Consider the following 72,089-nt stretch of genomic DNA (forward strand, 5'->3'; position numbering starts at 1 on the left):
TTTGTGTATGATTTGAGTTTCTATCCCTGCCCCACTATCTATTCATTCCTGTATCTAGCACTACTTCTTTGACATTCTCTTAAAATAATAATAGTATATCACATTTGCTCCCAATTAAGTTCTTCTCTAGGGACTCAATTTCATAGAACTAACCTTGCCTACAGTGTGTAAGTGCCTAGAGTGTGATTTGATATCAAGCACTCCCACCAGAAAATGTCTTCCCCACCAAACTACTATGGCTCCCAAAAGACCTCCCTTTAGGTTATACCAAAGTTGCCAAACAGGTTGCACATTCAAATTACTTTTTTTTTTTTTTTAATACAGATACTTTGACTCCACCCCAGACCTACTGAATCAGACTTGCTCTGGTACCAGTGATTTGGAACTTGGAAGGTCATTGGTTTCAAGAACAAAAGGCAGCAAGTATCTCAAGCATGCAAGAGTTAAAACCCATATGTATTACCTGGAGTCTCCTCCAATCTTCTCTCCTAAACTGGAAATTGGTTTATCCAATCTGTGCTAATGAACACTTTCGACTAGGCCACTAAGGAGGCTTAAACCCTAAGAGGAAAAACTGTAGAACTAGCTTACTTTGGAAGGGAAGGAAGAAGCATAATGTAGTAACTTCTGGACAGGAATGGAAAGTCCAAAAGGGTTTCAAAAGTCCAAAAGTCCAAATTGACTTTCCAGGCCAGGAAAGTCAATCCAAAAGGGTTTTTCTTGCTTATGTTATTCAGCACGTCTTAGGTAATATTCACATGAACATTCTGTAATTTTTTTTTTTTTTTTTTTTTTTTTTTGTGACGGAGTCTCACTGTGCTGCCCAGGCTGGAGTGCAGTGGTGTGATATCGGCTCTCTGCAAGTTCCACCTCCCGGGTTCACACCATTCTCCTGTCTCAGCCTCCCAAGTAGCTGGGACTACAGGCACCCGCCACCACGACCGGCTAATTTTTTGTATTTTTAGTAGAGACGAGATTTCACCGTGTTAGCTGGGATGGTCACGATCTCCTGACCTCATGATCCACCCACCTTGGCCTCCCAAAGTGCTGGGATTACAGGCAAGAGCCACCGTGCTGCCCGGCCCAAACATTCAGTATTTTAATAATTATGTGTTGATTTTTTTTGACTATCATCCATTTATGGCAAGTGATACTGGTTTTCCATTTGTAATAGTGATATAAAATATCGCTTTAATTATTATATTTACATTTTAATAGGTAAGTCCTTTTCTAAAAATCAAGAACAGGATATAACAAAAGTTTTAAACGTAGCTAAGAGTAATTAAAGTCGGGTAAGCACTGACAATGAGATTCCTGGGATAGATGCTTGAAAGTTTAGTTGGGGGAGGGATGCTGAAAAGACAACCAAAATAGGTTTTGTCTATCTGACAAATTTGTTTAGGGTCAGAGCTAATATTAACTCTTAGGTCCCCCACCTCATTTTGTATTGGCTTATAATGCATTTGTTCAGTGGGCGGCATGTCAAGCAGTACAATTTCAATTCCACATGAATGGAAAATGACCAATCTATCTATGCTGCTGCCTAAGTCTGATGTTCTATTTATGACTCTAGGCTTCTTGCTGAATCAAGTTCTGGACCAAAGAAAAGAGTAGGAGATTTAGTTATGTGCCTTACTATGATGATATTTTTATTACTGTGTATCTTTTTGTAGAAGATTTTGTTAAAAAAAATTGAACAGTAATCCAGGACTGTGGCATTCTGAGTCAGAGAAACTCCTCACTCTTTGCTCTTTGAAAAATAGACTTAATTCTATCTAAAAAGAAGACTTTTTAGGTGTTCAAAATCAGGCAGCTTCAAGCAATAATCCTTCCTTCAAAAGTGCAAGTGTGCCTTCCAGTATGGGAGTAACTGAGAGACCATGATGGAGAAGATAGTGCATTGAGTTAAAAGGAACATGAAGTATTTCTTTTTCTCTGTTCAGTGCTCAGACCACCGCAGGTCAGCCACTATTCAATATGAAAGGGCTATAAGGGAGGTAGGCACTTAACATTTGAGAAACAAATGCATCTGTTGGCCCAGTGCTCTGTGGGGAATACAAAAGCATCTAAAATAAAAATACGCGATTCCACTGCCTATTCTGTGTCATGTGGGTGTGTCTCTTTAATAAGCCACTTGCAGTTCTTTTTCTGTCTAAGGTGTGCTATTTTCCTGAGAGGTTAGTTTGTGGAAGTAGATAAAGTACTTAAACACATGGTCTGAACTCTAAAGTCAGACAGACTCAGTTTGAATTCCTGGGTCTTCCACTTACTAGCTGTATTACATTGCTAGTTACTTTAAACTTTAATTTTCCCAGCTGTAATATGGGTATAATAATACTTATGCCACAGGTTTATCATGAGCCTTAAGATACTTAGTACAGAGCCTGACACATTTTAAATGTACAATAAATACTATTTTTATTAACTACTTATTACCATTTATGTAGGTAGTAAGGTGTATTTTTAAATAGCATATTTTATCCTTGAACTAAGAGTTATAGAAGATTGATAGCCATTTTCTCACAGCTGGATTATCTAGAGTGCTTGAAAATATGTAGTGCAGCACTGCCAGTGCTTTCCTGAAGTCAAACACTGCATCCTTTTTCTAAATATTTCCAAGTGCTCTTGTTCTGCCAAAAAGAAAAAAGTAATGAAACTGGTCAAATAAATAGGTGACTTTGGCTGATTTCTGCCATAAGGAGAGAAAGAGGAAGAGGGGCAAGAAGTGAAAGGGAGAAAGGAAGGAGAGAGAACTTATATTTGAAAAGACCATGCCAGCCGGGAGTGGTGGCTCATGCCTGTAATCTCAGCACTTTGGGAGGCCAAGGCGGGAGGATTGCCTGAGGTCAGGAGTTAGAGACCAGACTGGCCAACATAGTGAAACCCCATCTCTACTAAAGATAGAAAAATTAACAGGGCCTGGTGGTGGGTGCCTGTAATCCTAGCTACTGGGGAGGCTGAGGCAGGAGAATCGCTTGAACCTGGGAGGTGAAGTTTGCAGTGAGCTGAGATCGCACCTCTGCACTCTAGCCTGGGTGACAGAGTAAGACTCTGTCTCAAAAACAAAAAAACAAAAAAACAAAACAATCAAACAAAAAACCATGCCCATTCAAGATCGTTAGTAGTATAAGGTATACAGATAGAACTTCTGAGGAAAGAAATTGCCAGCAGAGCCAAGTTTTCCATCTATTAAGTAATCTTTAAGAAAACAGTTTTTAGATTTATGATTCACTTGAGACCTGGTTTAGGAGCTAGGAGACCTGCCTGGGTTGTTAGATGCAGCATGCACTTAGAGTCCAAACCTGTCTCCTTTATTTACTACTGGTGTGATTGCAGATAAATTTTGTTTTTCCTGTTGTTTCTCACTGCTCTGGGCTTCATTTTCCTCACCTATAAAATGTTCATAACATCTTACAAGGTTTTTTTCGTGAGAAGTAAATGAGATAGTGTGCCTATTTCTGGCACATAGTAGGTACACAATAAATGGTAGCTATTATTGATTTAAGTATACCCATCTTCCAAACACTTCTCTGCAGATAGCCTGCATCTGAATTTTCTGGGGAGTTTATTCAAAATGAAGATGCCTGAATTCCACCCGAAAATGTCTAAATCGGAATCCTAGAATGGGGCCTGGAATCTATATTTTAATTAAGCACCAGATGAGTTCTTGGGGGAGAGGAGGTTTTTGGGAAGCTGGCACTTTTCGGTCAAAGTACTGAGAAGGAGAAACTCTCTACTAAGGGACTAAGAAAGCTGGAGAATGTATTAGTATTGAATGCACTGTTTCAGAGGGCTTGGTGGAAATTGTTGAGAGCACAAAGAACAGTGTAAGTGGAGATGAAAGTGGAAGCTGACCTCTATGAAAATGGAAGTTTAGGTGGATGTGGGACCAGATGGACTTGAGGTTTTTATGGTGACTGAGGAGAATCAAGATAAGAAGCAGGGATGGAGTCATTTTGTCTTTGCAAAGAGAAACTTGGTATGCAGTTGTTTGGTGTCAGAGGCAGTGCATAATCAACCTAGTCTACTGTAAACCTTTTATTCTTCACAATTTAAATAATTAAATGGAGGGGAACCTATTTATTAAAATGGATTACAAATTGGAGCTAAAGTGAGTATATATTATCTAAATCCAAGCCTTTTGTCTTCTCCCTATTATACTGCTCTTAATTTGTTCTAGAAAGTTTACTTTCTAGTTGCTTTGGCATGAGTTGGAAAACTACCCTGTGCTTTCTAAACCAGCGCATCTGAAACATTTATGTTTGGATGTGTAAGGCACTTGATATTGCTTCACTGGGCAGGTTACTTTTATATTCCCAGAAAGCGTAGAATGTGAAGAGAAACCTTTCGCTGCTGCTTTAATAGCTGGAGGAAAAAAATACATGACAGTAAATCTGCTTCGAGTTCCCCTGATACTAACATAATTAACCAAGCATGGGTACATATTTTATTTCTACTATATTTGAATATTTGCAATAACATTTCCTATTTCTAGAATATACTTTAATGGGGGATAACCACCCCAGTTAATTAAGTTCCAGGGCATTTGTGGGAGGAATAATATGCATCATAATACACCTTTTCAAAGAGATACATTGACTTCTAGAGAAACTAGGTTTTCAATAACAATGCCAATATAAACAAGACATTGTGCTGCTAGAAACAAAGGCAATTGTAATCTTTTCTACTACCATAAAATGAATATATACGATGCTGTTTTAAGGCTTTTCGGTTAAAAATACCTTCTACAGATGTTAAGGAATAAAACGGCTTTACTCTTAAGATTTGCGTGCTATACTCTTTAAACTTTGATTTATTTTTAAGATCTCTGACATTCAACAGGTACAAACCTCCTAAAGGGACTTCCTAAAGAGTGATACCTGGGCCCCTGCAATGAAAGCAACACATCAACTTTAGCTTTCACATATGTTTACAAATGACTAGATGAAATTACATCCTACTAGGATGCCACTCTTCTCCTGGTTTGTGAGCATGTTCAGGGCAGAGATTACAGCTCCAGAGCCTAGCACAGAGTATTGGGACAAAATAAGTATCTGTTGAGTGAGTGACTTAACTGAATGAATAAATTAATAGATCACTGATTATCTTTCACTTGTCTTTCCATCTTGCTATTCCCCTCCTCAGGGCAAACTGAAGCAAACGCTTAGAATTCATCCATATCTTGAATTTTATTGTGAACTCCTAAAGGTGCAAACTTTGGCAAAATGGAAGCACTAAGAGACAGACATTGGTTTTCTTGTCAAGTTGATTTTGCCCAGTGATTCTTATTCAAAAGATTTTAAAACCTCCCTAGCCGTTAGAGGCAATACTTAAACTAAATAAATATTTTGTGGGTGTCTCTTAAAAAGTCCAGTTGGCTGGGCGCGGTGGCTCATGCTTGTAATCCCAGAACCTTGGGAGGCCGAGGCAGGTGGATCACGAGGTCAGGAGTTTAAGACTAGCCTGGCCAACATGGCAAAATCCCGTCTCTACTCAAAATACAAAAATTAGCCGGGCATGGTGGCATGTACCTGTAATCCCAGCTACTCGGGAGGCTAAGGCAGGAGAATGGCTTGAACCCGGGAGGCGGAGGTTGTGGTGAACTGAGATCGTGCCAATGCACTCCAGCCTGGATGATAGAGCAAAACTCCCTCAAAAAAAAAAAAAAAACACAAAAACACAAAAAAACTAGACAAAACAACAACAAAAAAAAACCCTCGAGTTTCTTAAAGAAGTATTGTAATCTTAAAACAGTGACCGTATCCACTATAAAGAAAAAGAAAAACACTGCTTCAAACACATAGCAGCCAAGAAGATCTTTTTTATTTTGAAAAACAATTGAATCAGATCATATGGGGTTCCTTTTAAAAAACTCTTCAACAACTTCTCATTGCTCTTAGGATAAGATCCAAAATGTCTAATATGAACTACAAGCTAATTTGTTGATTCATTGAAGAAATATTGATTGAGTGCCTTTTAGGTATTTTAGGCTGGGAATATACCGCTGAGGGAGGGTGGGGCAAAGTCTCAGTTCTCACGGAGCTTACACTGGCCAGAAGTGGGGGCGGGCCAGCGGAAACACTGACAGACTATAAACATATAAATAAAATCAACAAACAAAATCAACAAATAACAAGACAAATTCCTTTCTGATGACTACTATAGAGAAAATAAAACAGAGTATTTGCTAGAGAAAACAAGCTATTCTTTCAGTTCCCCAGGTTCCTTTCTCTCATCCCATGGAATTTGTACGAGTTATTCCCTCTCCCAGGGTTCCTCTCTCATCTTCCTCTCATCCGGAACCATCATTCCGTCTTCAGGTCTCAGCTAAAAATGACAGTTTCTTTTGTTTAAATGTTCCTTTCATATACTTGCCATTGTCCCCTTATGTCTCCTTTGTAATGTTCATTACATTTAAAAGTATCTCTTCAATGTCTTTCTTGCCATAGGGAAGGGTCTTCTAGTGTATGTTCTACTGATGGTGGTATGTCCCCAGCGAACAGAAGGTAGCAGATTATCAATACATTTTGTTAAAATGAACAGAAGGAAGATTGGGAAGATCTTTTCTTTTTTTCCTGTTAAGGGCCACTTGACCAAGAACGGGTAAAAATCATTTGAAGGTCACACATACATAAAAAGAGCATGGGGCTGGGTGCTGTGGCTCAGGCCTGTAATCCCAACACTTTGGGAGGCCAAAGTGGGCGGATCACCTGAGGTCAGGAGTTTGAAACCAGCCTGGCCAACATGGCGAAACTCCGTGTCTACTAAAAACGCGAAAATTATCCAGGAGTGGTGGGTGCCTATAATCCCAGCTACTCAGGAGGCTGAGGCAGGAGAATCTCTTGAACCTGGGAAGCAGAATTGCAGTTAGCTTAGATCGCACCATTGCACCTCAGCCTGGGCGACAGAGCGAGACTCCGAGACTCCGTCTCAAAACAAACAAACAAAACAACATGGGAGGGAAATGCAATTAGGCTAAAAAGAAACCAAATAAGTATTTAGGAGTCGCTTTGGTAGGTTCTAGAGTGGCACTGAATGCCACCACGGGATAAATTGTTTTCAGAAGTACTTTCCTTGATATCGTAAGTAAAGTAGCTCCACATTTATAAAAGAGCACGAATGAATATGTGGAAAAGGAAAAGAAAGAAAGTACATTTGAAGCATGGAAAGAATAAGTGGTAAGGGAGATATGTATTTTTCAAATCCAGGCAGATTTTTCTTTCAAAATAAAAATGGCTCTACCGCTTTCCAATACCAAGTAATAATGCACATTGTAAAATGTTGAAGACAATACTGAAAGAGGTAGAGAACATAAAAATGGGCCCTGAGCAGTGGCTCATGCCTGGAATTCCTGCACTTTGGAAGGCAGAGGCGGGTGGATCACTTGAGGTCAAAAGCTGGAGACCAGCCAGGCCAACATAGTGAAACCTCGTCTCTACTCAAAATACAAAAATTAGCTGGGCATGGTGGCACGAGCCTGTAGTCCCAGCTACTCAGGAGACTGAGGCAGGAGAATCGCTTGAAACCAGGAGGTGGAGGTTGCACTTAGCTGAGATTGCGCCACTGCACTCCAGCCTGGCTGACAGAGTGAGACTCCATCTCACACACACACAAAAAAAGTAACCTGAACCTATTTACAGCTCAGGTACTCATTTTTAATGCCTACATAGTAGTCTATTATGTGGTTATACTGTAACTAATTATTGTTGAATTGTTATTTTTTCTGATTTGTCAATATTTCGATGTTATAAACCACACTGTAATTAGCATCTTTGCACATTCATTACATACATATTTGCAAATTTGTCCACTTCTTTCCTTAAAATAAATTTCTGTACCTGGACGTGTTGCTCAAATACTATGAATATGAGTCATTTGAAACACATTACCAAATTGCCTTAAGAAAACTGATACTGGTTGGAAGCGGTGGCTTATGCCTATAATCCCAGCACTTTGGGAGGCTGAGGCGGACAGATCACAGTATCAAGAGATCAAGACTATCCTATCCAACACGGTGAAACCCCGTCTCTACTAAAAATACAAAAATTAGCTGGGTGTGGTGGCGCACACCTGTAATCCCAGCTACTCGGGGGGCTGAGGCCAGAGAATCGCTTGCACCTAGGAGCGGAGGTTGCAGTGAGCCAACATTGCACCACTGCATTCCAGCCTGGCAACAGAGACAGAGTGAGACTCTGTCAAAAAAAAAAAAGACAACTGATATCAATTTGTCCCACTGGCGATACAAATGCGCCCATTTCATAGGATCTTCATCAACAATTAATATTATCAATTTTTTTATCCTTGACATTCTGATAGGCAAAAAAAAGGAATTTTAAAAAAATTTTTTAGTTCATTAAATTTTTTTGTTTTGTTTTGGTTTTTCTGAGTCAGATTTTCACTCTTGTTGCCCAGGCTGGAGTGCAATGGCGCAATCTTGGCTCACTGCAACCTCCCCCTCCCGGGTTCAAGGGATTTTCCTGCCTCAGCCTCCCAAGTAGCTGGGATTATAGGTGCCTGCCACCATGCCCAGCTAATTTTTTTTCTGAAGTTTTAGTAGAGACGGGGTTTCACCATGTTGGCCAGGCTGGTCTCAAACTCCTGACCTCAGGCAATCCACCCACCTCAGCCTCCCAAAGTGCTGGGATTTCGGGCATGAGCCACCGAGTCCAGCAGTTGTTTTTTAATTATTGTGGATACATAACAGTTGTACTTAATTGTTTTTATTTTTATTTTTGATTAATTACTAGTAAGGCTGAATATATTTTCATCAAGTATAAAGTTATTTGCTAACAAGAAAAAAAGAATATATTGTCATATGCTTATCAGTCACATGTTTTATCCTTTTATGAATTACCCATTCATGTTCTTTGCACATTTTGAAATGGAAGTAGATATCTTTTTGTTCTTTTTTTTTTTTTTTTGAGATGCAGTCTTGCTGTTGCCCAGGCTGGAGTGCACTGGCACAACCTTGGCTCACGCCAACCTCCGCCTCCCGGGTTCAATCAATTCTTCTGCCTCAGCCTCTCAAGTAGCTGGGACTTCATGCGTGCACCACCATATCCAGCTAATTTTTGTACTTTTTAAAGTAGAGACGGGGTTTCACCATATTGGCCAGGCTGGTCTTGATCTCCTGACCTTGTGATCCGCCCGCCTCGGCCTCCCAAAGTGCTGGGATTACAGGCGTTAGCCACCGCACCCGGCCGGTATTTACCTTTTTAAAAATCAATGTTTAACAACTCTTTATAGGCTAATATTAGCCATATGTGTTTATTTCATATGTAACATTTTTGCTAGTGTTTCATTTATCTTTTATTAAGTAAAGATATTACCCCCTGGCTGTAATATGTCATTTTGAAATGATTTTTTTCAGTTTATCATTTGTCTTTTAACTTTACTAACCTTGTATTTTGACATTTAGAAGGTTTACTTTTATTTATGAAGTTGTACTTATTAGTCTTTCCCATTATGGATTTTGTGTTGTATTTCGAAAGTGCTTCTGCATCCCCAAGGCTATAGAAATATGAACCTAGGCCGGAGTAGTGTCTCACGCCTGTAATCCCAGCACTTTGGGAGGCCCAGGCAGGCGGATCATGAAGTCAGGAGTTTGAGACCAGGCTGGCCAACATGGTGAAACTCCGTCTCTACTAAAAATACAAAAGTTAGCTGGCCATGGTGGCGTGCACCTGTAATCCCAGTTACTGGGGAGGCTGAGGCAGGAGAATTGCTTGAACCCAGGAGAGGGAGGTTGCAGTGAGCTAAAATCATGCCACTGCACTCCAGCCTGGGCAACAAAGCAAGACTCCAAAAAAAAAAAAAAAAAGAAAGAAAGAAAGAAAAGAAAAGAAAGGAAGGAAGGAGGGAAGGGAGGGAGGGAGGGAGGGAGGAAGGAAACATAAATAGTAACCTATATTTTATTCCACTTCTTTTGTGATGTTATATTTTACATTAAGCCACATAAGCCTCAAGAATACGTTAAGGAGTGGCTAATGTTATTGCCATAATCAGAATATCAGGCTTAATGGCAATTGCAGGCTACTGAAGAATTCATTTTACACGTTCTAGGTAAACGTTCTAGTACATGATTATGTAAAATAAGACAATAATCTGAGTAGATACACAGCACCTAAATCATGTATCCCTCTGCCAAAAATGACAATATCAATGAGTCTTCTAGGGAGTTGGGCAGGTAAGTATGAGGGATATTCTTTTAACTGCTTGGAGTGAAATACTTATATTCCAGGCTGATATAACATCCATCAGGCTGAGGGGGTAATTCTCCCAAAGTATTTTGAGGGCTTACTATGTGGTCGCTGGGGACACAACAGTGAACAAAACAGAGAGGTTTACTTCTCAGAAAGGGTGAAGTAAACAAATAAATAACATACTTTCAGATTAAGTGTTTTACAAGAAAAGTAAGCAGGTAAGGAGATGGGACAAATCGTTATTCCTTTTTTCTTTTTTTTTCCTCAGACCCTTTTCCGCCTTCAGGAAGAAGTTATTTTATGTAGGGTGGTCAGGGAAGGCTTCTCTAGGAAGGTAATAATTGTGAGGCTTGGATGATGAAAGCAAAGATATGAAAATAAAATATTCCAGCAAAGGTAAAGTAGTTGAGGTAGGAAGAAGTTAGCTTTGCTGGAAAAACAGTAAGAAAGCCAGCATAGCTGGCATGCTATTGGAAAACAGAAAAATTGGGAAAAGGAAAAGAACCTAAAAACTTGGGTAAGGTTTTCCTTTAACTGTGACAATGGGAGTGGCATGCTGTGTGGCGCGTTCCCTCAATTCTTTCAGGCATTGCTACCGAAGAAAGGCCTTCTTTAACTGTCCTTTTACAAATTCCAACGTTATCAGATTTTCCCACCCTTTTACAATCACTGCCCTTTTTCGAATACTTTAGAGTTATCGCCTCAAAGTTATCAGTCTTTTAAACATCTCGAATCCGTTTGCCCCTTGAAGGAACTCTTCCGTCCCCCTTCTCCTTGATTTTTCTCCTTGGTATTTACCACTAACATTATATATATATATACACACACACACATATATATACACACACACACACACACACACACACATATATATTTATTTGTGTGTGTGTATATATATGTATATATATTTGTTTGTTTCTAAATTATTGTCCCCGGCCCTCAGTAAATTATAAAGACTCAAGAACTGGGATTTTGATATTTCCTTTTTTTTTTTTTTTGAGACAGAGCCTTGCTCTGTCACCCAGACTGGAGTGCAGTGGTGTGATCTTGGCTCACTGCAACCTCCGCCTCCTGGGGTCAGCTATTCTCCTGCCTCAGCCTCCCGAGTAGCAGGGATTACAGGCGCCCGCCACCACGGCTACTTTCGGTATTTTCAGTAGAGAGTGGGTTTCGCCATGTTGGCCAGGCTGGCCTCGCACTCCTGACCTCAGGTGATCCGCCCCCTTCAGCCTCCCAAAGTGCTAGGATTACAGGCGTGAGCCACCGCGCCCGGCCTGTTTTCTTTCTAAATTTTGGTCTATTTTAATTTCCTAAGCAGCTACAATGGCGTTTGACATACAGTTGGCATTCAGTAAATACATGCTGAATAAAACGTAGGCTACTGTATGAACTGGTCTGGACGGATTGTGTGAACTGATGTGATGTCAGGTTAGACTAATATCACATTTCTCACTCTCTGAAAATGTCTTCAAGCAGTCAGACAGTGACGTCCTTCAGTTTTCAAAATGGGAAAGCGAAGGTTCCCACAATTCTCACAACGCAAATTTCTCGCCACAATTCAAAATGGCGGAGGAGGGTGGGGCCTGTCACATGGTGGGCGTCATAACAGCTTTCCTTTTCCAAACCGCCGCGTCGTCTGCCGTCCCCCTCCTCCGCCCCGCGGAGCCTTTTCGAGGAATCGACTGGGATTGGCTAATAGGCTGGGAGTGGGGCTGCGATGCCGGGACGCGGCATCATCACTTCCTGTTGTGGGCAGTCGTTTCCTGTCGCTGCTTGGTAACAATGGGGAAGATAATGGCTGCCTGAGCAACGTCTCCGAGCAGGCGCTGGACTAGAGGCGGGTCTCAACCAGCTACTCATTGGAGCGGGCTTGAGAGCGGCGGCCAGGGAGGTGCGGAGCAGCCTCGGCGGCGGCGGCCGAACCAACCGAGTCGGATCCTGACCCTAAAACCTAGTAAGTGAAGACTTGGGAATCCTGTGAGAAATGGATGTAGAGCGAGAGGAAGACAGCGGAGCCGCGGCTGCCGCGTTCTCTCAAAATGGCCCGAGTGACGCGTCGTGGCAGAGGCTCAGCGCCGCCTCCGGACCCCAGGCCCGTTGCTGCGGGGGGCTCCGTGGCGTAGTCGCCGCTGCCATTTTAGTTGAGTGGTATAGTCGACAGGCTCTTTGAAGGGGAAGAAGGTGGGTAGTACTTCCTCTCCGTGGCCGCGCGAGCTGCAGCCCAGGCCCTCCCGAGCCTTAGGAAATCAGGGGAGGCGGTTTTCGAGTTTTGGCCTCAGGCATCAGAATCTTAGAGCGTCTCAGGCTTTTTCTTCTCTGTTCTCTGGAGGCTTCCCTGAGCTCCCCGCGTTTTTCATGGCGGGCTTGGGTTTGGGAAAAGGGAAGTAAAAAATCAGGCTGCCCCAAGTGAGATGCTGGGAACTCCTGGGCCTTTAGATTTCCCCAGATTTGCAAAACCTCGTTTTGTGCCCTTCTGCAGGGTATTACCAATTAGGCGCCCCCTGGGGCCGCGATGACATCTTCCCTGAGGATCTGAGGCAAATGTGGTCTTGCTCGAATAACCCTGGCATATCCTTTGCCAGGTATCACTGGAAGGATCCCCTGCAAAAGAGAGGGAAAAGCCGTTAGGTGTTTGTTGTTTTCTCCTGGGTAAGGGATGGAATTAGGCCAAATTATTTCCAAGTTAATTTCTGTTTAATCCACCAACAACCCAATCCCTCCCCTGTTTAAAAAAAAAAAAAAGTCTAAGGGGTCTCTGCTTCTGCAGGCGGTACCTGCCACGCACGCCATAGCTTAGTAACTAGTATTAACCGGTTGGGCTTCTGCTTCCTGAATACTCGGTCCCTTTTTCCCTTATGCTGATTAATTTCAAGATGGAGGAGACAGCCACGTTCCTTCCCTAGACAGTTTCACCATACTTATTCCACAGGTTAGTCTGGGAATGTGAGGCCTAGCAGTCCTGTTATTGAGGTCATTTTTTTTTCATTTTGGGGCAAGAGGAAGCAGTTATATCAGATTGTCATCTACCATTTGCAAGACCCCACAATGATTTTTTTGCCAGAAATAAGGAACCCGCATTTCCTGAATCAGAATTAACCGCAGTGCTTTGGACTGATTGAAAGGGGGAAGAAATAATAAACCTACTGCTACTAATCATTTCTTTCACTCTTCGTGATTATAGACAAAGTAACTACTTACCACCCCATTAGGTACATTGTGTCTTCCCTGGAAGACTGGCACAATTATAGCCCCTCCCCCTCCCCGTGACTTTTCTAAACTGTAAAAATATAGCTTAGGTAGGTAGAAAGACCAATCCACTTTTTAAAACTTGATTTTAGGACACTCTCCACTTACTGAAAAATGTTACAAAGATTTTTTAGCCCATGATGTTCTGATGAATTTTAATACTTTAGTCCCTACCTTAGGCTAGTGTAATGTGCCCGATAAGTTCTTGAAAGTGACTATCAGAATCTGAAAATAATTACTGATATGATAAGAAAGGCCTATTTTAAGCTTATAATGAAACGTAAATTGTCTCTCAGTCTTAAAAGACATGTTTTATCTAACTCCTGGTCCCCTCTGACCTTCTTGCTCTCACCAAATGCCCTAATACTAGCATTGAGTGAGGTTGGGTTGTGGTGTGTCTGTATTGTTTTTTGTTTTTTGTTTTTTTTAGGTTGTGTCTGATTCAAAGAAAATGTGTATCTTTTAAAAGAGGAAGAATAATGGATTCTTTTTTTTTCTAGAGCAGAGTGTGAAGAAAACTAAAATCCAGTTTATTGTATTTCAATACTATGTCATAACAGTCAGGTAATTTATTTTTTGTTGCGTCTCCTGATGATTTATGTGTAGAATGCATGTTTACAAATATTTATTGTTCTATTTTGCAGGCCCTGTAATTCGATGGGCTCATTGATAGATGTTAGATGGTGTTGGGTATTCTTCATGATAAGAATGGGTACTTTTCACTGGGAATTAAAAGGGTAATATTTCTGGATACCTGGAACTCACCAGTGCTTTATCTGTGCATTTGACTCTTTAATGTCTGAGGTTTACCAATACCTGTATAGAACAAAAAAAAAATTTGTTGTCTTATATCATTGTTGGAATGGCATGAGTATAAGTAAAATAACATTTAAATGTTCATTGGATAACTAAATGAAATATCAGTAGAATAGCTTACAAGAGTATGATCTTACATTACTTTGGTGGTTGATTTTTTTCCTTTAAGATTCAAAAATTCATAATTGATACATGATACTCTTAATTGGTATTAACTCCTTTCATTATTATTATCATTGTCATTAGGGTAACCACATAATTTATTGCCCTAACCAAGACACTTTTAAGAACAAAAGGAACATTAATAATTCCTGGACAACAGGTGCAAACCTTGATTGTCCCAGACAAACTGGGATGGATACTTAGCCTAAATTCATAACCAACTTCTGCTGAAGGCCTGTGATGCTAGGCTATGTGCTTTACATGCATTATTTTATAATCCTCACAACAAAGCCTTATGAGAATGTTAACTGTTTTATAGAGGAAACCAAACACCCAAAGAGGTTAAGTATAATTTGTCCTCAGTTAAATAGCTTTAAGTGGTAGAGCCCTCATTTTATCCCAGGCCTGTGTGACATTATGCTTCTAGGTTTGATTGCTGTCTAATTAGATAGGAAATTCAATGAAAATGAAAGGTTGTAGTAAAAAAGTCTGTAGGTTATGTTGCATCAGAAACCTTTATTAACACTTAAAGATTATCCAGCAATCCCCCCTTTTTGTCTGTTACATTCCTGTTTCAGCTATTATGCATGTTTACAAATATTTATTGTTCTATTTTGCAGGCCTTGTAATTGGATGGGCTCGTTGATAGATGTTAAATAGATAGCTCTTTGTATATAATTTGATAAACTTAATTTAAAATCAGAAATTATTTTAAGAAATAGCTTAATAATGAAATGATCCGGAAATATTAGGCTGGTTGGATATCTTTGAGGTTAGTGAACATGTAGTGAACCTTAAATAATATAGTAGGTCAAATGAGGCATCTGCCTTTATGGAATTACATTATGTGTACATTAATTTTTCCATGGCCATGGTGGATCAGAAATAGAGCAAATCACCAACCAGCCTCCTCCTGTTCTCTTCATTTACAATAGAGTGGATGACCAATCAGAGAATAAAAAGTCTTCTGTCAAACCCAAACCAATGAGGTCCTAGAATTTTGTGCCACTGCATAGAACTGGACAAGTTTTTCTTTAACACAGAGATTTCCAAAACCTATGGCCCATTGATTTCAGAAAGTATCTAGTTTACATAATAAATTGAAATTCTGATGTCCAATATAAGAAAGCAACAACACTTCTGTGTCTATTTTTCTTTCATTTTTTTTTCTCAACCTCAAGCATGAAAGTTTCCCAGATAATCCAGCAATTCATTTCTCTTTTTATCAATTGAGGTATTTTTAAAATACACCTCACTTGGGGGAATATATTTATGAACTTGTGGTTTTTCTCCTGAAATATATAGTTGGTATTTTTGCTCTAGATTTTCTTATATTTTAATGCTCCAACCCAAGGTGGGTTTTTTTGTTTTTTGTTTTTTTTGGTTTGGGGGAAGGGCAGGACAAGTTTTGCTCTGTCGCCCAGGCTGGAGTGCAGTCGCGTGATCTTGGCTCTCTGCAACCTCCGCCTCCCGGGTTCAAGTGATTCTCCTGCCTCAGCCTCCCAAGTAGCTGGGATTACAGGCATGTGCCACCACGCCTGGCTAACTTTTGTATTTTTGCTGGAGAAGGAGTTTCACTATGTTGGCCAAGCTGGTCTTGAACTCCTGACCTCAGGTGATCCACCTGCCTCAGCCTCCCCAAGTGCAGGGATTACAGGTGTGAGCCACTGCGCCCAGCCCCCAATCCAAGAGTTTAATCTCATTAGTCATAATAGCACCTACATATTTGTGAGACAAATAATCTGTAGGCGGAGAGCACTTGGTGCATTATATAGATTCGTGAATTTCTTGCAGTAATTTTGCAACTACAGGTTGGGTTGCTATTAAAACATTTGACAGGCTAATGGTGTTTCCATGATGGTGAACATGTTACTTCCTGGGAGAAAGGAGGTATTTGTGTTTGATGTTTTAAATTTTTTTCTGGAATGACAAAAGGTCCCTTCTGATATCCCTTGACTGTAGGAAGAAAGGTGTTAACTACAATTTTCATGTTTTATTGACGAATAAAAGTTCCCTTTAGTGCTGATTATAACTAAGACCATATGAATTATCTAAACTGGGACACTTTTGAGAGTGAAAGGGAGAGCCATATTACTAATTGCTTCAGTACAAGTGTAAACCATTACTCTTCTGGACATAGGTATACTAGTTCAGGAAGGACAATTGTCATCATGGTTGGTCTTAAATACAAAATTATTTCCTCAAATAATATAACTGATTGGTATAGATAGTATTTTTAGTTAAGTGATTTTAATTTTAAAAATTGGCTTCACTCTTTAAAAACCTGATTTTTGATGGAAAAATCTTAGGTCCTTAAAATAGTGCCTTAGTTACTGATGAACACCAGCATTGTCAGTTATCAGTGATTTTTACATTAATAACTTAAACACATGCACTCTGGGTTTTTGAGTCATTTTCTTTTTGACTTCTTAGGAATAATGAGAGAAGCAAGTCAAAATGAGTTTATGGATAAGACCAAATTTTAATTTAGTGGCATAGCTCGATAATAAAAGAACATAAAATGGGTAATTGAAGATTAAATTCACTGTCTAGATTAAAGTATTTGACTGAGATGCAATGTCATAATGGTTTCCTTTTTTAACTAACTTGATCCTGTAGATCGACAGAATTTGGCATGGTCTTCAGTCTTTTGATTTACTGAAGTTCTTAACACTCTTTCAGTTTAACTGTTTTAGAGGGTTTTAGTAAAAGTTGTTTGAGCTGCAAGTCGGTAGGTACATGAGGAACATTCCTGAGTCCTTTTAGTTTTTCTCTGTCCTTTTCAAGTGGTAAAGATAGAAGAATGTAAATGGAGGCTAAGCTAACTGCCATTCAGAATCTCTTATTGCTATAGTAGCATGAGCAGTGGTGGATGCCTTGGTAGCATTTTCTGATAGACCACTCTTGGAAATTATCAACAAATTGTTTAGTTGGTGAGAGGTATCATGCAATAAGGAAAGTCAGTGAGACATTAGCCCTTCCTGTTCTTTTTTTTTTTAAGAATGCTTTATATTTCTTTTCAACAAGTTAAGATAACCACATAAGTGGCGGTAGAAGTACATTGAGTGAAATGGTAGTGAGAAAAGCAGAGCTTATAAGCTTATGCCCTAGTTATTTGTGCTGTTTTCTAAACCTAATTTTTCTTAATATCGAAATGTGGCCTAGGTTATGTCTTATTTACAGTCACAGATACATAGAACTGGAAAGTACCTTGCAGATGGTTTAATCCAATACTCTAATATTGGTGGAGATTCTGTGGCACAAGAGGTTAAATGAATTGGCCAAATCCACATAACCAAGTTATAGCCAAGACTAGATTTCAGTGTGTCTTTTTTCCTTTCACAGAGCTGAATTTCACCCTGCTACCCATGTGTAGAATAAAAAAAGATACCTGGTTGTTATCAAATATTTGTCTGTTACAAATACCGTAGCATTTGAATTAAACATTCTATATATGAAGAATCCCCAACGCTTTTGGTGCCTACATACATGATGGTACTTTTGGTTTCTGGCCTGAAATTCAGCAGTTCTTTGTGATTTAACTTTTTAAAAACTGAATAAAGTATTTTTCATTTTGGTGATGGTATTTAACATTTTCTTCATTGACACAGATCACATGTTATTAGTTCTTATCTCCTTTATGAGGTTCTTTTTTGGGTTTTGTGTGTGTGTGTGTGTGTTTGTGGTGCGTGGTTTTTTTGTTGTTGTTGTTGTTTGTTTTTGAGACGGAGTCTTGCTCTGTCACCCAGGCTGGAGTGCAATGGCACGATCTCTGCTCACTGCAACCTTCATCTCCCAGGTTCAAGCGATTCTCCCGCCTCAGCCTCCCGAGTAGCTGGGATTACAGGCAGCCACCATCATGCCTGGCAAATTTTTGTATTTTTGTAGAGACAGGGTTTCACCATGTTGGTCAGGCTGGTCTTGAACTCCTGACCTCAGGTGATCCGCCTGCCTCAGCCTCCCAAATTGCTGGGATTACAGGCATGAGCCTCTGTGCTTGGCCTCCTTTATGAGGTTCTTAATGAAGCTCTTTTGCAAACAAAATGGATTGCCCTTCTCTTGTCAGTGTGACACATTTTTGTGTTCATACCTGTAATTTTTAAAACATTGGCATGTCCTGCTTTAGAACTTTATTATAGAATTTGGAGCTTGAATGAACACATGCACAAGGTGAACATATTCAACACGATTTAGTAGTTACTTGATGTTAGGTTACCTTAATTCCTCCCTCCCCCCCACCCCTTTTTTTTAAAAAAAAAAAAAAAAAAAGAGGTAATTTCTTCCAGGTGACTTTTTAAATTTTGATATGGAGTCTCACTCTGTCACCCAGACTGGAGTGCTGTGGCGTAATCTGAGCTCACTGCAACCTCTGCCCCCAAGCTCAAGCAATCCTCCCACCTCAGCCACATCAGGTCCCAAGTAGCTGGGACCACAGATTGGCGTTACCCTGCCTAACTAAGTTTTTGTATCTTTGGTAGAGACAGGGTTTCACCATGTTGCCCAGGCTGGTCTTGAACTCCTGGGCTCAAGCGATCCGCCAACCTCGACCTCCCAAAGTGCTGGGATTACAGGTGTGGGCCACCACACTCGGCCGGCACCATGCCCAGCCAAGATGACTTACTTTTTAAAATTGGTTTTTACACAAGCATTTCACTTGGTGTTTCAGAATTTAGTTTTGTAAGGTCTGTTTTATTAATGGTATTTTTGGATGCCTTAAGTCTCCTTAATTGGGTACTATAATGTAGTGTGTCCATCAAATATAACATGCCTGTGTTTATGCTTAGCACCAGGTCTCCTGACCTGTTAGTACTGAACAATATGTTTTAAATGACTTTTTGCCTTAACATTATAACAATTAAATTTTTAAAAGTTTGGTGTGCATGGATTAGAAGAATTAAATGAGATATTACATTTAGCAGTAATCAGAAAGTCATTTGCATAATTTATATTAATATATAATAATGACTAGAAGAAGTTGGGATTATTAACAATACTTTAAAATTCTCAAGGTGAATAAAATCTGTTTTAAATAAATCTCAGGCTTGGTGTTCTTGCTGGCCTTTCCTCTCCAGAATTAAATTTACCTGATACAATCCCATTCATTGACCAGATGAGTAGCTCTTTGAAACGATTGGGCAGAATTTCTAATTTGGTTTCTTGTTTCCAGGAATGGATTTGGATATATTGGCACACAGTACTGTAAAAGAAATAAGCTTAATAAAATATGCTGTTTATCTAAGGAGCAACTGTATTTTTAAAAATTACTAAAAGTTGACTTATTTAAAAATAAGTCCATCTAGGTTTGTGCTGCTTATAAAAGGTGTTTTGTCATTTTGGAATTTTTCATACAGGGAGTGAACATGCTATAAAAAGCTCATAGAATAGTTTAGTCATCCCTATTGGGATTGAAGGAAGGAATGTGTTTTAAAGTATAGAGTCTTGGGTTATGTTGGAGGGCGGTTATCTTAGTGAAAAGTTGACTGGATTTGGAATGCAGAGACCTGGATTTAATTACTGGCCCTTTCCATTTACTAGCCACATGGTTTTTGGTAAATCACTTTCTTTCTCTGTGCTACTGTTTCTCACCTGTAGAGGTGGTGATTCCTACTTCATGGGATTATTGTGAAGATTAAATGAAATACAGGTGTATGGGCTGTGTAAATACAGGGTGATGAGTATTGCTTATAGCCAGAGAGAGACCTAAGTGACTTCAAAACAATTATATTTCATTGTCTAAATTACTGTATGTTTCACTGGTAATCTTTGTAGAAAAACAGCTGATGCTAATCATATGCTGAAGTCAAAATTTCTGACTTATGTGAGATAAGAAATAGATTTATGTCCTTCTCTTTTACAGTGATGTTGAAAGATCCCAGGGATGTATAAGGATTCTTTTTTTCCTCTTACTACTTAAACTAGAAATGTACCACAGTGTTACTTACTGTAAACTAGAATCTGGAGACCTGTTTTGTTAATATGTTATTCTTCACTAATATTTTCACACCCAAAATGGAGATAGAGCTGTATTTGATCATTTGGACTATGGTTTCCTGATATTTTTGGCATGCCTAAACTTTAAAATGTTTGTTTGCACTTAGTAAACAATAGTGGCAGATTACATCTACCTGGGGCAGAATTTGTGGTTTTTAGATTTATTCCATTTCTTTTTTTTATGCCACTTAGTGAAGGACTGCTTAAAATAAGACCGGGCTCATTGGGTGTGTGAGAGTAAAATTATTTTACAAGGCATTTGAGAGCATTGCCTGAATTCTTGATTTCCATTTTCTTTGCAAATGTAATTACCTCTAGTCCAGGGGACCTCTGCAGGTATTGTAGCCATAGCTTACTCTTTAAATTCCCTTTTAAGGGAAGGAGTGCCTTGCCAGTGCTGAAATGTCTTGACCCCCGATTCCGGTCCATGGGAAATGCTAAGTTAATGCAGAAAGGATGGAGTCTTTGAAATAAGTGTGTTGCAGGAATATCACGGGGAAAATATTTTCCTTGATTGTCTCTGGCATGTATATGGAAGGGTAGGGGGAAAGGAGACAGCAGCATATTATTATTATTGAAGAGGTAGTGATTTGGATTTGTTCACATGTTGCTTTATGAGTGTGTCTCATTTAAATTTTGAATTAAATAAAATTTAGAAATCCCTCTTTCATGGAATGAAATCCAAGCTCATCAAGCAGGAGCTGTTTAGGATTCAGAAATCTCTGAAATCACAGTGTCAGGAAAATTTTGAATGGAGGTGTTTTGTCTCTAGTTTCCATGTAGGAAATAGTAGAAATTCTAAAAGGTCAAGAATGAATCTTGAAGATTCATGAGCATAGGAAAGACTTACCTATCCCATGAGTATTGAACATTGTAAGGTATTGAACTTTATTGTTTTATTTTTGGAAAACATAAAGGGGATGCAAATAGTGGGTTTGTAGAGCATGAACAATATATTGGTCACATTTAAAACTCTCCCTATTTGGGATTTCTCTGTCTTACAAAGAAATACTTTAAAGTTATGCTGCCCAATATGGTAGCCACTAACCACTGTGTGACTGTTAGACACTTGAAATAAGACTAGTGAAACTGAAATTTTAAGGTTTTTTTAATTTTAAGTTTAAAAAACTGAAGAAGTGTAAAATGTTTTTCCACGAAACACAACTTTAGAACTACATTCCATTTTATCCGTTGAAAATTTAGCATCCAACTTGTGAAAGGCTTTAAGTGTAAAACACACACCAGGTTTCAAAGACAGTATTTTTTAATGTAAAACATCTAAACGATTTTTTTTATGTTGATATGTTGAAATGATTTTTTTTCTTTCTTTCTTTCTTTTTTTTTTTTTTTTTTTTTGAGACAGAGTCTTACTCTGTCGCCCAGGCTGGAGTGCAGTGGCTTGATCTCGGCTTACTGCAACCTCCACCTCTTGGGTTCAAGCAATTCTCCTGCCTTAGCCTCCAGAGTAGGAGTAGCTGGGACTATAGGCGCCTGCTACCAGGTCCGGCTAATTTTTGTATTTTTAGTAGAGATGGGGTTTCGCTATATTGGCCAGGCTGGTCTCAGAACTCCTGACCTTGTGATCAGCCTGCCTCGGCCTCCCAAAGTGGTGGGATTACAGGCATGAGCCACCACAGTCAGCTGAAATGATTTTTTTTGGTTATGTTGAGTCAAGAAGATACCTTACTAAGATTAATTTCACATGTTTTTACTCTTAAAGCAGCTGCTTGACATTTTAAAAAATTACCTATATGGTTCAAATTGTATCTCTTTTGGACCGTGCTGTTTCAGACAGATTACTAAGGGAAATGAACTCAGTGTTCACATTGGATTACTTTCAGTCATTTAAATATCCACAATATGCAAGGCACTGTGCTAGTGGCATTTGGCAGTTTTTAAGGGACTGTAATTCTGGTTCATTCCCTAAAAGAAATTACTTGGGAAGAGAAGACACATACACTTCAAAAATATAAAACATTATGGAAGGCAGGAAGTGCCACTCTAGTAGCATAGACAAGTGCTATATGCAGAGATGGATGGAAAAATTGCTAGCTGAGATAGTAATAGCTCCTTAGGAGGGAATATCTCATTGGATCTTGAAGGGTAGGTGAAATAGGGAGAGGCTAAGAGGGGGCTGAGGGGAATAGCAGTACATTGTGACAGTAGTAAAGCACAAGGTATGTCGGGGAAGGGGAGTAAGGGGGAGAGGCAACCTAAGCGGATTGGTGTTGCTAAGAAAATGTTGTAATTTTGTGTCACTGGAGTATGTAGCTTACTATGACCCTAAGCCCAGAATAGAAGACCAAGAGACTTCACTACCCTGAATAGCATTTTAGTCCAAATGGTCTTTCGGAATCAGTCTCTTCTGGCTCTCACCTAATAACGAATCGTTTTTTTAATATCCAGCTTCTGCTTGATTATCTCTGGAGACAGATAGTTTGCTTGCTTCAAGAGACTGGTAGCATCTCTCTTTTTTTGGCAATTTTGTTAGATTGTTTTACTGAAAGGAAGAATTATTTGCTTCCACATGTCTTTAACTATTGACTCTAATTTAACCCTGTGGTTGCGCTCTCTTTCATGTTATTCCTCTCTAAATATTTGAAGATGGTAATTGTGTCCATTTTTAGTCTTTCTGCAGGCTAAGTACCTCCAGGTAATTCATCCATTTCTTTTGTGATGCTCCCAGGCTTCTCACTAGTGTTTCACTTACTCTACATGTAGTCTGCTTTTGTTTTTGAGACGGGATCTCGCTCTGTTGCCCATGCTGGAGTGCAGTGATGCAATCTTGACCCACAGCAACCTCTGCCTCCCAGGTTCAAGCGATTCTCCTGCCTCAGCCTCCCGAGTAGCTGGGACTACAGGCATGCATCACCATGCCCAGCTAATTTTTTTGGTATTTTTTTTTAGTAGAGACTGGGTTTTGCCATGTTGGTCAGGCTAGTCTCAAACTCCTGACCTCAAATGATCCGCCCAACTCTGCCTCCCAAAGTGCTAGGATTACAGGTGTGAGCCACCATGTCCGGCCTTCTACATGTACTCTGAACAGCAAGTTTCAGTGGGGCTGTTACCTGCTTTTATTTGAACACCATTCTATGAAAGCAACTTGTGATTCTCATAGGTTTTGTAGCCAGGTCAGACAGGCTTTTTATTGAGCTTGTGTTAACCAAAAACTTGAGGTATCTTTCATGTGAACTACCAAGACAGGTTCTTCCCCGACTGTATACTTTTACTATGGGCCCTTCATTAAAGTGTCTGAGGTAGGATATTTACCATTGTTTTTATTTCAGCCCATCCTAGGAATCCACTGATAATTCGTGCTAACTCACAGCTTCGAGTTGTTTATGGATTTGTTTACCATGTCTTGGGCAGATTCATCCAACTGGTTCATTTAAAAATGCTAAAGTTTATAGGGCTGTTTGCAAGTTCACATTGCTTCATAATCTTCGAGGGTGGTATTCAACAACTGTGAATCTTTTTAATTGTATTGTCATCAAGCTCCTTACTACTCAAAGAGTGTATGATTCTAGGTTCAGCATCAACATCACCTGGAGGCTTAATAAAAACGCAGAATCTCAGGCCCTACCCCAATCTACTGAATCAGAATCTGTATTTTAACAAGATTTCCAGATAATTCCTATTACACTGATCTATATTTCTTCATAATAGGAAGAAAAACCTCAGATCCTGTGCAGAAATGAAGTCAGTAAGTCAGCAATGTTATCCTGATGTACCTATCAAAGAGATTCTCATCCCTGACTTTCAAAATAGAATTACGTGTGAAATTTAAAAAATATCCATGTCTAACCAACCCCAGAGAAAGTTCCCTAAGTAATTCTAATGTGCAAGCCAAGGTTTGGAACCATCCCTATGTAATGCAAATAAGGTTAATCTTTTCGGGGTTTTTTTTGTATTTTTTTAAGTTTACCAGCAGTGAACTCCACTTCTTGTGAACATACTGTCTTCTACATGTTTGTAGTTTATCTGATAATGTATTTGCAGAATTTTCCCCTAGATGTATTGTTAGATTTTACTGCTCTGTAGTTTATAGATCTCACTTTTTTTGAAGATTGGATCATTTAGCATCTCTCCTGTTCTCTATGACATCTCAAAAAGATTGTCATTAGAAATTATGCATTGTTGGCTTTTGATTTTGTTTGAAAAGTTATTTTTTCCACTCTTTCCAGTTAGATGATTCTCATTGTTGAATAAAATAGAAACAAAATGGAAGTTGAGTGACTCTTCTGTCTTCTGTTAATATATCTGATACACCCCCCTCCATACTCAGTACAAGACCCCTTTCTTGCTTCACATTCAGTGTTTTAAGTCTTTCGCATATTTTTGCAAGTTTCTGTTCCTTCTGGGCTTTTACCTCCCTGATAACTTTTTTTTTTTTTTCCTTTGAGACGGAGTTTCGTTCTTGTCGCCCAGGCTGGAGTGCAGTGGCATGATCTCGGCTCACTGCAACCCCCATCTCCCAGGTTCAAGTGATTCTCCTGCCTCAGCCTCCCAAGTAGCTGGGATTACACGCATGCGTCACCACACCAAGCTCTTTTTATTTTTAATTTTTTTTTTTTTTCTAGTAGAGACAGGGTTTCACCATGTTGACCAGGCTGGTCTCAAACTCCTGACCTTAGGTGATCCACCTGCCTTGGCCTCCCAGAGTGGTGGGATTACAGGTGTGAGCCACTGCACCCAGCCCCCTGATACTATTATTAAGACTTTGTGCCACTGCTGTAACTGTCCTTGGCATGTGAGTTTTCTCTTTTCTTTGATTCATATCCTTCACATGTCAGAACTTAACCAGATATCTTTGCCTTCTTTGGAAGATTTATATTTTTCAAGCCTTTTAACCCTGCAGCTATTTTCAGAACTATTTACGTATCCTACACAAGTGAATTTTGTCTTAACTTTCATGCATTAGCGTTCAAACTACTAACTGCTTTATTAAGAACATTGGTTAAATGTTCTTAGCAAATTTGAGAAATTATGGCTGACTTTTTTTTTTTCTTTGTGCTCTTCTATATTTTTAAAAATCAGCTGCCTTTACCATTTCCAATACCAAGTTGTATTACCTGAGATTCATGTGGGAAAACTTGGCTTGCTTTACTTTTTTTTTTTTTTTTTTGTATTTTTTAGTGCCTGTTTTTTGTGTGTGTTTTACTTAAGCGTCAAAGTTTCAAGTATTATAAAGTAAGCATTTGTCAGAAATGTATATAGTATAATCTTACTACAATTAAGCAATCTCAATTATGAGATTAAGAAACTCCAAAAATATTGTGATCTCCCCCCACCACCACCACCACGTTTCTTGACATGCTCATCTTAATTAAACAATGATAGGATAGTTCTAAGAATAATGATCTAAGGAAAACAGTGGAGATCTAGGTATGCCCATGTCTAGACTAAAATCTGTTTAGGCTTAGCAAGCAGGCAGGGTTTGACAAGACAGGCTTCTTTGTGTTTTTATATCTGGAGTAAGACTTGACTTACTTTTCTCTTTAGAATTGATTTGTGAACATTCTGGCACTTCAGGTGTTGTGTGTGGGTGTATGTGGGGTTAAGTCATAGTACCAATATAGACTACCCTTTTTCCATAAGTCAAATTTTCATGTTGTCCTAGTCTGTTCAGGCTGCTGTAATAGACTGTCGTAAACTGGGTGGCTTATAAACAACAAAAACATACCTTTCACAGTTCTGGAGACTGGAAAATCCAAGATCAGGGTGCCAGCAGATTTGATATCTGTTGAGAGCCCAATTCCTCATAGACAGCTGTCTTCTCACTTTAACCTCACATGGCAAAAGGACAAAGGAACTCTCTGGGGACTGTTTTATAAAGGCGTAAATCTCATTCATGACGGCCCAATCCTTATGACCAAAGGCCCAACCTCCTAATATATTCATCTTGGGGTTTAGGATTTCAACATGTGAATTTGAGGGGGACATTCACATGTTGGGGTTTAGGATTTCAACGTGAATTTGAGGGGAACATTCGGTCAGTAGCACATATGTTCATGGAATTTAGTTGTGTTTGTGGGGAACGTAAGGGGAATCTGGGGTTGTAAGGGAAAGAATCAGGATGAACATTTGTGTTTGTAGTCTCCCTGTATTTTAGATTGTTGACTACCATTGTTTTTTTGTGTGCAGTTAATTGATGAATATGTGTGGAATGTCTGCCAATATTCTGGTTTCCTTAAACTCGTACAAATAGTGAATGACAAATAAGAATTTTTGGCTAAGTTTATGTATTACCTAGAACAGGAGTTGGCATACTTTTTCTGTAAAAGGCCAGATAGTATAATATTTTAGGCTTTGCAGATCAAAAAGCAAAATTGAGCATATTGTTACTTACACAAAAAAAGAGAGAAACAAAATTCTCAGTTTTTCCTGGTAAAATTCAAAATGTAATAACACTAATTGAGTACAGTGTTTTGTGAGATAGGTTTACTAATGAGAAGAATGACACTCTTTTGAGGGTAACATTTTGCTTAATTGGGATTCATAGCTAGTCTTCCTTATTAGTCATTTGCAAATGTTCATTTATGGCTAACTTAAATATTTAATATTTGAAAGTATCTTTTCATACATATAGGTATTATTATCTTAAGCAATCCACAAGTGTATGATTTTAGTGAAGTGTATTCATCTTTTAGAAGGTATCTACAGAATTTTGTTAGATTTTTTATGGGTTTTTTTTGTTGTTGTTTTTGTTTTTTTTTTTTCAGATGGAGTCTCGCTCTGTCACCCAGGCTGGAGTGCAGTGGCACGATCTCTGCTCACTGCAAGCTCCGCCTCCCAAGTTCACGCCATTCTCCTGCCTCAGCCTCCCGAGTAGCTGGCACTACAGGCGCCTGCCACCACACCCAGCTAATTTTTTGTATTTTCAGTAGAGGCGGGGTTTCACCGTATTAGCCAGGATGGTATCCATCTCCTGACCTCATGATCCGCCTACCTCAGCCTCCCAAAGTGCTGGGATTACAGGTGTGAGCCACCATGCCCGGCGATTTTTTATCTTTTAATTTTTTATGAAGATGGGGTCTCACTATGTTGCCCAAGCTGGTCTTGAACTGCTAGGCTCAAGTGATCCTCCTACCTCGGCCTCCCAAAGTGCTGAGATTACAGGTGTGAGCCACCACACCTAGCCAGATGATTTTAATATTTACCTTTTGGCATATTACCACTGCAGAGATACCACTTCCACTTCCAGTTGAGAGTTAGATGGAAGCTCCTCAGTTGCACAGTTAAATGGATTTTGAAATAAGGAAATTTATTTTGTGCTTACATTGGGGTCTGCAAAACACTTCTGGAATTGTAGCTTGAGCTCAGAAAATGTATGTGTTACAAATTTGTATGGGAATGGAGCTGTCATTACTTTGTCAGCACATGAAGTATATAAAACAGCTTGACATTACATGTGATACAAATGTTATTGTTGAAATGGCTTTACCACAGTGTAAGTTTCATATATAAGTGTTTTTTGCTTTGTTGTTTTAGGATGAATTCATGAAGAAACATTATCAAGTCTGCAGGAAACACTAATTTTCCAAGCTATTCATTGTTTGATAATAGTAACTGAGAGCAGTTCTCACGCAGAAAAAAAATTCCATCTTTGCCTTGAGCACAACAAATCACAATAAAACTTTACCAATATTAGCCCATCAAAATGCTGTGTGGTAGAGCAAGACAAGATTTCTGACAAAAATTCATGGAACTTGAACTTAAACCAGCGTTCGTAAGAGAGAAGTTCATCATTAGTGCTACTGGTTCAGTAATATGATAGATTGAAATATTTTCTTCAGATCACCTGCTGATGAGTAATAAAATAAATAACCATAAACGTTAAGTACCTTACATTTTCATAAACTTGGTAAATTTGTCCAACTAGATCTTTTTCCATTCCATATGTATTTTTACCATTCCAGTAGTAACATATCTTATTATCAGATTCTGCTTCAGGTTGTGCTGAATTAGAGTTTTCTCAGCTTTGAAAATATTCTCACCTATGATTATTTCATGTAGACTACACATAGAGGCTACTTCTGCAGTTCAAACTCCTTGAATAATCAACACTTGGTTCTTTGAATAAACAATAACTTTTAAGTAGTATCAGTTACATTTTGTCAACAAATCAAGAGCCAAAGAGAGAACCACTCCATCATTTACCTTATTTTTCAGTTGATTAGTGACGTTGCTTTCAATATTCCCAACTTTTTGGACCACTATACTCAACAAAATTCCAATATTACATTTATTTTCTCTGGACACAGTTCTTCAGCTTCTGCACTCAAACATAATTTCACTAACTCACCATCAATAAACAGCTTTCCTTGCTTAGCCAATAAATGAGCCGCTTGGAAATTTACTTTGACTGAAGCCTCATTTTTATTTTTGTGAAGAAATATTTTGTGATGAGATTTCACTTTAAATTTTCTAACTTTTTAAACTGTAGCTTTCCTGTGAATTGGGAATATTGTCACTAGTGTTTAATAGTGTCAGTATATATTGTATTTAGTATATAGTCTTTTTCGCATAATCATGCATTCTTTGCCATCTAATCTGATTTTTGAAAAATCCATCCTCTGCTGCACCTTTAAGCATGACATTCAGAGTCCACTTTTCTCTTTGTTTGAGATGATGAGCGTGTACTCAGTTTTTTTTAATGTCACAGTATGAAAGCACTTGAAATGCTGTCATTATAACTACATCATTGCAACTTGGAGTGCACAGAGCAGCAGTCCAAAGCAATGGAAGTGCCACATACAGTCTCAAAACTGCTCAACTCTGCCATTATAGCACAGAAGCAGACATAGATAACATGTAAATGAATGTGTATGGCTGTGTTCCAATAAAACTTTATGAACACTAAAATGTGAATTTTGTATGTCACAAGTTAGTATATAAAAACCATTCTTAGATTGCAAGGAGAATAAAAATATGCAGCATGAGGCTGGGTGCGGTGGCTCATACCTGTAATCCCAGCACTTTGGGAGGCCAAGGAGGGCGGGTCACTTGAGGTCAGGAGGTTGAGACCAGACTGGCCAACATGGTGAAACCCTGTCTCTACTAAAAATACAAAAATTAGTTGGGTGTGGTGGCAGGTGCCTGTCGTCCCAGCTACTTCGGGAGGCTGAGGCAGAGAATCACTTGAACCTGGGATGTGGAGGTTGCAATAAGCCGAGATCACACTACTGCACTCTAGCCTGGTTGAGAGAGCAAGGCTCCATCAAAAAAAAACACAAAAAATACCACAGTATGTCTGGATTTGGCCCAAGGGCTTTAGTTCGCCAACCCTGTCTGGCTCAAGGGCTGTAGTTTGCCAACCGTTGACCTACTCTTAATATAACAGTGCTTTTTAGGAGTTTTTGTTAGGAAATTTCATTTGAGGTCTGAAAATCCACGTCTAGACCTACATTCTGGATTTTTACATAATTAAAACTGTTGTATAGAATGCATAGTGACTTTTATTTTCAAGATTAGTCTCCTTTCTCTTTTCAGGTAATTTTCCACTTGTTCATCAATATGGAAAACTCAGATTCTAACGACAAAGGAAGTGGTGATCAGTCTGCAGCACAGCGCAGAAGTCAGATGGACCGATTGGATCGGGAAGAAGCTTTCTATCAATTTGTAAATAACCTGAGTGAAGAAGATTATAGGCTTATGAGAGATAACAATTTGCTGGGCACCCCAGGTATGCTTACATATATTTAAGGATTTATAAATGTAAATTGCTGGTTTAAAAAAAAATACCTGAACCTGTTTTAAAAATCCATTTCTTTAGCCATTATGAAATATTATTTAATGTAAGGGATATGGAATGACATTTATTGCTGTATTTATTGCCTGATTGTATTTACTGATGTTTGGAATTATACTATATCAGAGAGATTTTTAACTTATGAATTATAATATGAATTTTTAATGTTCTTAGTTAGCTTTATCTAACTTACTAGATAAAAATCCAAGTGTAGAATAGCTAATGGGAACTTAGTTTTTAGGAAAGACTTATTCTATTTTGTTAAATCTCTGATTTTTTGAATATGTCCCAGTTGTAATACTCCAGAGCTAGCCTTGGGTAACATAGCAATTAGAAGTTTGTGCTTGATTATCTTTTACCCCACGAAGTCCCATTTGATCCTGGTTAAAACTCAGTGTCTGTCTTCCTCCTCATTTCTGTTTAATTCTACTTACCTTTGAGTAATTGCTTAGATTTTAAAAGGTAAGGTTTTTGCATGACTTTTAAGAGAGGGAGTGTGTTTTGAGCCAACAGTACCAGGCTTGAATCAGAATGCCTTAGTTGGAGTTCTGGCCCTGCTGTTTGATGTGGCTTCTGGCAAGCCAGTCTATCACTCAGTCTGTTTCTTCATTTTAAAATGCAGATAACAATATCTTCCTCTCAAAGCTTCAATTCTTAAAAATTACTTACTTATTTACTTTTAAGACAGGGTCTCATTATGTTGCCCTGGCTGGACTCAAGGGATTCTTCTGCCTGAGTCTCCCAACCTAACAAGCTGGCACTACAGATGCAATACCACTGTGTGCCCAGCTTAGAATTGCCTTTGCCTTTTTTTTTTTTTTTTTTTTAAGCGGAGTCTTGCTCCATCGCCCAGGCTGGAGTGCAGTGGTGCAGTCCCGGCTCACTGCAACCTCTGCCTCCCAGGTTCAAGTGATCCTGCTCCTCAGTCTCCTAAGTAGCTGGGATTACAGGCGCCCACCACCACGCCTGCCTAATTTTTGTATTTTTAGTAGAGATGGGGTTTTGCCATGTTGACCAGGCTGGTCATGAACTCCTGACCTCTGGTGATCCACTTGCCTCGGCCTCCCAAAGTGCTGGGAGTACAGGCGTGAGCCACCATGCCTGGCCTAGAGTTGCAATTTTTAAAAGTTAGATCTTATATGCAAAAGAACTTTGTAAATTGCTTGTAATATGTTTCCAAAGAAGTGAATTTTTCCCGGGTCCTACCTACTCCTTGGTTTTTCTCTCAGAGGGTTGGGAACCACTGGTTTTCTTTTTTCTTTCTTTTTTTTTTTTTTATTACGTTTTCTCTTAACTTTTAAAAATATGATTTTTTTCTAATCATCTTGTGTCAGATTACTATGAGTCACTGATAAAGTATTTGATTGTCATACCCCTAATGTCATTTTTGCCCTGTGGTGTTAAATTTCAGGTGAAAGTACTGAGGAAGAGTTGCTGAGAAGACTACAGCAAATTAAAGAAGGCCCACCACCGCAAAACTCAGATGAAAATAGAGGTATATTTTGGTTTTGGTGGGGAGGTGGATAGATGATAGAATGATAGGAGCTTTGTAATAGTAAATGTCAGCCAAAGATTATCCAAATTTGGCACAAATTAATTTGGTGCTAAGTAACTGCTCATAAAAAGAAAACTGACATTTTCTTATACTTAGTGAGAATGTCAGCATTTTTTTTCTATCTCACCTTTGGGATGTTTATGTTAATTGGAACACAGTGAGAAATGGCCTATTTAAATGTGATTTTGTTTGTTTTTCACCTCCATTGAAATTTATTCCTACTTAATTCCTTCTTTATAAACATGTGACTTCTTCACCAGCAAAAAGAAATGTCTAAACCCAGTGGCTCCTAATGAGATATAATTTTGTCCCATGTGGGACATTAGCAACGTCTGGAGACATTTGTGTAGAGGGCAGGAATGCTGCCAAACATCCTGACATGCCATAATGCACAACACAGCCCCCATGACACAGAATTAACTGGCTTAAAATGTCAAGTAGTACCACTGTTGAGAAATCTTGCTCTAATCTCAGGTCTGGTGTCTCCCTCCCAGTGTCGAGTAGGGATTTTGACTGTGTAACCTGAGAGGCTACGATAATAATTTGGTTCTTGAGCATGCCAGTGTATGTGCTATGCAAGGTTCAGACTACTTATTTGATCTGATCTTTAATTTCATGTCCATTGAAAACCTTGGTAACTTTAAGAAATATGCAAATGCTTTTAAACCTATAAATCTTGTTTGTATTTTTCTTATGGCTACAATAAGTAGTCCTGTATTTTAAAACAACCTCAAATGTTATCGAAGGCACAGTATGTAGACTAATAAAAATTTGACAGAAATGTAGCTTGAACTAAATGTGACTATTGGTTAAACACTGTCTCCTTACCTAGTCTGATTACATTAGTGTTTTGGCAGAGGACTGAAAAAATGTCTTCTGGCCATCCCACAGTGGTATGCTTGGCCTTTATATGATAAAATACTGGAAACAGACTTCCTCTAGATTCCCTTTAAAAATCAAATAATTCTCTAAATTTCTCTAATATAGATTGCTCTTTTCAAATGGAATTAGAATTTTCTTGCCTTATAAGTTTATGCAGTGTAGTTTGTAAAAATCTGTAATTATGAAATGTGTTCCGAATCTTTAAATTCTTTAATGCAGAGTTTTAGAGCACTTATTATATGATTGTCCTCATTTTAGTAGTTCCTTTTTCTCCCTCTCCCCCTCCTTTGTTTTGAACAGGAGGAGACTCTTCAGATGATGTGTCTAATGGTGACTCTATAATAGACTGGCTAAACTCTGTCAGACAAACTGGAAATACAACAAGAAGTGGACAAAGAGGAAACCAATCTTGGAGAGCGGTGAGCCGGACTAATCCAAACAGTGGTGATTTCAGATTCAGTTTAGAGATAAATGTTAATCGTAATAATGGGAGCCAAAATTCAGAGAATGAAAATGAGCCATCTGCAAGACGTTCTAGTGGAGAAAATGTGGAAAACAACAGCCAAAGGCAAGTGGAAAACCCACGATCTGAATCAACATCTGCAAGGCCATCTAGATCAGAACGAAATTCAACTGAAGCATTAACAGAGGTCCCACCTACCAGAGGTCAGAGGAGGGCAAGAAGCAGGAGCCCAGACCATCGGAGAACCAGAGCAAGAGCTGAGAGAAGTAGGTCACCTCTGCATCCAATGAGTGAAATTCCACGAAGATCTCATCATAGTATCTCATCTCAGACTTTTGAACATCCTTTGGTAAATGAGACGGAGGGAAGTTCTAGAACCCGGCACCATGTGACATTGAGACAGCAAATATCTGGGCCTGAGTTGCTAAGTAGAGGTCTTTTTGCAGCTTCTGGAACAAGAAATGCCTCTCAAGGAGCAGGTTCTTCGGACACAGCTGCCAATGGTGAATCTACAGGATCAGGACAGAGACCTCCAACCATAGTCCTTGATCTTCAAGTAAGAAGAGTTCGTCCTGGAGAATATCGGCAGAGAGATAGCATAGCCAGCAGAACTCGGTCTAGGTCTCAGACGCCAAACAACACTGTCACCTATGAAAGTGAACGAGGAGGTTTTAGGCGTACGTTTTCACGTTCTGAGCGGGCAGGTGTGAGAACCTATGTCAGTACCATCAGAATTCCCATTCGTAGAATCTTAAATACTGGTTTAAGTGAGACTACATCTGTTGCAATTCAGACCATGTTAAGGCAGATAATGACAGGTTTTGGTGAGTTAAGCTATTTTATGTACAGTGATAGCGACTCAGAGCCTACTGGCTCAGTCCCCAATCGAAATATGGAACGGGCAGAGTCACGGAGTGGAAGAGGGGGTTCTGGTGGTGGTAGTAGTTCTGGTTCCAGTTCGAGCTCCAGTTCGAGTTCCAGTTCGAGTTCCAGTTCGAGTTCCAGTTCCAGTCCTAGTTCCAGTTCCGGTGGTGAAAGTTCAGAAGCTAGCTCAGATTTATTTGAAGGCAGTAATGAAGGAAGCTCATCATCAGGCTCATCAGGTGCCAGGCGAGAGGGTCGACATAGGGCCCCAGTCACATTTGATGAAAGTGGCTCTTTGCCCTTCCTTAGCCTGGCTCAGTTTTTCCTCTTAAATGAGGATGATGATGACCAGCCTAGAGGACTCACCAAAGAACAGATTGACAACTTGGCAATGAGAAGTTTTGGTGAAAATGATGCATTAAAAACCTGTAGTGTTTGCATTACAGAATATACAGAAGGCAACAAACTTCGTAAACTACCTTGTTCCCATGAGTACCATGTCCACTGCATCGATCGCTGGTTATCTGAGAATTCTACCTGTCCTATTTGTCGCAGAGCAGTCTTAGCTTCTGGGAACAGAGAAAGTGTTGTGTAATTAAGATCTGAACTCTCAGCTATGTAGCTGATATAGTGATGGGCAAACAGGAATCACTTGCTTTTATGTCCACTTTTTGAGTGGTACTTAAATGTAAAGTAACAACCTGAATTGAGTCATTGCTTTCTGAAGGAATCATTGTCCTTTCTCCAGTTTTTGTTCCAGAATAAAAGGAAGTATTTTAAAAGCCACGTTTTAGGACCTAAAAATCTGATTTCGGTACCAGTTAAATTGGTAGCATCACTGTTACTGTTAATTTATCATATACACTCGTTAATTTTTCCTTTGTTATCTTAAAAGATCTGCCTTAGCAGTGGCTCCTGTTTCATGTTGATCTTTAAATTTTCCCACGCCATAAGAGAGAGGAGCGAAGGAAATTACCAGTTTAGACTAAGTTACAGTATGTGTTTCATAAGTGATTAAAGCTATACCATTCCCAGTTATTAGTTGACACAAATTCAGCCACATTCTGAATATTGTTTGTTCACCTTTCAGACTTGGTGATACTGGACATATCAGTGTAAATAACACTAAGGTTAGGATCTTCTAAGTGTACAACTGTCTCCTAAGCCCATCACTGTGGCACACTGTAGAGTGAGCTTATAGTTTAATTGAGATATTTATCTTGTGGAAATATTAAAAAGCCTATGCTTGTGTAAGTGAAAAAAAAATCACATTCATTTGTTTAAAAATGTAAAGCTATTTTGTAGAGGCTCAGTACTTTTCCAATGCACTGTTGTATGAATGCATTAAAAATTGTAAAGTACCATGCTTAGAACTGAGAAAACTGCTTTTTGTGAGCCAACATAGTAACAAACACACCAAACAAAGTACAAAGCTGCTTTTGTAAGTGTGTAGATGTCAAGAGCAGAACATATCTATAATATTTAATGTATGTGAACAGCTACTGTGACATGCAAAGGAAAGGACAGTGCAGAATCAAACTGTGTTGAAGACCAGTGGAAATCGTATAATTTAACTTGGATTTAGGCAGGAAGTGAAAGATGGAAGGAATAAAGAAAACGGCTCTGGAGGATTTAAAAGTTTTCCTGAAGACAGTAATAATGCAGACACAAACTGGTTTCATATGGTGAGAGCAGCCGCAGCAGCAGCTTGACCTGGTATTCTACCTGAGTAGACGAAACAGAAGATCAGCAAATTTGGCAGAGTTCTGGTTTAAGAAAAACAAACCACTACCACCTAGCACAAGTTAAATTGATGTTTTTACAAGTCTGCTCCTCAAAAATGAAAAGATGGAGGAAAGAGACTATAAAACCACTTGTAGCATATGAAATGCAGTTGGTACACATGTGTGTGTTAATAGGAAAGTCTTGAATTTGTGTTATTTTTGAGATTTGTCATTTAAGGTACCATTGCACACTTGATAATATTTCATTACTATCTCTTAACACAGACCTAACATCTCGAATTTAAAGACCAGTTGAAGATTAAGGGATTTTTATCCTTTGTTGAAAGTGAGTCATGTTGGGTTATTTGAAATTCAAGTTTTAATTGTGCTGCCCATATATGAAAATGAGACTGCTGACTCACTATCTGTGGACATGCACTTTATGTTGGTTTCTTAGTAGTAGGAGTAACTTCATGATAACCCCAGTCGTCTTGCCTAGTTTCTTTTTTGAGGCTAGCTGGGGTTAGGATTAGAATGACTATGGAGCAGGTATTTATTCTTCTGGGAAAAGCTTTAACAGGCCAAAATAGGGATTGAACTTGTCCTTGGCCTTTATCAAAGCAAGCTAGCTACCCAGACATAGTCAGATACTCTACAAAATAAACAAGTCTGCTTTAGGAATTGTCTGGCTACCTTCACTGTTATCAGCTTAGCTGTAAAGATTATTTCAAAGCTCACTCTTTCATGATTTCTTCTGGCTTTCAATCCTACCTAAGTATCAAGGAAATTAACTTGTAAATATGGTAGTTGTTTACTAAGGATATGTACTGCTCTTGCAAGGAAATAATGTCCAAACAAAGCTTCACTTATTTTTTTTATAAGCAGATTTCACTGTTTATGGCGCTTATGTAATACATTTTATCTTTTTAAAAATGTGTCCGTGTAAAGTCAGGATTCCTTTATATTTGTGAGCCTCCTTTTCTCCTTTCCTAAGGATGTAATCTACAGTTTTCAGATCTGCAGGGTAGTCTTGATTGGCTAAAAACAAATCAGTTTTCTTCTTGGCATAAAGTGTTTCATTATTATAGGGGCGTTCATTTTAAATAGTTTAAAAACAATTGCAGCACATTCTAAGCATAAGAGAAAGTTATTGACAACAGATACCTTCCTAACCTCCCAAGATGTACAACTCATTTGTGAAGTATTAAAGTAAGAGGTAACTCAAGCAGAATGCTGGCTATGAATGTAGATATTGAAGCTATTCATAAACACTGGAAATAGAATTTTAAGCTTGTAGCCTTCAGTGGAATGCACACATTGGACATGTGCATGTGAACACCTTTTTCAATAGCACTCACGGATTTCCATTCGATTGTATAGAATGAATACAAGTATTTTAGTGGAATTTGCTACTTAATTTTTTAATCTTGCGATGTCCATGATTATTACATGCTTACTGGTGTTGTGGACATTGAAGACAAGGTCATTCGTAGGTGTCAGATTACGGTGGAGAACAAAAATCGTTTTCCCCCCACCAACATCCAATCACCATTCTCGAGGGAACATTTCTTGCAGAACACCTTATATTTCATTTTCTGTCTTTGCACTTTTTCTTAAGTACAGAAATGTTGTCTTTAAGACATAGTTTGAACTTCATGCAGTAAGAGGAACAAGGATAAACAATGTTGGGAGTTCACATTGTTCAAAGCATAGGGAAAAGTACCAAAACCCAAATTTTCTTGAATATTTCAGATGTTTTTAAAAATTCACTTACTAGTCTGAAATGTTTGAAGTGTTTTAACTGAGCAGCTGACAAAGTTGAGGTTTTTTTGTTTTGTTTTGTTTTTTGAGACAGAGTCTCACTTGGTCACTCAGGATGAAGTGCAATGGAGCGATCTCGGTTCACTGCAACCTCCACCTCCTGGGTTCAAGCAATTCTCCTGCCTCAGCCTCCCGAGTAGCTGGGATTACAGGTGCGTGCCACCACACCTGGCTAGTTTTTGTATTTTTAGTAGAGATGGGGATTTCACCATATTGGCCAGGCTGGTCTTGAACTCCTGACCTGAAGTGATCTGCCTGCCTCAGTCTCCCAAAATGCTGGGATTACAGGCATAAGCCACCATGTGCGGCCAAAGTTGAGGTTTATTAGTACTATTAGAAACAAAGTTGAGCAAGGTAAGTTAAAAGTTTGCAGACTTTCTATCAGCACTATAGAAGATAAGCCACCTTGTTAATTTGGAATATTGCTCTAAAAAGAACATGTAAGTTATACCTCAATGGTGTTAATGGAGGTGGGGATTGAGAAAAGTGTTCACATTAGTGTTGGAATGTAGGTAATTATACAGTTCATAAGAAAACCTTCACCAGGAAATAAAATATGTGTGTGTACACACACACAGTTTTTTAAAATGATTATTGGAGTTCATCCAAACCTTAAGATAGGAAACTGGTTGGCTGTAAGTGTTGCCTCAAGTAATGTGTCCCCCTCCCCTGGAATAACATGTCTTTTCTGTGCCAAGTATCCCCTCCTAGTGTCAGTGTCTCAAATTATATTTATGGAGGGTTGTCACATAATATGCTTTGTATTTAACTACCTGCTTCCCGAGCGTCCATGACATGAAATGGGTCAAGCATCAGCCATGACTTTCAGTCAGTTCCCAAAATACCCATATGATAGGGAGGTAAAGATTGCAAAATTCCTTTTAAAAGGCCATTTTTACAGCTTGCTAAAATATAGTGGCACCTTGTGGTTAATATTTTTTCTTTTAAAGATGGAGAATGTTTTTATTCTTCCCCTTTTCTCCTTTGTTCTTTTGCGAACAAAAAAATTTATAATCTGCCTTATTTGATTTTTTTTTTTAAGTTTTACCTTACAGGCTTCCCTGTCACATGTTTTATCATATTAAGTACATAGAAGCCATGTTTGCAGGGCACTTTTATTCTCCTAGTCTTATAAGACTATGCTGATTGTTACTTTCTAAAGTATTCTGTACCTTAGTATGCAAGATTGTTAAGGCACATGTTAAAGTGTCAGGTGTGTTTTTTTTTCCTTTAATTCTTCAGTATGTTTATATTCAATAACAGTATTGTAATTCATTGAATTAACTAGTAAATTGTGTGCTTTTGAAAAAACATGAAAAATGTAAATTGACAGCATACTTCATTTGGAAAAAAGTAAAAGATCAGAGGAACTAGTATGTCACTTATTTATTTTTATTTTATTTTATTTTTTACTTTTTGAGACAGGGTCTTGCTCTGTCACCCAGCCTGGAGTGCAGTGGCATGGTCACGGCTCACTGCAGCCTTGACTTCCTGGGCTCAGGTGATTCTCCCACCTCCGCCTTCCAAGTAGCTGGGACTACAGGCATGCACCACATCAACTGGCTAATTTTTTGTGGAGATGGGGTCTCGCCATCTTGTCCAGGCTGTTCTTGAACTCCTGGGGTCAGGCAATTCGCCTGCCTCATTTTCCCAAAGTGCTGGGATTATAGGCATGAGCCCCTGCGCCCAGCCTCACTTATTTTTAAATCAGATTTTTTAATCAACTAAAACAGCTGTGAGTTAAGTACCTGCCCTGCAAAAATTTTTAGGATTATGAAATTAAGAATTATCTTCCTTAACTGGAACAGTTCTAAAATTTATCTGATACTCCTCTAACAAGTGAGTGATCTCATTTAAGTAACCCCAGTTTGTATCTTAAAGGCTACAGCATGGAATTGAACTGTTTAACAGTGTTAGAACTGTCAAGTGATAATCACAGAACAGTTTGTATTGGTTTTATAATTCTCATGTCTTGATCAAATCTGAAGGAACTAGGCATACCCTCCAACACTCTAAAAATTAGTGAGATATTTATTTTTATTAGGATTTGTTTATTAAAGTTCCACAAGCTGCTTTATGGTCAGTTGGGCTGAGTAGTAGATATCTTAAAGACATGCAGTGAAAGTGAACCCTGTCATACCATGGTGCCTCTTGATTTCAAGGTTCCTCTATAAGTTCTTCATCATGCAGAATTATTTCAATACCAAGATATGGGTGAACCAGCTGTCCAGCCTTAACTCTATTTAGTGCCCCATTACTAATGTTCTTTTAACTGGTTTGTATGTGTTTTAACTGTCCAGTGTTTGGATTTTACCTCTTGATAGCTCCGTTTGTCCCTGGTGCTGCTTTTAAGGATGTAGGGCCATGTGATCAGGTATCAAGTTGAGTAGGTACGCAGTTGGCTTATTGATGTATCTGTGCCTGTTTTATCTTCTCCCAGGAAGAGCTGCTTTGGTATAGTTGTTTACTTGGATTCATACAAAGAACAGGGCAGCAATCTTGGAAAGCTTTCTGAAGCTTATAAGAACCTGAAGGGATTTGGAGGGGGAACAGTAACAAAGGCTGCCTTTATGTCTTTGGACACAAAGCACATAGATGTATGTTCTGTAAAGACTAAAGTGATTGTTACACCAGGGCTTCCTGACCTTCGGGAGAGACTCAAAAAAGCAGAGAGGAGCACAAAGTGAAGTTAATTTGGTTGGTTTGCTTTATCTGGTTTCTCATTTTCTTTCAATTTAAACCTGAACATAACACCCTTCTCCAATATCTATCCAGCAGACTCCTGGTTGGGAAGCCCTGTATTAAATTTTGAGAATGTACACAGTTTTCTTTTGTACAGTGCTTTACACCTGCTAAAAGTTAACTTGTTTAATGCAAAACAAGACCTTGAAAGGTCAATCATATTAAAGCTGGTTTGATTATTAATAGTTATCTTTTAGGAAGAAGCTTTTTTCCCTATGTAAGATGTCATACTGCAGATTTAAAATATAGACTATCAATAAAATGCATGAAGTGATCATTTGTGCTTGATCATCTCTCCTTGGGTTTTTCTTTAAAAAGGGGAATCTGCTATAAAGGTTCTGTTGCTTCAAACCAATGTCAAATAGACTTGATTTTTAGAATCAAATGGAATTACAGTGCAACCTTGGTTTTTATTCCCCTCACTGCTATAAGTGTGGGCAGGTACTGGTTTATATGTTATAACTTCTGTTTTATCTGTGTTGTGTAGTTGAATGGCTTAATCGTTGAGTGGTAAAATAAAAGACTATATTCCAATACAAGAATCCTGGAAAGATTTATGTGAATGACATTTTAAGTAGGTGCATCTTTGCTGTTTCTTGTATTCTTGCCATTGCTCTGACACCTCCCTTGCTTGCCCTCTATATATACAAAAACTTGTAGGTGTGCACATGTGTTTGTACTTCTGTCTTCCATTTCTATCTTCAACCTCTTTTTTTTTTTTGAGACGGAGTCACTCTGTCGCCCAGGCTAGAGAGCAGTGGCGCGATCTCGGCTCACTGCCAGCTCCGCCTCTCGGGTTCACGCCATTCTCCTGCCTCAGCCTTCCGAGTAGCGGGACTACAGGCGCCCACCATGATGTTCGGCTAATTTTTTGTATTTTTAGTAGAGACGGGGTTTCACTGTGTTAGCCAGGATGGTCTCAGTCTCCTGACCTCGTGATCCGCCCGCCTCGGCCTTCCAAAGTGCTGGGATTACAGGCGTGAGCCACTGCGCCTGGCCCTATCTTCAACCTCTTAAACATATTGCTTAAGCCACTAAGATTTCCTTGTTTCAAGTAAATCATCTCATTGTGATACCTGGTGTATTTTTTTTATAGTTTCATTTCCTCTGAAACTATAGCAGAGCCATCTGTCATTGGCATCATAACTCAGTTTCTCAGGATAGTTTTGATGTAGTCAGCTCTTCAACTCATGACCTTCCCAGGGTTTTAAGTTTAGTGTCATTCATGATTTTATTATTTGAAACTCAGTACTACCACCAAAAAGTTTGTGCTCTAGACAGTGAAGCCAAAGCACAGGCATCTTAGGTCAATGAAAAGGATCCAGACATAAATTAGCCAGGTGTGGTGGTGCACGGCTGTGGTCCCAGCTACTCGGGAGGCTGAGGTGGTAGAATCACTTGAGCCCGGGAAGTCAAGGCTGCAGTGAGCTGTGATCACGCTGTTGCACTCCAGCCCGGGTGACAGCGAAACCTTGTCTCAAAAAAAAGGCCCCAGATACCTAGAAGAGAGGATTCGATAAATCTGGGTGGATTATAAACTGAACTCTTATAATGGTCATTTTAAAAAATAAGAAAGCAAGTCCAGTTTATTTGAGGTCTTTGAATTTAGACAAGATTTAACTATAAGACCTTTTATGGATTACTAATAACTATGTTTAAATTAGCTAAATTTTTCTGGTTGCTGTTAGGCATTGTATTAAGTACTCTATATAAATTATTTAATCATCACAGTGACTGAGGTGAAAGTATGCCACCCATTTTATAGGTAATGCAGCTGAGATACAGATGTTTGGTAATTTGCCCAGGTCACATAGTAAGTAGCAGATTATTTGCAATCATCTTTGATGCAGAGTTATCTTCCTTGTGCTCTTAATCCCACTACTATATGTAATATTTATCCCAAGCCCTAGACTAGACTGCTTATGAGGTGTAATTTTTTAGAATAAACATCAGTTTTAGCTGGTTTGCCAAGAAAAAAAAGGCCAAATCGGTTTTTGTTTGTTTGTTTTTTTGAGACGGAGTCTCGCCCTGTTGCCCAGGCTGGAGTGCAATGGTGTGATCTCGGCTCACTGCAACCTCCGCCTCTGGGTTCAAACGATTCTCCTGCCTCAGCCTCCCGAGTAGCTGGGATTACAGGCGCCTACTACCACGCCCAGCTTATTTTTGTATTTTTAGTAGAGACAGGGTTTTACCGTGTTGGCCAGGCTGGTCTCGAACCCCTGATCCCATGATCTGCCCGCCTCAGCCTCCCAAAGTAGTGGTATGCCATCACGCCCGGCTGCAATTTTTTTTTTTTTTGGAGGATTAATGGTAATATACTGTAAATTCAGTAAAGCACTGGGCATTACCAGATACACCTTAGCACTGTGAATAACATGAACTATCATTTTAGCAGTTTAAGTGTACCTTGTAATCAGCCCTAGGGCAAATGGTATCGAGGTGTTTTATTTCCAGAAGTCTCAAAATAGGCTGGAATAAAAATTTGGGGAATTCATCAACACAGACAATGGGTCCACGTCCTGCAGCTGCAGCTGCTGCAGCTACTCCTGCTCTGCGCACCGTTCCACAGTATAAACATGATGCGGGAGTTTGCAATTCTCAGCAACATCTTAATGCACAGCCACAAGTTACAATGCAACAGTCTGCTTATTCATGTACAAGGTCAGGAACATTTGATTGCTTCCATGTTGGCATCTGCCCCTCCTCGAGAGTAAAAGCAAATGTTGGGTGAACGGCTGTTTCCTCTTATTCAGGCCATGCACCATACTTTTGCTGGTAAAATCAGTGGCATGTTGTTGGAGATTGATAATTCAGAACTTCTTCATATGCTTGAGTCTCCAGAGTCACTCCATTCTAAGGTTGATGAAGCTGTAGCTGTACTACAAGCCCACCAAGCTAAAGAGCCTGCCCAGAAAGCAGTTAACAGTGCCACCGGTGTTCTAACTGTTTAAAATTGATCAGGGACCACGAAAAGAAACTTGGCTTCATCGAAGAAAAATATCTAAACATCGAAAAACTTAAATATTATGGGAAAAAATTGCAAAATATAAAATAAAAAAGGAAAGGAAACAGCCTTATGTACCGAGCAAATGCCAGGTCTAGCAAACATAATGCTAGTCCTAGATTACTTATTGATTAAAAAAAAACACAACAAAGTAAAATATAAAAAATTAATGTTTTATACACCCTGGGAAAAAGAATTTTCAGCAAAGTACAAAAATTTAAAGCATTCCTTTCTTTAATTTTGTAATTCTTTACTGTGGAATAGCTCAAAATGTCAGTTCTGTTTTAAGTAACAGAATTGATAACTCGGCAAGGAAACGTAATTTGGATTATAAAATTCTTGCTTTAATAAAAATTCCTTAAACAGTGAAAAAAAAATTGGGGAATTGTTAAATGGTTATCTCAGCCCCTTATTACATGTGCTCTTGGCCCCAATTATGACAATTTGAAATATGAAATGACTAGAAAGATTGAAATGCAGCTTTTTAAAAATATACCCTGCCGGGTACAGTGGCTCACATCTGTAATCCCATCACTTTGGGAGGCCGAGGCAGGCAAATCACAAGGTCAAGAGATCGAGACCATCCTGGCCAGCATGGTGAAACCCCACCTCTACTAAAAATACACAAATTAGCAGAATGTGGTGGCACACACCTGTAGTCCCAGCTACTCGGGAGGCCGAAGCAGGAAAATCGCTTGAACCTGGGAGGCAGAGGTTGCAGTGAGCAGAGATAGTGCCACTGCACTCCAGCCTGGTGACAGAGTGAGACCATCTCAAACAAAATATAAATATATATGTATATATATGCATATATATGTGTATTTATATGCATATATGTGTATTTATATGCATATATATGTATACATATACGTGTGTGTAGATATACACGTATATGTGTATATATACACATATACATATGCAGATATATACATACACATATGTGTATATATATGTATGTGTGTGTGTGTGTGTGTGTATGCCAGCCAGTTTATTAGTATGCAAGTAAATGCACTTTAAAGTTAGTTGCCTTGGGCAGCCATCAGCATTCCAAGAACTTTATTGCTGAGAAGATATTTAGAACTCGTTTAAATAGCTTTTAGAAACAACTTTATGAACCACTGCAAAAAGTAACCGTATTCAATTTGTTCACTTTATTTGCTACCCTTGAGATGAATCTGCTGTTTCCAAGAATTATCTTTTTTTTTCTGGATGAATGGAGATTTGCCATCCTTAAGCATATTCAGAAATGTACTATGCACTCTAAAAGCAATAGCAAACAAAGCATTTCCAAATAATCAGTTTAGTAGTATTTAGAGTAAGTAAATGGCTGCTGAGGGTAGTACTTTGAAAAGATTATTACAGCTCCTTCAACATTTGAAGCACAGGGAGAAAGACAATCCCCACCCACAAAGAACCAGCATTTAGTGAGGAGACATGTAAATAGATAAAATAGTAGGCTGGGCACAGTGGCTCACGACTGTAACCCCGGCACCTGGGGAGGCTAAGGTGAGCGGATCACCTGAGGTCAGTTGTTTGAGACCAGCCTCACTAACATGGTGAAATCCCATCTCTACTAAACATTCAAAAACATTATCCAGGTGAGGTGATGTGTGCCTGTAGTCCCAGCTACTCGGGAGGCTGAGGCAGGAGAATCGCTTGAACCCAGGAGGTGGAGGTTGCAGTGAACTGAGATCACGCCACAGCACCCCAGCCTGGGAAACAGCAAGACTCTGTCTCAAAAACAAAAAATAGATAACATAGTACCAAAACCTTAAGAAATGTACATACTGTAATTATCCATCTCCATTCAAATATGTTGTAACTGCTAGATCTGGTGTGTGTTTGAGGAGTAAAGTTTATGGGTGAATAAGGGCTCATCTGAATCTCGTTTGTTTTCTTGTTTCCTCAGGAGATAAATGTGTATTGTGCTCCTACTATTAATACGTTCTTGGCATTCTGCTGGTCTGTGGTTTCTCTTCCCTGTGTCTTAGGTAGGGTGGGGACCTGAAGTCTAAAATATTGCTGAGGTTCTCAGTGGACAGTGTTGGTGACTGTGGTGTACCTACTTCTTAAAATACACAATTTGTCTTCTACATGCACCAAATGCTCTAGAATAGCACTGTCCAGTAGAATATAATGCATCACCACATGTAGTGTTAAATTTTCTGGCAACCACATTACAAAAGGTAATGTGTAAAGATACTAATTTTAATAATGTTTTCATTTAACCCAGTAAATATTTAAACATGTAATCAATATAAAAATTATTAGTGGAATATTTGTATTTTTTTCATACTGAGTTTTCAAATTCTGGTGTGTATTTTACACTTATAATACATTTCAGTTTGGACAAGGCACATTCCAAATGCTTAATAACCACAAGTGGCTAGTGACTACCATACTGAACAGTGCAGCTCTAGAACAATATGGAGGAATGTGATTAAGGTAAGTAGGATGCAAATGGGGTTGACTTTTAAAAGTTCACTCATGAATGTGCATAGGCACATCTTACCTGCTCAAGTACACCACGCCAGAACTAAAGCCTCATTCTTTTAATTGTGCATCAAAACTGTCCAGGCTTACAAGGCTTCCACCTTTCTCCTTCCCTTTAAAAAAAAAAAATTAAATTTTTTTGAGACAGAGTCTCACTCTTGCCCAGGCTGGCATGCAATGGTGTGATCTTGGCTCACTGCAACCTCCGCCTCCCGGGTTCAAGCGATCCTCCTGCTTCAGCCTCCCTAGTAGCCAGGACTACAGGCGTGTGCCACCACACCGGGCTAATTTTTGTATTTTTAGTAGAGACAGGGTGTCACCATGTTGGCCAGGCTGGTCTCGGACTCCTGACCTCACATAATCAACCCACCTCGGCTTCCCAAAGTGCTGGGATTACAGGTGTGAGCCACTGTGCCCAGTCCCCTTCCCTTTTGCGGTTAAAAGAATACACTCCCAGCTGGGCGCAGTGACTCATGCCTGTAATCCCAGTACTTTGGGAGACTGAGGCGGGTAGATCATCTGAGGTCAGGAGTTTGAGACCAGCCTGGCCAACATGGTGAAAATCCATCCCTACTAAAGAAACAAACAAAAAAAATTAGCCAGGCGTGGTGGCGTGTGCCTGTAATCCCAACTACTCGGGAAGCTGAGGCAGGAGAATTGCTTGAACCTGGGAGGCGGAGGGTGCAGCAAGCCGAGACTGCGCCACTGTCCTCAAGCCTGGGCAACAGAGTGAGACTCCATTTCAAAAACAAATACATATATACATACACTCCTTACCAAAGTTTGAAATCTATTAAGAATTAGCAAAAGCAAAAGAACTTGGCTGGCTGAGGATCCTGTGATTAGAAGTTAGGAAAGCCTACCTCAACTGCAGCATTATATAGCGGCCGATAAATAGCAGTTGTTTATTTATTGCAGGAATGAGCACCCAAACTTTTACATAGAGCTTCTCTTAGTTCAGTTCGTAATATATGTTAAAATAATACAAATAAATAACTTCCAAGCAGTTCATCTGAAATAGCTGTATTTGAATATTCCTGGCATTTGTTAGGAACAGCTAACCTGGATTTACCATCTGTTTCCACTTTGTAGTTAAGTACTAAGTGATACCATATGTTTGAGTTTTAAGTTAGTTTTCTGGGGTGGAAGGAGAAAAGTTGACAATATGAGAATAAAGGGCTGCCAGATCAGAATGAAAGCAAGTATTTTCCAACACCAAGTCTTTAATGCCATTTCTGAAAGTGTGTTTTGTTTTGTTTTGTTTTGTTTGGCAACATGGAGTGAAATATTAACAGTCCTCTGAAGAAAGAGCCTTTGGAGTTGAGGTTTTGGAGAAAGATGATTCGTTTGACTTAGTTTGTACTTTCTGTGTGAGTGTAACATAACACTTTCTGTGGCCTTTTTATTTAAGAATCTGAAAACCAGCCAGGCATGGTGGCTCATACTTATAATCCCAGCAATTTGGGAGGCCGAGGCAGGAGGATCACTTGAGGCCAGGAGTTTGAGACCATCTTTGGCAACATAGTGAGACCCCGTCTCTATATAAAACAAACAAAATAATCTGAAAACCTACTTAGTAATAGAGGACAGATGTTGGTTTCTAGCGTGGGTAACTCCAACCTGTCTGTAGTACATGAATCCAACTGCTTACTTGGAAGATGCCAGAGAAGCACATCACTCAGTCTTTCTCTTTCTCTTTTTCTTTTTCTTTCTTTCTTTCTTTCTTTTTCTTTCTTTCTTTCTTTCTTTCTTTCTTTCTTTCTCTTTCTTTCTTTTTTTTCCTTTCCTTTCCTTTCCTTCCTCTTTCTTTCTTTCTTTCCTTTCTTTCTTTCCTTTCTTTCTTTCTTTCCTTTCTCTTTCTTTTTATAATCTTGGGTGTAGCCCGATCTAGATTGAAGGTAAAAATTCAGGAAAATTCATTCATTCTGTTTTGCCTTGGCCCTCCCCTTTCCTGGAAGAAACAAAATAATGGAACAGTGTCTGTTGGCACACAGGTACAAGATTGCTCCTAAAACGGGAGACCAACTCAGCAATCAACTAAGCACAAATTCTGCCCAATCGTTCTGATGGAAAAGAAACTTTCCCCTAATAATGACACTATCTTTTTTTTTCCTTGCTACAGTAGGCACTGAGAAGTTATCTTCTTCAGCATCTGAATTAATCCCCTTTCCCCACTTTTGGGGACCAGAAGCATCTATGTATTTAAACAGGAAAATCACTCAGTCTGATCTGCTAAATAGATTACATTCCAAGCTTCATTTTAGTATAGGTGCTGTTTAATAGCCCTTGTACAGACATGGGCCCTGACTGAACCCTTTCTCTGTCTTTTAAAGACAGGTCAAAACCACCTGCAGGGAAAAAAAAAGCTGGAGAGGACATTTGGTTCTTTGCTTCTAACCCACCCCAAGATGTTCCCTTCAGTATTGTTATTGGTATGGTTGATTTTTTTTTTTTTTTTTTGAGAGAGAGAGTCTCACTCTGTTGCCCAGGCTAGAGTGCAGTGGCGTGATCTTGGCTCACTGCAACCTCCACCTCTTGGGTTCAAGTGATTCTCCTGCCTCAGCCTCCCAAGTCGCTGGGATTACAGGCCCGCACTACCACACCAGGGTAATTTTTGTATTTTTAGTAGAGACGGGGTTTCACCATGTTGGCCAAGCTGGCCTCAAACTCCTGACATCAGGTGATCCACCGGCCTCAGCCTCCCAAAGTGCTGGGATTACAGGCGTGAGCCACAACAGCTGGCCGGTATGTTTAGTTTTTTAATACCTTATAAGTTAACTGCCCAGCATATATAAACTAAACCTGACTTAGGCCTTATTTCCTGTTCCAAAATTTCAGCTTATAAACCAAAGCCTAGAAATGAGTGGGCTAGATTCCTGACTCTGACATCTTTGTGGATGACTCAAATATCTACCTATAACTGTTCCAAAGAGGTACCATGAGACTCACAGGAAAGTATACTGCAATTTATACCATCCACCCTCTCCGGTCACCACCACTCTACTACACACTCTTTGCTCCCACTGAAAGGTTAACATGAACTGCCAGCGTGTCCTTGAAAGGGAGGGGGAGATAGAGAGATGGTTACAGATTGATGAGTAGGTCATATACCAAAATATGTTGAATGCTTATTAGCTGCCAGGCCTTTTTACATTTTTCCTCTTAATGTGTTATTCATAACAATTTGGGGGCAATTGGATATTTGCATTTTATAACAGAATCAGAGGTTAAGTGACATGTTCCAGGTCCCACTGCCAGTATTGATCATTCAAGAAAATATTTAAGCTGGGCACAGTGGCTCATGCTTGTAATCACAACACTTTGGGGGGCTGAAGTGGGAGAATTGCTTGAGGCCAGGAGTTCAAGACCAGCCTACACCACATAGTGAGATCTTGTCTTTACATAAATAAATAAATAAATAAATAAATAAATAAATAAATAAATACATACTAGGAATCTATGTCTCAAGCACTGTTCCAAGTACAAGGGGTACTGTGGTCAACAAGACCAAGACCCCTGCCATCATGGAGGTTGCATTCTAATAGGGATAGGCAGATAATATTTTTGTAAATACAAATTCAGATAGTGCATTAATGCTGGGAAGAAAAGAAAATGGGGTGATGTGATTGTGACTGAGATGCGATAGGGTGGTTGGAGAAAACCTGAGGAGTTGATCACAAGCTGAGACCTGAATGAATAGATGGAGGCAGAACCTTCCAACCCCAGGGAATGAACTCAGCTCATTATCTGGAAGGAGGAAAAGGGGCAGTGTTAAAGTGGGGAAGCAGTACGAGATAAGGCAGGGCCGGTTCATAAAGGTTGTATAGTCCAAGGAAGGGAGATAGAATTTCATTCTGAGATGAGAAGCTGTTGGAGAGTCTTAATCATAGGAGTGAAATACTCTTACTTAAATAATACTAAGTGGCAAAATCAGGGCTAGAAGACAGATCTGACTCTAGGGCCACTGCACACCACCACAGCAGAAGACTTTCCCATACCTATCCTTTCCTTCCCCAGGTGGAAGTGCAGGGAAGCTGGGTACACAGTACCCTGGAGACGGCTCTGCCTTGCAGAGACGGCTTTTGACTTCTCTTTCCAGGTTTCCTTCCTTTCCTAAGAAACTCAGCTTGTGAGATTCATATAAACAGTGATGTGGCTCTTTGTGTTATTTTAATCTAATCTGGTTTGAATGACCTTAAAAAAAAAAAAAAAAAAAAAAGTTAAGACAGAATCTTGCCCTTTTGCTCAGGCTGCTCTCAAATTCCTGAGCTCAAGCAATCCTTCCACCTTGACATCCCAAAGTGCTAGGATTACAGGCGTGAGCCACCACAGCCGACCTGAATGACCTTTTTCTGCCATCACTGAGAAAATTATCAGATAGGACCCAATATCACAAATTAAACAAAACAAGTTTCTCCCTGATAACTGGGTCAGCATTATTTTGTTTGTTCACTAATAACTGTAGGGATAAGGGTTGTCCAGATAATGAAGAAAAGGGACAGCTGAGTTCTTAATTTTTTAAAGAGCTGATTACACAAATCCTTTTCATTAGATGCCTCTTGGTGATTTCTTTACTTGTTAGTGATTTTACTGATGGGTAACCTAAATTCAATAAGTAAATTTAACATATATTTTGGAACAGCTAATATGCCCAGTCATCCAATCCAGCTTCCTACACTGCAAATCATCCTGACTCAATTGGTGGCAGAAAAATGGGAGACTGGATTAGCTGTTTCCAGTTCTTGTGGGGATATGGGGTCCCAATCTTGGCATCCAGGTTCTTAGTTCTGGGTTTCAGACATAGGTGCACAAGTTCTGGGGCAGCTATGGGAGCTAAAGGAAAGACAATTACTGAGCATAGGAGGCCAGCATAGGAGGCCAATCTACATGGAAATTAGCTCCTTTTCTGCTTGTTTTGATAGCAAACATTGCTTCTCTAGTCTAGATAATTAGGTCCATCTTACAGTCCTACCTCATCTCTCTTTCATGCCACTAATTGTTGGGGTGGATCTGATGGTGATTTCCTAGCCACATTCCCTCTGGATCCCAGCGAAGTCTAGGGATTTTTAGGGTTGCAGGTGAGTGCCCATGGAGCCTGACTCATCTGCAGAGGTGTCTTCTCAGGCTAAACAACAAGTTTTGGGAAGAGGCCCTAGTTCAGTTGGTGTGAAAAGAGATAATGGCCTCCTGAGTTGCTATGATATGGGCTTTAGTCCTATTTAGGACACTCACTTAGGAAAGTTAACTCCTGGGGGCTTCCCTGCTCAACCCCCCTCAAACTTCCCTCTATCTTTGTTCCTTCAAACAATCTATTCATCTGGAGATCCAACTGAATTATTAGAATGTGTCTGGATAAGGACATATGGCCCCAGGAACTTTGTTTAAGAGGCAATATAAGGGTCCAACACCTTTACAGAAATGAGTGATAATCTATTGAGCAAATGGTCCATGGAGAGTTGAAGTGGGGACCTAAATTTGTAGTGAGAAGAATAAAGGTTTAGGAGCCAGTCAGGCTTAGATTCATAGTCCTTTTACAAGCTGTATGGTTTTAGATAACACACTTACCTTCTCTGAGTCTCAATTACTCCCAATTCTGCAAAGTGGGAGTAATGACGCCTACTTTGTTGGGATGCTTAGGGATCACATATGTAAATTTCCTAACACTTTAATGGTAGAGACATTATATTGAACTATAATTAATAAGGTAGAAAATCAGTACTACCCAGCAAGGGAGGAGGTAGCTGGGCCAACCTCCAGTGGCTGTGAAGTCGTGATTTTCAGACATTTTTCAAAGATTTTCAGACATTTTTCAAAGACTGAGTGTGTGAACTGGGACACCAGCTTCAATAAAGATGAAAACAAGCTGGACACAGTGGCTCACACCTATAATTCCAGTGCTTCAGGAGGCCAAGGAGGAAGGATCACTTGAGGCCAGGAGTTCAAGTCTAGCCTGGGCAGCATAGAAAGACCTTGTCTCTACAAAAAAATAAATAGCCGGATGTGGTGGCACATCACATGTCTAATCCCAGCTACCTGGGAGGCTGAGGCAGAGGATCACTTGAGCCCAGAAGTTTGAGGCTGTAGTGAGCTATGATCACACCACTAGACTCCAGCCTGGGCAACAAAGCAAGACTCTATCTCTTAAAAAAAAAAAAAAAAAAAAAAGATAAATACATTGGCCAATGATCTTTGGATACCCAAGAAATTTTACCAGGTTTGTGTGAAGATGACAGGCAAGGAGACAGGCACAGGTGCTCTAGAATAATACTTGTCCATTGTGAGACAGTACGAAGTAAACAAAAAAGCTCATATAACAAGTCCTTGCTTTACTAGGTAGGTATACTAGGATTACACCTAATTGCCTGCGCAGCAACAAATCAATGGCTGAACATTTGTTGCTATGGCAACCTTTTTTGCTCAACATCTAGCTGCTGTTTAGAGGCTACAACAGGAACTAGATAGGCAAATAATTAGATATATCAGGCATAAAACCAAACAAAAAAAATATGCTGGTGAAATGGGATAATTGGCATACACACACACAAAATCTTACAAAGGTTCTTTTAAAATGTGCATGTGTCTTGACAAAGATTCAATACATGTTGAGTGACGCTAAAAAAGAAATTTTGGATACAGCTAGAAAAGATTGAGAAGGGAAAGAAATGTGAAAAGTGTAGATTTTTAAGCCCAAGGAAAACTCTTCTCAGGAACCAGGGACTCTCAGAATCTTGCCTAGAATTTTCCTGTAATTGGAGGTCCTTTAATTTGAAGGTCCTCTTTGCTAGGAATGGCAGCTCCCAGGTATTCTTTGTCAATCTTTTGAAAAATTTTTATTGAGGCAATATCTTGCTCTGTTGCCCAGGCTGGAGTGCAATGATGAGATCATAGCTCACTGCAGCCTTGACCTCCTGGGCTCAAGCAATCCTCCTGCCTCAGCCTCCCAAATAGCTGGGACTACAGTCACACACCACCAAGCCTGGCTATTTTTTATTTTTTAATTTTTAGTAGAGACAAGGGCTTGCTATGTTGTCCAGGCTGGTCTCTTAACTCTTGGCCTCAAGCAATCCTCCTGCCTCAGCCTCCCAAAGTGTTGGGATTACAGGCATGGGCCACCACACCCAGCCTATCAACCTTTTAGACTCTGTTTCTAGGAACCTTCTATTTTTAATCAGCATCTCAAGGTCTGAGTTAAACTGAGATTTTCCTTTGTTCTTCTGAAAGGAGTGAAGCTATTCCTAGGTCAGAGATAACCTGCAAAAAAACCACTGAGGCCATTCATCCAGAGGGAACCCCTCCTCGTATTACGTCATCCACCACACAAAACCCTGCTAACTTTTCCTCAACATGCGCAGGATGTTTCAAGACTTCAGCCATCAGAGATTATAGCTGAGAAAAAAAGCAGTATTAGACCCTTCATTCTTCTCCAATACTGTTCAACTTTACCAACCCCATAGTATTGTTCCTTTAAGTCAAATTGTTTTTCTTTTGATTACAGAAGAAATTTCCTGATGGTTTACACCAATAACTCATAAATCTGTATCTCTAGACGTGATCCCTCCCTGGAACTTTAGTTTTTCGTAGTCGTTTGTTGAATATCTCAACCAGAATATTCTGCAGGCACTTTAGATACATGGAATATCTTCCATCTCAATAGGTGTCACTATGTAGTGTTCAGCAGTGGACTTGAACTGCTAGGCCTAGCTAATGAGTGGGCCATTTCTCAACAGAGAGGATCATGAAATAGGCAAGAAGTGTCTATGAAATCTTGAACATGACTGAGCCAGAACTGAAGGCTTCCTGTAAAGAGTTAGGAGTGGAGGCCCAGCTTAGTGTCTCACGCCTATAATCCTAATACTTTGGGAGGCCCGGGGGGCAGATCACTTGAGGTCAGGAGTTCAAGACCAGTAGAGATGGTGAAACCCCATCTCTACTAAAAACACAAAAATTTGCCAGTGGCAGGTGCCTGTAATCCCGGCTACTCGGGAGGCTGAGGCAGAAGAATTGCTTGAACCTGGGAGGTGAGGGTTGTAGTGAGTGGAGATCGGGCTCCATCTCAAAAAATAAAAAATAAAAACAGGAGGGGAGGTTAGAAAATCTACCCCAGGGCCAGACGCGGTGGCTCATGCCTTTAATCCCACCACTTTGGGAGGCCAAGGCGGACAGATCACCTGAGGTCAGGAGTTCAAGACCAGCCTGGCCAACATGGTGAAACCCCATCTCTACAAAAATACAAAAATTAGCTGGGCATGATGGCAGGTGCCTGTAATCCCAGCTACTCAGGAGGCTGAAGCAGGAGAATCACTTGAACCTGGGAGGCGGAGGTTGCAGTAAGCCGAGATTGCGCCATTGTACTCCAGTCTGGGCAATAGAACCAGGCTCTGTCTAAAAAAAAAAAAGAAGAAAAAAGAAAAGAAAATCTACCCTAGGCCAGGCACGGTGGCTCATGCCTGTAATCCCAAAACTTTGGGAGGTCGAGATGGGTGGATCACTTGAGGTCAGGAGTTTGAGACCAGCCTCGCCAAAATGGTGAAACCCCACCTCTACTAAAAATACAAAAGTTAGCCCGGCGTGGTGATGGGTGCCTGTAGTCCCAGCTACTCAGGAGGCTGAGGCAGAAGAATCGCTTGAACCTGGGAGGTGGAGGTTGCAGTGAGCCGAGATCACGCCATTGCACTCCAGTCTGGGTGACAGAGCAAGACTCTGTCTCAAAAAAAAAAAAAGAAGAAGAAGAAGAAGAAAATCTACTCTAGTAATATATATTTAAGTATATGACTGCTAAAAAAAATGTTGAGCTACCTAGAAGTGGAAAATCCAGTAGAAAAGTAGAACTCTCAAGGGAAATCTGACCAACAAGAAGAGCTAGGTGTAAGGGAATGTGATGGAAGTGTGGGCAAGTTGATGCTGGAAAGTACATTGGTGAAAGTTGTTGAGTTTTGAGAGCTCCAAAGAAGAAGGTTAGATCTTAGGACAGTAATAAAGGTTGCAAAGTCTCAGTACTGCCCTAATAGTTGTGTAACATTGGGCCAGTCATCTGCCCTTTTGGCATCCCAGTGACCCTGTTTGTGAAATAAGGGATTTGGCCTAATTATTTTCCAGCTAATTCAATGTTTTATTTATTTATTTTTTACTTTCAAATAATTATAAGTTCTTCTCTCTCTTTTTTTTTAATTGAGATGGAGTCTCGCTCTGTCGCCCAGGCTAGAGTACAATGGCACGATCTTGGCTCACTGCAACCTCCGCCTCCCAGGTTCAAGTGATTCTCCTGTCTCAGGCTCCCAAGTAGCTGGGGTTACAGGTGCACCACTATGCCCAGCTAATTTATGTATTTTTAGTAGAGATGGGGTTTCACCATGTTGGTCAGGCTGGTCTCAAACTCCTGACCTCATCATCCGCCCATCTCGGCCTCCCAAAGAGCTGGGATTACAGGCCTGAGCCACCGCACCCAACTGAAATAATTATAAATTCACAGGAATTTGGAGAGATAGTAGAGAGGTAATGTATGCCCTCCACCCAGTTTCCCCCAATGGCTACATCTTAAGTAACTATAATACAATATCATAACCAGGAAATTGATACTGGTACAATGTGTGTGTGGTAGTTCTATGCTATCTTATCGTGTTTAAATCCTTACAGCCACCATAGCTATGAAGATACATAACTATTCCATCATCCTCAAAGATCTCCCTTACCTACCAATTTATATTCATACTCATACCTGCTTCACCCCCACCACTTTCCAACCCCTGGCAATCACTAATTCCTCTATCTCCATCATTTTGTCATTCTGAGAATGTTATATAAAAGGAATCACACACTCTGTGACTTGTTAGACTGGCTTTTTGTCATTAGCCTAATGCCCTTGAGACCCATCCAAGTTGTTGCATGTATCAATCGTCTCTTCCTTTATATTGCTGAGTAGTGTTTCATTGTGTGTATGTACCACAATGTTTAACCATTCACCTGTTATAGGACTTTCTGGTTGCTTCCAACTTTTTGATATTACAAATAATTCCATGAATAATCATGTAGAGGTTTTGTGAGGACATAGGTTTTTACTCCTCAGAGATAAATGCCCAGGAGTACAGTTTTGGGTTGTGTGGTAATACATAATTAGCTTTTTTAAAAACTGGCAAACTATTTTCCACAGTGGCTGTAACATTTTACATTCCCACAGCAATGTATGAAAGAGACAATTTCTCCATGATCTCACCAGCATTTGGTATTATTTGGTAATATTTTATAACCATTATTTAGCTGTTCTAATGAATGTGTAGTAACCTTCATTTGCATTTCCCTAATGCAAGTAATGTTGAACTTTTTCTTTTTTTTCTTTTTTCTTTCTTTTCTTTTCTTTTCTTTTATTGAGACAGGGTCTCACTCCATCCATTACCCAGGCTGGAGTGCAGTGGCACGATTATGGATCACTGCAGCCTTGACTTCCCAGGCTCAAGTGATCCTCTTGAGAAGGCATTTCGCCATGTTTCCCAGGCTGGTCTTGGACTCCTGGGCTCAAACAATCCTCCCACCTCAGCTTCCCAAAGTGCTGGTATTACAGGTGTGAGCCACTGTGCCCAGCCTTGAACGTCTTTTCATGTGATTATGTGCCATACATATATTGTCTTTAATGAAATGTCTCTTTATGTCTTTTGCCCATTTTTAAATTGGGTTGTTTGAGGTTTTTCTTTTCTTTTTTTTTTTCAATATTCTGGATATGAGTTTTTTGTTAGGTATGTGATTTGCAAATATTTTCTCCCGGTGTTGCTTGTCTTTTTATCATCTTAACAAATTCCTTTGCAAAACAAAAGTTTTTACTTTTGAAGTCCAATTTATTATCTTTACTGTGAATTGTGCTTTTGGTGTCATGTCTAAGAAACTCCTCTCCAAGCTCTAGGTCCTGAAGATTTTCTCCTGTTTTCTTTTAAAAGTGTTGTAGTTTTACATTTTACATTTAAATCTATGATCCCTTTTGAATTTATTTTTTGTCTTTTTGCCTATGGATAGCCAATTACTCCAGCACCATTTGTTAAAAAGTTTATCATTTCTCAATCAAATAATTTGTGAAAAATCAGTTGGTCATACTTGTGTGCCATACTATGTCAAGCTTCTCTATTCTATTCCATTGTTCTATACATCTGTTCCTCTACCAATACCACACAGTCTTAATTACTATAACAATAATAAGTCTTAAAATCAGATGGAGCTGGGCACAGTGTTGAATGTCTGTAATCCCAGCTATTTGGGAGGCTGAGACAAGAGGATCCCTTAAGCCCAGGAGTTCAAGGCCAACCTGGACAACACAGCAAGATTTTGTCTCTAAAAAGAAAAAAAAAATCAGATGGAGTGATTCCTCCCACTTTATTCTTCTGCAAATAGCAGAATGATAGTATGTGTCAATTTTTCCCAAATTGACATCTTTGTTGAGTCTTTCAGTCTATGAACACAGAATATCTTTCCAATTATATATGTCTTCCTTGATTTCTTTCATCAGTATTTTGAAATTTTCAGCAGAGATCCACTGTACATTTTGTTAAGTGTGCATCTAAGTATTTCATTTTCGTTGTAGTGATTAGAAATGCTATTGCATTTTCAACTTCAATTTCTGCAAATTCATTGATAGTTTATAGAAATGTGATTGATTTTTGTATGTTGGTGTGTTGATATTGTATACTGAGGCTGAACTTACTAGTTCTATAAGGTTTTGGTATATTTCTGGGCATTTTCTATGTAGACCATCATGTCATCACCAAATAGTTTTATTTATTCCTTTCCAATCTATATACAACTTATTTATATTCCTTGCTTTCTTGTTTTGGCTAGAACTTCCAATACTGTGTAAATAAGAGTGGTGGGAGTGGATTTGTATTTGTAGATGCTCTTTATCATGTTAAAGTAGTCCCTCTTCATTCCTAACTTGCTGCAAGTTGTTTGGTTGTTGTTTTTTTTAAATCATGAATAGGTGTTGGATTTCGTCAAATGCTTCTTCTGCACCAATTGGTAGGATCATATAACTGAAAAAAGATCATAGGATTCTTAATTTGTTGATATCTTTCTCTTGTCTGATTGTTCTAGCTAGGACTTCTAGTACTATGTTGAATAACAGTGGGCATCCTTGTCATGTTACAGATCACAGACAAAAGGCTTTCAGTTTTTCCCCATTTGGTATGATACTAGCTGTGGGTCTGTTGTATATGGCTTTTATTATGTTTAGGTATGTTCCTTCTATCCCAAGTTTTTTTGAGGATTTTTATTATAAAGGATGTTGAATTTTATCAAATGCTTTTTCAGCATTCATTGAAATGATCATATGATTTTTACCCTTAATTCTGTTTATATGATGTATCACATTGATTGATTTGTGTATGTTGAACCATCCTTGTATCCCTGGGATAAATCCCACTTGGTCAGGATGAATGATCTTTTTAATGTGTTGTTGAACTCAGTTTGCTAATATTTTGTTGAGGATATTTGCATCAATATTCATCAGAGATATTGGCCTGTAGTTTTTGTTTGTTTGTTTGTTTGTTTGTTTGTTTTAACATGTCTTTGTCTGGTTTGGGCATCAGGGTAGTACTGGCCTTGTAGAATGAGTTTGAAAGTATTCCTTCCTCCTCTACTTTTCAAAATAGTTTGAGTAGGATTGGTATTAGTTATTCTTTAAATGTTTGGTAGAATACAACAGTGAAGCCATTGGGTTCCAGGTTTTTCTTTACTGGGAGACTTTTTATTATGGCTTTGTTTTCATTACTTGTTATTGGTCTGTTCAGGATTTGGATTTCTTGCGTTTACAATCTTGGTAGGTTGTATGTATCTAGGAATTTGTCCCTTTTTTTCTAGATTTTCCTATTTATTGGCATGTAGTTACTTGTAGTAGCCACTCATGATCCTTGGAATTTCTGTATTATCAGTTGTAATGTCTCCCTTTTCATTTCTGATTTAATGTATTGGGATTTTCTCCTTTTTCTGAGTTACTCTGGCTAAAAGTTTGTCAGTTTTGTTTAACTTTTCTAAAAATCAACTTTTTGTTTCATTGACCTTTTGTATTATTTTTATTTCTATTTTATTTCATTATATCTATTTCTGCTCTGATCTTTATTATTTCTTTTCATCTACTAATTTTGGCTTTGGTTTGGTCTTGCTTTTCTAGTTCTTTAAAAGGCATTATTAGATTGTTTATTGGAAGTTTTTCCTCTTTTTTTGATATAGGTACTTATAGCTATAGAATCCCCTCTGAGTACTGCTTTTGCTGTATCCCATAGGTTTTGGTATGTTGTGTTTCCATTATTATATGTTTCAAGAAATTTTTCAATGTCCTTCTTAACTTCTTCATTGACTCACTGTTCATTCAGAAGCATATTGTTTAATTGCCATGTATTCATATAGTTGCCTTGCCAAAATTCCACTTTTTTTTTTTTTTTTTTTTTTGAAACAGAGTCTCTCTCTGTCACCTAGGCTGGAGTGCAGTGGCATGATCTCAGCTCACTGCAACCTCCGCCTCCCGGGTTCAAGCCATTCTCCTGCCTCAGCCTCATGCATAGCTGGAATTACAGGTGCCCGCTACCATGCCCCACTAATTTTTGTATTTTAGTAGAGACAGGGTTTCACCATGTTGGCCAGGCTGGCCTCAAACTCCTGACCTTGTGATCCTCCCACCTCAGCCTCCTAAAGTGCTGGGATTACAGGCATAAGCCACTGTGCCTGGCCCCAGTTTCTTTTTGTTTTTGTTTTTGTTTTAAAGTTCTAGTTGTATTCCATTATGGTCAGAGAAGATGCTTAATATTATTTCAAGTTTTTGAATGTTTTTTGAAAGTTTTGAATGTTTTGTGATCTAACATATGGTCTATCTTTGAGAATAATCCATGTGCTGAGGAAAAGGTTTATTCTATACCTCTTAGAAAAAATGTTCTGTAAATATCTGTTAGATCCATTTGATCTATATTGCAGATTAAGTCTGATGCTTCTTTGTTGATTTTCTGTCTGGAAAATCTGTCCAATGCTGAAAGTACAGTGTTGAAGTCTCCAACTATTATTGTATCGGGGCCTATCTCTCTGCTTAGCACTAATAGTATTTGCTTCGTATATCTGGGTGCTCCAGTGTTGGTTGCATATTATTTACAATTGTTACATCCTCTTGCTGAATTGATCCCTTTATCATTATATAGTGCTCTTGTCTCTTCTTATAGTTTTTTTTTCTTGAAATTTATTTTGTCTCATATAAGCGTAGTGACTCCTGCTCTTTTTTGGTTTCCATTGGCATGGAATATCTTTTTCCATCCCTTTATTTTCAGTCTATGTGTGTCTGGTTTTTTTTGTTTTTTTGTTTTTTTGTTTTTTTTTTTTTTTTGAGACAGAGTTTCACTCTTGTTGTCCAGGCTGGAGTGCAATGGCGCAATCTTAGCTCACCGCAACCTCCGCCTCCCAGGTTCAAGCAATTCTCCTGCCTCAGCCTCCTGAGTAGCTTGGATTGCAGGCATGTGCCACCATGCCCGGCTAATTTTGTATTTTTAGTAGAGACGGGGTTTCTCCATGTTGGTCAGGCTGGTCTCGAACTCCCAATCTCAGGTGATCTGCCCACCTCAGCCTCCCAAAGTGCTGGGATTACAGGTGTGAGCCACTGTGCGCAGCCCTATTCGTGTCTTTATAGGTGAAGTGTATTTCTTGTAGGCAATAGATTAAGGGGTCTTGTTTTTTCATCCATTCACCTACTCTATGTATTTTGGTTGCAGAGTTTAGTCTATTTATATTCAATGTTATTATTGATAAGTAAGGACTTACTCTTACCATTTTATTATTTGTTTTCTAATTGTTTAATGGTCTTCTCTTCCTTCTTTCTCTCCTTTCTGCCTTCCTTTTACTGAAGTGATTTTCTTTGATGGTATGTTTTAATAGTTTGCTTTTTATTTTCTGTGTATCCTTTGTATGTTTTTTGGTTTGAGGTCACACCTCTCCGATTCTCCGAGATTGGTACCTGGTGCCTTATTTAGTTCATTTAGTGAGGTCATGTTTTCCTGGGTGGTGGTGGTGCTAGTATATGTTCTTCAGTGTCTGGACATTCAAAGGTTAGATATTTATTGTAGTCTTCACTGTCTGGGCTTATTTTTTAGCTGTACTTTTTGGGATGGCTTTTCAGATATTTGAAAGGACTTAGGTATTGTGATCTAAGCTATATCTGCTGTAGAGGGAACCCCAAGCCTAGTAACACTGCAGTTCTTGCAGACTTGTAGAGGTACCATCTTGATGGTCTTGGACCAGATTTGTGAGAATTATTTGAGTTACCAGGCAGATATTCTTGTTTCCTTCCCTTACTTTCTAGCAAACATAGAGTCTCTCTCTGTTCTGAGCTACCTAAAGCTGGGGGTGGAGTGACACAAGCACCCATGTGGCCACCACCACCGTGACTGCACTGGGTCAGACCTGAAGCCAGCACAGCACTGGATCTCACCCAAGGCCTGCTAAAACCACTCCCTGGCTACTGCCTATGTTTGCTCAAGCCTGTAACCACTCCATGGCTACTGCCTGTGTTTGCTCAAGGCCCTGGGGCACTACAATCAGCAGGTGGCAAAGCTAGCCAGGCCTATATCATTTCCTTCAGGGTGGCAGGTCCCCCAATCCCCGGGTGGGTCCAGAAGTGCCATCTCGAGTCAGGGACTGGAGTCAAAAACTTTAGAAGTCTATGTGGTGTTCTACTCTATTGCAGCTGACCTGGTACTCAAACCACACAACCCAGACTTTCCCACTTTTCCCTCCCCTTTCTAAAGGCAGAGGAGTCTCACACCCTAACCACTACCACCCCAGGCCATGAGGAGTACTGCCAGACTATTGCCAATATTCCCTTAAGGCCCAAGGTCTCTTATGTCAGCTTGTCGTGAACGCTGCCTGCCCTGGGCAGTGGGCTCCTCTCTGGCCCAAGGCAGGTCCCAGAAATGCCATCCGAGTCGAGTACAGGAATCGGGGAGTCCTGGGGCCCGCTTTTTACTCTAAGCTCCTGTTGCTGTGCTGGTATCTAAGGTACAAGACAAAGTCCCCTTTATTTTTCCATCTGCTTTTCTCAAGCAGGAGTTTTGCCCATAGCCACTACAGCTGATAATGTGCTGAGTCTCACCTGAAGCTAGCAAGTCTCAGGCTCACCCAAGGCCCTCGATGTAGTACCTGGCTGTCGCTGCTGGTTATTCAAGGCCCAAGGGCTCTTCAGTTAGCAGGTGACAAATGCTGGCAGGACTAGGTTCTGTCCTTCAGGGCAACAGGTTCCCTTCTGGCCCAAGGTGTGTCTATAAATGTCATTTTGAAGCTAGGTCCTGGAATGGAGGCCTCATGTCTCTGACTGGTGCCCTATCCTACTGTTGCTGAGCTGGTATCCAAGATGCAAGATAAAGTCCTCCCTACTCTTCCCTCTCCTCTCCTCACCTCTCTTCCCTCTCCTCTCCTCAAGCAGAAGGAAGGAGTCTCTTTTGGAGCTGCAGGCAGTGTAGCCTGGAGTTAGGGGAGGGGTGATGCCAGCACTCCCTTGGCTACCCCAGTTGGTGTCTCAGTATATTGTATTTTGGAATATTCATCAACTCAGGTTAAAAGACAGCTTCCAGGAACTATTTTCTCATTGCAATCAGATCCATGCATTACGGGTCAACAGCACCCAACTGGTAGAGACAGCATCAGAGGCAGCCCTTAGTCCAAGAGAACTAAGCAGCACCTTGCATGGCCTCTGGATCAATTGCCAGTGAGGGGCTGCCAAACTGTGGGTGGTACCTGAAAGGGCTATCCCAGATGAGCCCCCAAATTTGTAACCACCTGACAGGTTCAACTTGCCTGCTGCCCAGATAGATTAATTTATCAAGACAGAGGAACTACAATAGAGAAATACTTTAAAACATGTAGAGCCACCTAAATGGAAGACCAGAGTTTTATTACTACTCAAATCTGCCTCTCCCAAAATTTAGAGGCTAGGGTTTAAAAAAAAAAGTTTGGCAGGCAGGGGGCTAGGCAATGGGTGCTGCTGATTAGTTGGGGATGCAATTATAGGAGTGTGGAAAATGGTCCTTTGTCACTGAGTCTGCTTCTGGGTGGGGGCCACAGGACCAGTTCAGTCATGAGCTGTGGGTCTGAGTGAAGTCATCTGGTCATCAGAAATGCAAAAGTCTAAAAAGACATACCAAAAGGCCAATCTTAGGTTCTTCAATAGTGATGTTATTTACAGGGGTAAGCGGGGAAGTTACAAATCTTGTGACCTCCAGAACAATGGCTGGTAATCATTTAAACCTACATCTTAGAATTCAGGGCCCTTTCATAATCCTAATCTTGTGGACTTTTATTAGTTTTATAAAGGTGGTTAGTTTGGCAAAGGGCTATTATCATTTAAACTATAAATTTCTCCCAAACTTGGCCCACATCCAGGAATGATCAAGGAAAGTTTGGAGGTTAAAGGCAAGAGGTTAAAGGTTAGATGAGATCGCTTCCACTGTCATAATTTTCTCACTGTTATAATTTTGGCTGGGATGAAAGTCTGGGCTCTCTACATAGTCTTCTGTAACTGCCCAGTGAGTTCACCTTGTCTGTTCCCTAGGCAGAGCCAATTTATCAAGATAGGAAAATTGCAATAGAAAAAGAGTAATTCATGCAGCACTGGCTGTGTGGGAAACCGGAGTTTTGTTCTTACTCAAATCAGTCTCCCCGGGCATTTGGGGATTGGAGTTTTTAAGGATAATTTGGTGGGTAGGGGCCAGTGAGTCAGGAGTGCTGATTGGTTGGCTCGGAGATGAAACTGTAGGGAGTTAAAACTGTCCTCTTGCACTGGGTCAGTTCCTGGGTGGGGTTACAAGATCAGATGAACCAGTTTATTGATCTGAGTGGTGTCAGCTGATCCATCAAGTGCAAAAAAAAAAAAAAAAATTCACCAAGTGCAAAAAAGCACTGATCTTAGATTTTACAATACTGATGTTATCCCAGGATCAATCTGGGGAGGGTCAGAGTCTTGTAGCCTCCAGCTGCATGACCCCTAAACCATAATTTCTAATCTTTTGGCTAATTTGTTGGTCCTACAAAGGCAGTCTAGTCCCCAGGCAAGAAGGGGGTTTGTTTTGGAAAAGGGCTGTTATCATGTTTGTTTCAAAGTATAGACTATAAACTAAGTTCCTCCCAAAGTTACCTTGTCCTACACCCAGGAATGAACAAGGACAGCTTGGCGGTTAGAAGTAAGATGGAGTTGGTTAGGTTGGATCTCTTTCACTGTCTCAGTTATAATTTTGCAATGGCGATTTCACTTCTGTAATGCTACCCTGGTGATGGAAAGGAAGGGTGGTATGTTACAGGAAGATGAAAATGGTTATCTCAGCTTTCTGCCTCACTTTTGCTGGCTGGGGTGGGAGTGGAATCACAGTTTTATCCATGGTGTTTGGCTAGAGTAGAGCAGCTATTGTGTAAAAGTTTTCTATCTTGCTAGGCTGCCCCTTTCCTGGTTATTTGGCTAGAGAGAGCAAGATTTTATTGGGCTTTTTATGTCTGTACCCATTCACATTTCTGGGTTGCTGGCTTCTCCAGCACCACGTCTGAGATCTATGAGGGAAAAAAAAAAAAAAAAAGCCAAAAAATCAGGGCACTTACCTCAGGGCACTCAGTACTTAAGTTCTGAGGCTTTTAGCTGGTCCGCTTTTTTCTCTCCACCTTTCAGAATCATTTTAGGTTTGTTTTATATTAAATATTCAGCATTTTAAGCCGTTCTTCATGGGAGGAATAAGAAAAAATACATATAATCAGTCTTTCCAGAAGTGTAAGTCTTGATTTGACATAACTTTAAAAAATGTTTTAAATTTCAAACAACAGAATCATTTTTTTTTCAGTGTTAAAACCATCATTCTGATTGAAGAGAAGGAAGAAAGGCCCAGCACTCCACAATCTATTGTTTTCCCAGATATTCACTGAACCTTGCTGTACCTCTGTAAATCCTCCAAAGATTCACAGAGCACAGTTTGAAAATCACTGGACCTGAAGTTCTCCACTATTTCAACTCTGACCTTCTTTGGGTCTTTGATTTCCTCCTGGTAGGATTGATAGACTTAACCAATTTGGTTAAGTTTTTCTCACTGAATTTTCTCACTGAATTTTCTCACTGTCTTGTAGGCTGTTTCCCCAGTAAGATGAAATCTTCTTAGGGCCTATCCCAGTTAGATAAATACATCTATTCTTGCATTAAGGTATTTCCCACTGGTATGTGGATTAACTGGTAGACATCAGGAAGTCCTAGCTGGCATACATTTGTAATCAAGTAGAAATGGTGTTTAAACTACAGCAAGTCTGTAGAAAGAGGTAGTGTGACCACCTGTAGAGTTATCAATCACTTTAAAAGGTGCAACCAAAGGGGTTGCAGAGTCAACAGAGAGGGCAGTTCCGGAATGGAAGGCAAGGAGAAGAAAGGCAGTTCAGAAAGAGAAGAGAGTGGCAGCAACAAGGACTAAGGTGGAAGTGGCCTTGACAGAGTGCAAGAAGGGTAACAAGAGGGTACAGAGTTCTTTTCAGTTTTAGATTTAGGACCTGATGTAGATCTTCAAGCTTTTGAAGACACTGATTAAATTTTGAATTAGTCTCTTTCAAGGAGGTAACTAGAGACTCCATTTTTTTTCTTTTTTCTTTTTAAAATTTTTGTGGGTACATAGTAGGTGTATAATTTTATGGGGTATATGTTTTGATACAGGCACACAATGTGAAATAAGAACATCATGGAGAATGGGGCATCTATACCCTCAAGCAATTTATCCTTTGAGTTACAAACAATCCAACTATACTCTTTATTTTAAAATGTGGCGTGGAGCAAGATGGCCGAATAGGAACAGCTCCAGTCTCCAACTCCCAGCGCGAGCGACACAGAAGACTGGTGATTTCTGCATTTTCAACTGAGGTACTGGGTTCATCTCACTAGGGAGTGCCGGACAATCGGTGATGGTCAGCTGCTGCAGCCCGACCAGCGAGAGCTGAAGCAGGGCAAGGCATCGCCTCACCTGGGAAGCGCAAGGGGGAAGGGAATCCCTTTTCCTAGCCAGGGGAACTGAGACACACAACACCTGGAAAACCGGGTAACTCCCACCCCAATACTGCGCTTTAAGGAAACAGGCACTCCAAGAGATTATATCCCACACCTGGCCGGGAGGGTCCCACGCCCACGGAGCCTCCCTCATTGCTAGCACAGCAGTCTGTGATCTAACGGCAAGGCAGCACCGAGGCTGGGGGAGGGGGTCACCATTAAGCGAGGCTTTGCAGGTAAACAAAGCTGCTGGGAAGCTTGAACTGGGTGGCACTCACAGCACCTCGAGGAAACCTGCCTGTCTCTGTAGACTCCACCTCTGGGGACAGGGCACAGCTACACAACAACAAAAGCAGCAAAACCTCTGCAGACGCTAAACTTAATTTGTCTGACAGCTTTGAAGAGAGCAGTGGATCTCCCAACACGGAGGTTGAGATCTGAGAAGCGACAGACTGCCTGCTCAAGTGGGTCCCTGACCCCTGAGTAGCCTAACTGGGAGACATCCCCTCACTAGGGCAGTCTGACACCCCACACATCACAGGGTGGAGTACACCCCTGAGAGGAAGCTTCCAAAGAAAGAGTCAGGACAGGTACACCTGCTGTCTGTGCTAACATTCTATCTTCTGCAGCCTCTGCTGCTGATACCCAGGCAAACAGGGTCTGGAGGGACCCTAAGCAATCTCCAACAGACCTACAGCTGAGGGTCCTGACTGTTAGAAGGAAACTATCAAACAGGAAGGACACCTACACCAAAACCCCATCAGTACGTCACCAGAGGCAGATAAAACCACAAAGATGGGGAAAAAAGCAGGGCAGAAAAGCTGGAAATTCAAAAAATAAGAGCGAAAGATCTCCCCGCAAAGGAGCCAGCTCATCGCCAGCAAATGGATCAAAGCTGGACGGATAAACGTACTTTGACGAGATGAGAGAAGACAGCGCTTCAGTCCATCAAACTTCTCAGAGCTTCAAAGGAGGAATTACGTACCCAGCACAAAGAAACTAAAATCTTGAAAAAAAAAAAATAGAAGAGTTGATGGCTAGAGTAATTAATGCAGAGAAGGTCATAAACGAAATGAAAGAGATGAAAACCATGACAATGAAATACGTGACAAATGCACAAGCTTCAGTAACCAACTCCGGATCAACTGGAAGAAAGAGTATCAGTACTGAGGATCAAATGAATGAAATGAAGCGAGAAGAGAAACCAAAAGAAAAAGAAGAAAAAGAAATGAACAAAAGCCTGCAAGAAGAATGGGATATGTAAAAAAGACCAAACCTACGTCTGATTGGGGTGCCTGAAAGTGAGGGGGAAAATGGGAACCAGGCTGGAAAACACTCTTCAGGATATCATCCAGGAGAATCCCCAACCTAGTAGGGCAGGCCAACATTCAAGTCCAGGAAATACAGAGAACGCCTACAAAGATACCCTCGAAAAGAGCAACTCAAAGACACATAATTGCCAGATTCACCAAAGCTGAAATGAAGGAAAAAATCTAAGGGCAGCCAGAGAGAAAGGTCGGGTTACCCACAAAGGGAAGCCCATCAGACTAACAGCAGATCTCTCGGCAGAAACTCTACAAGCCAGAAGAGAGGGGGGCCAATATCCAACATTCTTAAAGAAAAGAATTTTCAACCCAGAATTCCCCATATCCAGCCAAACTAAGTTTCAGAAGTGAAGGAGAAATAAAATCCTTTTACAGATAAGCAAATGCTTAGAGATTTTATTTCACCACTAGGCCTGCCTTACAAGAGACCCCTGAAGGAAGCACTAAACATGGAAAGGAAATCAACCTGTACCAGCCACTCGCAAAAACATGCCAAAAAATGCAAAGACCATCAAGGCTAGGGAAGAAACTGCAACAACTAACGAGCAAAAATAACCAGTTAATATCATAATAGCAGGATCAAGTTCACACATAACAATATTAACCTTTAAAATGTAAAATGGACTAAAATGCTCCAATTAAAGACACAGACTGGCAAACTGATAAAGAGTCAAGACCCATCAGTCTGCTGTATTCAGGAGACCCATCTCACATGCAGAGACATACATAGCTCAAAATAAAGGGATGGAGGAAGATCTACTAAGCAAATGGAGAACAAAAAGCGGGGTTAGTAATCCTGTCTGATGTTAGACTTTAAAACCATCAAAGATCAAAGAGACAAAGAAGGCCATTACATAATGGTAAAGGGATCAATTCAACAGGAAGAGCTAACTATCCTAAATATATATGCACCTACCACAGGAGCACCTAGATTCATAAAGCAAGTCCTTAGGGAGACTTACAAAGAGACTTAGGACTCCCATACACAATAATGGGAATTCCCACAAACACTCCCATACAATAAACACTCCACTGTCAACATTAGACAGATCAACGAGACAGAAAGTTAACAAGGACATCCAGGAATTGAACTCATCTCTGCACCAAGCAGACTCCACAGGACATCTATAGAACTCTACACCCCAAATCAACAGAATATACATTCTTTCAAAACGCCACATCGCACTTATTCCAAAATTGACCACATAATTGGAAGTAAAGCACTCCTCGCCAGCAAATGTACAAGAACAGAAAATTATAACAAACTGTCTCAGACCACAGTGCAACTGTAAACTAGAACTCAGGACTAAGAAACTCAATCAAACCGGCCAACTACATGGAAACTTAGAACAACCTGCCCTGAATGACTACTGGGTACATAAATTAAAATGAAGGTGAAATAAAGATATGCTCCTTGAAACCAAATGAGAACAAAGATACAACATACCAGAATCTCTCTGGGACACATTTAAAGCAGTGTGTAGAGGGAAATTTATAGCACTAAATGCCCACAAGAGAAAGCAGGAAAGATCTAAAATTGACACTCTAACATCACACTAAAAGAACTAGGAGAAGCAAGAGCAAACACATTCAAAAGCTTTAAAGCAGAAGGCAAGAAATAACTAAGATCAGAGCAGAACTGAAGGAGAGAGAGACACAAAACCCTCCAAAAAATCAAATGAATCCAGGAGTTGGCTTTTTTGAAAAGATCAACAAAATTCGACACCGCCAGCGTAAAGACTACTAAAGAAGAAAAGAGAGAAGAATCAAATAGACGCTAATAAAAATGATAAAGGGATATCACCACCGACCCTACAGAAATACAAACTACCATCAGAGAATACCATAAACAATTCTATGCAAATAAACTAGAAAAATCTAAAAGAAATGGATAATTTCCTGACACTTACACTCTTCCAAGACTAAACCAGGAAGAAGTTGAATCCTGAATACCAATAGCAGGCTCTGGAAATTGAGGCAATAATTAATAGCCTAACCAACCAAAAAGTCCAGGACCAGATGGATTCACAGCTGAATTCCCAGAGGCAAGGAGGAGCTGGCACCATTCTTCTGGAAACTATTCCAATCAATAGAAAAAAGAGGGAATTCTCCTAACTCATTTTTGAGGCCAACATCATCCTGTTACCAAAGCCTGGCAGAGACACAACAAAAAGAGAATTTTAGACCAATATCCCTGATGAACATCGATGCAAAAATCCCTCAATAAAAATACTGGCAAACTGATTCAGCAGCACATCAAAAAGCTTATCCACCATGATCAAGTGGGCTTCATCCCTGATGCAAGGCTGGTTCAACATTCACAAATCAATAAACATAATCCAAGTTATTATAAACAGAACCAAAGACAAGAACCACATGATTATCTCAATAGATGCAAAAGGCTTTTTGACAAAATTCAACAGCCCTTCATGCTAAAAAATGCTCAATAAATTTGGTATGGATGGAACGTGACTCCGAATAATAAGAGCATTTATGACAAAAACCCACAGCTAATATCATAGCTATAATATCACAAGTTAACTTCAAGCACACCCTTGAATGGGCAAAACTGGAAAAATTCCCTTTGAAAACTGGCACAAGACAGGGATGCCCTCACCACTCCTATTCAACATAGTGTTAAAGTTCTGGCTAGGGCAATCAGGCAAGAGAAAGAAATCATGGGTATTCAGTTAGGGAAAAAGAAGAAGTCAAATTATTCCTGTTTGCAGACATTATGATTGTATATATTTAGAAAACCCCATTGTCTCAGCCCAAAATCTCTTAAGCTGATAAGCAACTTCAGCAAAGTCTCAGGATACAAAATTAATGTGCAAAATCACAAGCATTGTTATACACCAGGCAATAGATAAACAGCAGCCAAATCATGAATGAACTTCCTTATCTACAATTGCTTCAAAGGCAGAATAAAATACCTAGGGAATCCAACTGACAAGGGATGTAAAGGACCTCTTCAAGGAGAACTACAAACCACTGCTCAGTGAAATAAAAAGAGGACACAAACAAATGGAAGAACATACCATGCCTTTATGGATAGGAAGAATCAATATCGCGGAAAAATGGCCATACTGCCCACAAGTTTATAGATTCAATGCCATCCCCATCAAGCTACCACTGACTTTCTTCACAGAATTGGAAACTGCTTTAAAGTTCATATGAACCAAAAGAGCCCGGTGATCTCCAAGACAAATAATCCTAAGTCAAAAGAACAAAGCTGGAGGCATCACGCTACCTGACTTCAACTATACTACAAGCACTACAGTAACCAAAACAGCATGGTATCGGTACCAAAAACAGAGATATAGACCAATGGAACAGAACAGAGTCCTCAGAAATAATACTCAATACATCTGCTGTTTTCATCTGATCTTTTGACAAACCTGAGAAACAAGAAATGGGGAAAGGATTCTATTTAATAAATGGTGCTGAAAATTGGCTACTGGCAAGTAGAAAGCTGGAACTGATCCTTTCCTTACTCCTTATAATGAAAATTAATTCAAGATGGATTAGAGACTTAAATGTTAGGACTCCACACCATAAAACCCTAGAGGAAAACCTAGGTAGTACCATTCAGACATAGGCATGGGCAAAGACTTCCATGTCTAAACACCAAAAAGCAACGCAGCAAAAAGCCAAAATTGACAAAATGGGATCTCATTAAACTAAAGAGCTTCTGCACAGCAAAACAGTTCAACATCAGAGGAACAGGCAACCTACAGAATGGGAGAACATTTTTGGTAATCTACTCATCTGACAAAGGGCTAATATCCAGAACCTACAAAGAACTCAAACAAATTTCTATAAGAAAAAAAAAACAACAACCCCACCAAAAAGTGGGCAAAGGATATGAACAGACATTTCTCAAAAGAAGACATTTGTGCAGCCAAGAGACACATGAAAAAATGCTCATCATCACTGGCCATCAGAGAAATGCAAATCAAACCACAATGAGATACCATCTCACACCAGTTAGAATGCATGCATCAATAAAGTCAGGAAACAACAGGTGCTGGAGAGGATGTGGAGAAATAGGAACACTTTTACACTGTTGGTGGGATTGTAAACTAGTTCAACCATTATGGAAAAACAGTATGGCAATTCCTCAAGGATCTAGAAGTAGATGTACCTATATGACCCAGCCATCCCATTACTGGGTATATACCCAAAGGATTATAAATCATGCTGCTATAAAGACACATGCACACGATGTTTACTGCCAGTGCAGCACTATTCACAATAGCAAAGACTTGAAGCAACCCAAATGTCCATCAGTGACAGAGACTGATTAAGAAAATGTGGCACATATACACCATGGAATACTATGCAGCCATAAAAAGGATGAGCTTGTGTCCTTTGTAGGACATGGATGCAGCTGGAAACCATCATTCTTAGCAAACTATCACAAGAACAGAAAACCAACACCACATGTTCTCACCATAGGTGAGAACTGAACAATGAGATCAATGGATCCGGAAGGAACATCACAATCGGGCCTATCATGGTGGGGAGGGGGGAGGGGGAGGGGGGGAGGGATTGCATTGGGAGTTATACCTGATGCAAAATGACGACTTGATGGGTGCTACGAGTTGATGGGTGCAGCACACCAACATGGCACAAGTATACATATGTAACAAATCTGCACGTTATGCACATGTACCCTAGAACTTAAAGTATAATAATAATAAAAATAAATAAAATAAAATAAAATAAAAAAATAATAAAAAATAAAATGTACAATTAAGTTATTATTGACTGTAGTCACTCTATTGTGCTATGAAATAGTAGATGTTATTCATCATTTCTAACTTTTTTTAGAGTTTGCATAATACCAGTTGAAAAAGGCCTCCCAGGCCAGGCGCGGTGGCTCACACCTGTAATCCCAGCACTTTGGGATGTTGAAGTGGGTGGATCACCTGAGGTCGGGAGTTCGAGACCAGCCTGACCAACATGGAGAAACTCCATCTCCACTAAAAATACAAAATTAGCTGAGCATGGTGGTGCTTGCCTGCAATCCAAGCTACTCGG

At 39.8% G+C, this 72,089-nt stretch overlaps 1 protein-coding gene and 1 pseudogene across 3 annotated transcripts; both read left to right on the top strand.

Moving 5' to 3' along the window:
• Nucleotides 1-11,927: 11,927 nt before the first annotated feature.
• On the top strand, nucleotides 11,928-40,753 carry RLIM (ring finger protein, LIM domain interacting). 2 transcript variants are annotated; one of them, XM_009197819.4, is made up of 5 exons: nucleotides 11,928-12,156; nucleotides 13,949-14,012; nucleotides 29,910-30,102; nucleotides 31,580-31,663; nucleotides 32,906-40,753. In XM_009197819.4, exons 3-5 carry the CDS (start codon nucleotides 29,934-29,936, stop codon nucleotides 34,525-34,527), a joined length of 1,875 nt encoding a protein of 624 aa, XP_009196083.1. In that variant the 5' UTR covers nucleotides 11,928-12,156; nucleotides 13,949-14,012; nucleotides 29,910-29,933; the 3' UTR covers nucleotides 34,528-40,753. The 2 variants fall into 2 exon arrangements, with proteins under 2 accessions (XP_009196083.1, XP_003917944.1); XM_003917895.5 differs by lacking the exon at nucleotides 13,949-14,012 and having other exon boundaries at nucleotides 11,929-12,156.
• Nucleotides 40,754-42,432: 1,679 nt separating this feature from the next.
• LOC108583825 lies at nucleotides 42,433-43,600 on the top strand (annotated as a pseudogene). The gene has a single exon (XR_001898625.3). The product of XR_001898625.3 is annotated as a polyadenylate-binding protein 1 pseudogene (transcript).
• Nucleotides 43,601-72,089: the final 28,489 nt, after the last annotated feature.

The sequence above is a fragment of the Papio anubis genome, chromosome X (genome assembly GCF_008728515.1).
Source record: "Papio anubis isolate 15944 chromosome X, Panubis1.0, whole genome shotgun sequence".
Lineage (NCBI taxonomy): Eukaryota > Metazoa > Chordata > Mammalia > Primates > Cercopithecidae > Papio > Papio anubis.

Excerpts from the sequence above, each read along its gene's own strand:
- RLIM (XM_009197819.4), top strand. The coding sequence starts at position 29,934 with ATGGAAAACTCAGATTCTAACGACAAAGGAAGTGGTGATCAGTCTGCA. Across the intron at positions 30,103-31,579 it reads CAATTTGCTGGGCACCCCAG|GTGAAAGTACTGAGGAAGAG; the intron begins GTATGCTTACAT and ends GTTAAATTTCAG. Across the intron at positions 31,664-32,905 it reads AAACTCAGATGAAAATAGAG|GAGGAGACTCTTCAGATGAT; the intron begins GTATATTTTGGT and ends TGTTTTGAACAG.